The sequence below is a fragment of the Neoarius graeffei genome, chromosome 1 (assembly GCF_027579695.1).
Source record: "Neoarius graeffei isolate fNeoGra1 chromosome 1, fNeoGra1.pri, whole genome shotgun sequence".
NCBI classification, from domain to species: domain Eukaryota; kingdom Metazoa; phylum Chordata; class Actinopteri; order Siluriformes; family Ariidae; genus Neoarius; species Neoarius graeffei.
Window position 1 is genome coordinate 75,098,302 of NC_083569.1, and position 72,089 is coordinate 75,170,390.

General features: G+C 43.7%; 3 protein-coding genes across 4 annotated transcripts in view; all 3 read left to right on the plus strand.

The window, feature by feature from the left end:
* LOC132889562 (interferon-induced very large GTPase 1-like) overlaps positions 1-759 on the plus strand; it is a 9,010-nt gene extending 8,251 nt beyond the window's left edge. Inside the window, exon 6 of the mRNA XM_060926240.1 lies at positions 1-759. This exon is cut by the window's left edge and continues 4,642 nt beyond it. Coding sequence (XP_060782223.1) covers positions 1-31 — 31 coding nt within the window. The 3' untranslated portion in view covers positions 32-759.
* Positions 760-15,849: 15,090 nt separating this feature from the next.
* Positions 15,850-18,494, plus strand: LOC132888774 (ufm1-specific protease 1-like). 2 transcript variants are annotated; one of them, XR_009654971.1, is made up of 2 exons: positions 15,850-17,535; positions 17,687-18,494. XR_009654971.1 is itself a non-coding variant. In XM_060924872.1 (2 exons), exon 1 carries the CDS (start codon positions 16,010-16,012, stop codon positions 16,733-16,735), a length of 726 nt encoding a protein of 241 aa, XP_060780855.1. In that variant the 5' UTR covers positions 15,850-16,009; the 3' UTR covers positions 16,736-16,775; positions 17,687-18,494. The 2 variants fall into 2 exon arrangements, 1 of the variants encoding a protein (XP_060780855.1); XM_060924872.1 differs by having other exon boundaries at positions 15,850-16,775.
* A 5,045-nt stretch (positions 18,495-23,539) lies between these two features.
* LOC132889627 (interferon-induced very large GTPase 1-like) lies at positions 23,540-50,923 on the plus strand. The gene is made up of 6 exons (XM_060926365.1): positions 23,540-23,585; positions 44,133-44,191; positions 44,291-44,396; positions 44,489-44,743; positions 44,836-45,096; positions 45,200-50,923. The coding sequence occupies exons 2-6, from the start codon at positions 44,171-44,173 to the stop codon at positions 49,867-49,869; spliced, it is 5,313 nt and encodes a 1,770-aa protein (XP_060782348.1). The 5' UTR covers positions 23,540-23,585; positions 44,133-44,170; the 3' UTR covers positions 49,870-50,923.
* Positions 50,924-72,089: the final 21,166 nt, after the last annotated feature.

The window sequence follows — 72,089 nt, forward strand, 5'->3', positions numbered from 1 at the left end:
TAGTTTGAAGGAGTGTTTTAGTATCAAGTAAACGCTTGTGAAAAATAATCAGGATCAGAGAGTTTAAAGAACACTGATTTTAGGCTTAATGCTAAAATGCTATCAGCTCCTTTCATCTGATACTATCATTTAATCCCACAAGGACACCTGGGGTCAACTTAAACACACTTTTTTTTGTTTTTGTTTTTTTTTTTTAACACAAATTATTCTGGTCATTTCTAGTGCCTTTAGTTTTCTATTTAAAAATTCCACACAGCAGAGAGAATATGATGCATTTTAATCACAGTGAAACATACAGGTTATAATGTCTTTGATTCATAAACATGGCTAATTATTGATTGCTATTATTTCCTATCAGTTGTTGTTCTTTCTGAGGTTGTTGTTTTTGCTTTCTTTTTATTTCATATCAGTTGTTCTTTCTTTCTTACTGGGTGTGTATCTAGATTACTTAGCTGGTTTCTCACATGCTGATTATGCTTTAAAGAACAGATTGGCAGTAGTACAGGGCTATTCGCAATGCCATTTAAACCAACACAACATTTATCTACATCTGGAAAACTCACACTGTACTTCATTATATTTCACTGATTTATCCAGGATTTTAATTGTTTATCTAACTCTTTGTAACATGATTGTCTCAGTAATATTTTCTGATATATAAAATGATTAGATAAGTATTACATTTAAATCACAGCTTGTTCTTCGAACAGTGACTGTAAAGAGATGGCACTTTTGCTTTGTAATGAAAATCAAATAACGTGTTTAACTGTCAATAAATTTGTGGCTGTTTAAAACAAACTGGATTTAATTTTTTTTTTTTTTTGGGAACAGGGAGATATTACAGGGCGGCATGGTGGTGTAGTGGTTAGCGCTGTCGCCTCACAGCAAGAAGGTCCGGGTTCGAGCCCCGTGGCTGGCGAGGGCCTTTCTGTGTGGAGTTTGCATGTTCTCCCCGTGGGTTTTCTCCGGGTGCTCCGGTTTCCCCCACAGTCCAAAGACATGCAAGTTAGGTTAACTGGTGACTCTAAATTGACCATAGGTGTGAATGAGGAGTTTTTGCCCAACTCCTAAAAACATCCCAGTCAATGGACTGGTTTTGCGACATTATGACTAGCTATGAAGGAGTGTATGAATTTGTTTATTTCTAGTGATGGCTCAGGACTGCTGTCCAATGCAGGGTGTATTCCTTCCTGAGCAGACTCTGGGCCCAGCACAAACCTGATAGGATGAAGTGCCTTCAAATGATCCATGTCATTTTTAAATTACGGTGACTGAAGTGTTACAAATCATATGTAATGGCTTGCAAAATTATTTAACATAATCAGAATTATATATTTCTGAATCACAAATAATACAACCCTGATTCCAAAAAAGTTGGGACAAAGTACAAATTATAAATAAAAATGGAATGCAATAATTTACAAATCTCAAAAACTGATATTGTATTCACAATAGAGCATAGACAACATATCAAATGTCGAAAGTGAGACATTTTGAAATTTCATGCCAAATATTGGCTCATTTGAAATTTCATGACAGCAACACATCTCAAAAAAGTTGGGACAGGGGCAATAAGAGGCTGGAAAAGTTAAAGGTACAAAAAAGGAACAGCTGGAGGACCAAATTGCAATTCATTTGGTCAGTTGGCAATAGGTCATTAACATGACTGGGTATAAAAAGAGCATCTTGGAGTGGCAGCGGCTCTCAGAAGTAAAGATGGGAAGAGGATCACCAATCCCCCTAATTCTGTGCCGACAAATAGTGGAGCAATATCAGAAAGGAGTTCGACAGTGTAAAATTGCAAAGAGTTTGAACATATCATCATCTACAGTGCATAATATCATCAAAAGATTCAGAGAATCTGGAAGAATCTCTGTGCGTAAGGGTCAAGGCTGGAAAACCATACTGGGTGCCCGTGATCTTCGGGCCCTTAGACGGCACTGCATCACATACAGGCATGCTTCTGTATTGGAAATCACAAAATGGGCTCAGGAATATTTCCAGAGAACATTATCTGTGAACACAATTCACCGTGCCATCCGCCGTTGCCAGCTAAAACTCTATAGTTCAAAGAAGAAGCCGTATCTAAACATGATCCAGAAGCACAGACGTCTTCTCTGGGCCAAGGCTCATTTAAAATGGACTGTGGCAAAGTGGAAAACTGTTCTGTGGTCAGACGAATCAAAATTTGAAGTTCTTTATGGAAATCAGGGACGCCCTGTCATTCGGACTAAAGAGGAGAAGGACGACCCGAGTTGTTATCAGCGCTCAGTTCAGAAGCCTGCATCTCTGATGGTATGGGGTTGCATTAGTGCATGTGGCATGGGCAGCTTACACATCTGGAAAGACACCATCAATGCTGAAAGGTATATCCAGGTTCTAGAGCAATATATGCTCCCGTCCAGACGACGTCTCTTTCAGGGAAGACCTTGCATTTTCCAACATGACAATGCCAAACCACATACTGCATCAATTACAGCATCATGGCTGCGTAGAAGAAGGGTCCGGGTACTGAACTGGCCAGCCTGCAGTCCAGATCTTTCACCCGTAGAAAACATTTGGCACATCATAAAACGGAAGATACGACAAAAAAAGACCTAAGACAGTTGAGCAACTAGAATCCTACATTAGACAAGAATGGGTTAACATTCCTATCCCTAAACTTGAGCAACTTGTCTCCTCAGTCCCCAGACGTTTACAGACTGTTGTAAAGAGAAAAGGGGATGTCTCACAGTGGTAAACATGGCCTTGTCCCAACTTTTTTGAGATGTGTTGTTGTCATGAAATTTAAAATCACCTAATTTTTCTCTTTAAATGATACATTTTCTCAGTTTAAACATTTGATATGTCATCTATGTTCTATTCTGAATAAAATATGGAATTTTGAAACTTCCACATCATTGCATTCCGTTTTTATTTACAATTTGTACTTTGTCCCAACTTTTTTGGAATCGGGGTTGTAAATACACATTCTACCTGTCAGTATTTTATTGCAAACTTGTGTTCTCTTCCACTGAATTTAATCTAGAATTAATTATTGGTCAGCAAGCATTTCAAAGAAAATCAAAAACCAAAATTCTGTTTGCATAATTATTCACCCCTCCAGGTTCTGGAAGATCCAGATGAAAGATATTGTCTTCACAAGGACACAATTGACTTATAATTGGCCTTCACCTGTGAAATATTAAAATAACTCCCACTGTCTGAACAAAATCCATCTCAGTTGAAGTGTCTTTGAAAAAACTATCAATCAAGTAAATGAGTGAAAATGAAAACTAAAGCACATTCTTAGGAAGTTAAAGAGAAGGTAACAGAATTTCATAAATAAGGAATGGAGTGTAAAATACCATAGAAGAGATTGAACACCCCAGTAAACCCTGTTGACTCAATAGTGAGGAAGTAGAAACTACATCACAGTACCCAAGTGTGATCTACACAAGGCCATCCCTCAAAATTCAGCATAAAAACATGACTGATTTAGGATGCCACAGCAAGGCCAGCAGTCACTCTGACAAAGTAAAGACTACAGTGGCTGAGAGTAGAGTGAAGTTGCACTATACAACCATTTGAAAATGTTTGGGAGAGTGGCAATCATGAAACCAGTCCTCAAGTAGATCCATATGAAAATACGACAGACCCAGGGTTGGTTGGTTGGTTATGTACGTCTGTATGTATGTTGGTTGACCACTCCTGGGGAGGGTAACAATGGTCTTGAATTTCCTCCATTTGTACACAATCTGTCTGTCTGTGGATTGGTGGAGTCCAAACTCCTAAGAGATGATTTTGTAACCTTTTCCAGCCTGATGAGCATCAACAATGCTTTTTCTGAGGTCCTCAGAAATCTCCTTTGTTCGTGCCATGATACACTTCCACAAACATGTGTTGTGAAGATTAGACTTTGATAGATCCCTGTTCTTTCAATAAAACAGGGTGCCCACTCACACCTGATTGTCAGCCAATTGATTGAAAACACCTGACTCTAATTTCACCTTCAAATTAACTGCTAATCCTAGATGTTCACATACTTTTGCCACCCACAGATATGTAATATTGGATCATTTTCCTCAGTAAATAAATGACCAAGTATAATATTTTGTCTCATTTGTTTAACTGGGTTTTCTTTATCTACTTTTAGGACTTGTGTGAAAATCTGATGATGTTTTAGGTCATATTTATGCAGAAATATAGAAAATTCTAAAGGGTACACAAAATTTAAAGCACCGCTGTATATATTTTCTTTTTTAATAATCATCCATTTTATATCCAGTATTAACACTCTTCATCTTATTAGGTTTCTGATTTTCAACAAAGAACTTAAGAACAAGACAACAGGCACAGGTCTGGGACACAGCAGATCTCAAAGTTTTCCCCAACGGGATTTTATGGGTTTTTTTTCCTTTTTTGTTATTTAAGCCACAAGGCTGCCAGGATTACCAAATGGTCGTCATAAAAGTTGGTGCATTTGAAATTCAAAGCAGAAAAATTTCTCCTTTTGGAAATGAATGTCACAAAAATGAGATATACAAAAACTGACCAGTGCTTATTTAAGCAGAGGTAAAATGAATTTTCTTTCTTAATCAAGTGGAGGCAATCTTACACACCCACCATGCTGCTCTTTTGCTCAAATGCTACTGTAAGAGGCCCAAGGAGCAGAGGTCTTCATTCCATCCTCCATTACTCACACAGTGACTCATTATCTGAAAACAGAGTGATTACAACTTACTGAATGAACAGTCAGAAGAAGATTCATGCTAGGGGTTTGCTAACTGATGAAGCATAGTAGTGCAAGTATGAAACTGTCAGACAGGCGAATATTCACTTTGAAATGGATCTAACTTTCCTGTAAGATTGCAGTTAATTGTTAATTCCTTAAACTGAATAAACAGCAGAAGGACAGATTTATACAATGATGTCTGTGGGAATGGCCAAAACCATGGACACAATCTCTCATTATCACCCTCCCCAAAATGGGCAACCTGCAACAATTTAACAACGATCGTACCATAAGCCTAATCAGTCACCCCAGCAAAGTAGTGTTGCAAATACAACCCCGATTCCAAAAAAGTTGGGACAAAGTACAAATTGCAAATAAAAACGGAATGCAATGATGTGAAAGTTTCAAAATTCCATATTTTATTCAGAATAGAACATAGATGACATATCAAATGTTTAAACTGAGAAAATGTATCATTTAAAGAGAAAAATTAGGTGATTTTTAATTTCATGACAACAACACATCTCAAAAAAGTTGGGACAAGGCCATGTTTACCACTGTGAGACATCCCCTTTTCTCTTTACAACAGTCTGCAAACGTCTGGGGACTGAAGAGACAAGTTGCTCAAGTTTAGGGATAGGAATGTTAACCCATTCTTGTCTAATGTAAGATTCTAGTTGCTCAACTGTCTTAGGTCTTTTTTGTCGTATCTTCTGTTTTATGATGCACCAAATGTTTTCTATGAGTGAAAGATCTGGACTGCAGGCTGGCCAGTTCAGTACCCGGACCCTTCTTCTACGCAGCCATGATGCTGTAATTGATGCAGTATGTGGTTTGGCATTGCCATGTTGGAAAATGCAAGGTCTTCCCTGAAAGAGACATCGTCTGGATGGGAGCATATGTTGCTCTAGAACCTGGATATACCTTTCAGCATTGATGGTGTCTTTCCAGATGTGTAAGCTGCCCATGCCACACGCACTAATGCAACCCCATACCATCAGAGATGCAGGCTTCTGAACTGAGCGCTGATAACAACTCGGGTCGTCCTTCTCCTCTTTAGTCCGAATGACACGGCGTCCCTGATTTCCATAAAGAACTTCAAATTTTGATTTGTCTGACCACAGAGCAGTTTTCCACTTTGCCACAGTCCATTTTAAATTAACCTTGGCCCAGAGAAGACGTCTGCGCTTCTGGATCATGTTTAGATATGGCTTCTTCTTTGAACTATAGAGTTTTAGCTGGCAACGGTGGATGGCACGGTGAATTGTGTTCACAGATAATGTTCTCTGGAAATATTCCTGAGCCCATTTTATGATTTCCAATACAGAAGCATGCCTGTATGTGATGCAATGCCGTCTAAAGGCCCGAAGATCACGGGCACCCAGTATGGTTTACCGGCCTTGACCCTTACGCACAGAGATTCTTCCAGATTCTCTGAATCTTTTGATGATATTATGCACTGTAGGCATCCTGGGTAAGACGTTAAACTGCATCCAGGCAGAGAGAGAAGGTCATGCGTGGACTTAGTTGTGGCCTCAGCTGAGTTCTATAAAATGCGCGTAAGAGACCATTAGTACCCTCTCTGTAACTGGCGAGTTATCGGTGCCACAAAGCCGAGAAGGCCCTCGTTGGCAGCAGGACGCGGATCCAGTAAGCAGCATGCAGTGATAGACTATTGACACGGTGACTGGATTTTAGTGGCAGGCGGATGAACTGGAATGGTCAACGGCTGGCATTACTGCCCTAGTTAGTTGGGTACTGCGAATGTGGAAAGTAATGGCGACCTACCACATTTACTATCACCTACACACTCTAATGGCAGTATGTAGAAATGGAAATCGAGTTTCTAGGACGACAGGTGGCTCCACCAGGCCTGAGGTTCTTCAAATTGCTACTGGCGAAGAGTCTATCGTGGATGTAAATTCCACTGCTCAAGATGACGGGCGTGCACCAAATCCTCAGGGAAGTTCACGACTTGAAGGCGAGAGTGAGGAAAGCCCCAGAATACGGCTACGAAATCACATGCGAATTGCAACATGGAATGTCAGGAGTCTAATGGCAGGACAGCTCAATATGGTCATCGGAGAAGCACAGCACTATAACATCAGCATTATGGGTATCGCAGAGCACAGATGGGCAGGTCAAGGTCATTTCCGACCCGATGAAGGAGGTATGCTGATATACTCTGGAGGAGAAAAATCAGGACTGGGAGGCGTTGGAATATATCTGAATGATACTGTCGCCAAGTCTCTCCTGGGATATAATCCAGTTAGTGATAGGGTACTGACACTGAAATTGCAAGGTCACCCAGCAAATATCACAGTCATCCAAGCCTATGCACCAGCTAGCACTGCATCTGATGAGGAGACTGATCAGTTTTATGAGAGTGTACAGCAAGTGCTTGATTCAACTCCAGCAAGTGAAATGGTTATACTAATGGGAGACTTTAATGCAAAAGTAGGAGAAGGATTTGAACTGGGAGAAGAGACTGCAGTTGGAAGTTTCGGGCTTGGACAGAGAAATGACAGGGGAGAACAACTTGTATCGTTTGCTGTGTCAAATGAACTGAGCATATGCAACACTCTGTTTAAACACCATAAGCGCCAACTGTACACATGGACAGCTCCAAATGGAATAACACTGAACCAGACTGACTACATTCTCATACACAAGACCATGAGATCAAGTGTCTGCAACACCCGCACCTTCCCTGGAGCTGATTGTGGATCAGATCACCAGTTGTTGTGCATGGACATGAGATGCAAAGTCAAAGCTAAGAAGAAATGTGCACCTGTGGTGAGGTTTGACGTGTCAAAGATACCAGGTGTCTTATCAGTAGAGGTACACAACCAGTCTGAGGCATTGGCAGCTGCGGCAGAAGAAATGACACCAAATGAACTTTGGGAAAGAACAAAGGAGGCAACTCTCACAACAGCCAAGCAACACTTACCTCAGCGAAAGAGGAAGAGATCAGCCTGGATAACTGAAGAGACTCTCAAACTTATTGAGAAAAAGAGAAGTATGAAGGAGGGAAGTGTTAGTGTTGCCAGCTTGGCGTATTGTGAAGCAACCAAAGAGATTCAGAAGGCATGCAGAAAGGACAAAAAACAACATCTTTTGGAAAAATGCAGTAGTATTGAGGTTCACAGTAAAGCAGGCAACAGCAAAGCCATGTATGGTGAAATAAAGAACCTGACCAGGAAGTTTAAACCCAGCTTGAATGTCATAAAGACTAAAGATGGAAGAACATTAACAGAAGCTGTGGACATCCTAGGTCACTGGAAAGAGTACTGTAGTGAACTGTATGAGGATGAAGAGATCGAGGAAGAAGTAGGAGAGAGTTTGTTGATGGCGGAGCCAACAGAAGATAGTTTGCTAACTCCTTTGCGATCGGAAGTAGATCATGTAATGAAAGCTCTTAAGGGAGGGAAGTCACCAGGATGCGATGGTCTTCAAGCAGAACTACTACTTGCTGGTGGAGAAGCAGCTGTTAATCTGATGTATAAGCTCTGCGTAAAGATCTGGCAGAAAGGAGAGTGGCCTGTTGACTGGTGTCGTGCCCTGTTTGTGCCTTTGCCCAAGAAGGGAGACCTGCAATGCTGTGAAAATTACAGAACAATATCCCTCATCTGTCACGCAAGCAAAAGTATGCTGAAAATACTTCTCAACAGAATGACTCAGAATCTGGAGATGGAAATGGATGCTGCACAGGCTGGTTTTATGAAACATCGAGGTACCAGAGACCACATATTTAACCTCCAGCTACTGATCCAGAAATGCCGTGAAATGAACCAAGATTTGTACATCTGTTTTGTGGACTACTCCAAAGCCTTTGATAATGTCAGATACAAGCAACTGTGGACTGTGATGTTGAAGATGGGTTTTCCACCACATGTGATTAAGTTAATTATATCTCTGTATGGGGATCAGCAGTCAGGCTGGAGTGTGGCACTACAGACTGGTTTGGTATCAAGAAGGGTGTCCGACAAGGATGTATACTCTCTCCGGCGCTCTTTAACAGCTACACAGAGAACATAATGAGGGAGGTGTTGGATGACGACGCAACAGAACAGTTTGATTTGCTTCATGTAGGAGGGTCAAAGATGGGGGATCTCAGATACGCAGATGATGCAGCTCTGATCTCCAAGTCAAGATCCGGACTGAAGAAATATGTTGCCTCACTAAATGAGAAGAGCAAAGAGTATGGTTTGAAAATGAATGCTTCCAAAAGAAATATTATGGCAGTGGTCAGTAAGGATGACAGGAATGATGAAAGTGTTAGTGTTGATGGATCAATATTAGAGGAAGTTGATAATTTCAAATATCTTGGTGCAAGAATCCAGAATGATGGTGATGTTAGCAAGGAAATCAAGAGTAGACTGGCCATGGGTTTGAAAGCCTTGAATGGGATGAAGAAGTTATGGACAGGACAGGATAAGGAGACAAAGCTCAGAGTTCTCAGAGCCTGCATCTTCCCAATAGCAACTTATGCTTGTGAGGCTTGGGTCCTTCGGAAGACAGATGAGCAAAGAATCACATCTTTTGAAAACAAATGCTACCGCAGGATTTTGAGAGTCCTCTGGGTGGAAAGGCGCACAAATGAAGACATCAGGAAGGAGCTACAAGTAACCGGTGGCTGGCTGCTACAATATGTTCGGAGACAGAAGCTGAAATACTTTGGTCACATAGTGAGGCATGATGGAATGGAGAAGCGAGTTCTTGAGGCACACATTCCGGGGAAGCATAGCAGAGGAAGGCCAAGATGTAGATGGGATAGAACTATGAAAGAGGTTTTTGGGTCTATGGAAAAGGCAACTAGGGTTGCTCAGAATAGACATTTTTACCACACTGCCGTAAGAGAAGCAACGCTCTGATCAGAGTATGCTGCGATGATGATGATGCACTGTAGATGATGATATGATCAAACTCTTTGCAATTTTACACTGTCAAACTCCTTTCTGATATTGCTCCACTATTTGTCGGCGTAGAATTAGGGGGATTGGTGATCCTCTTCCCATCTTTACTTCTGAGAGCTGCTGCCACTCCAAGATGCTCTTTTTATACCCAGTCATGTTAATGACCTATTGCCAATTGACCTAATGAGTTGCAATTTGGTCCGCCAGCTGTTCCTTTTTTGTACCTTTACCTTTTCCAGCCTCTTATTGCCCCTGTCCCAACTTTGAGTTGTGTTGCTGTCATGAAATTTCAAATGAGCCAATATTTGGCATGAGATTTCAAAATGTCTCACTTTCGACATTTGATATGTTGTCTATGTTCTATTGTGAATACAATATCAGTTTTTGAGATTTGTAAATTATTGCATTCTGTTTTTATTTACAATTTGTACTTTGTCCCAACTTTTTTGGAATTGGGGTTGTAATATTGAACAGACTAAAACCACAAGCCAAAAACAAATAATAGCAGAAGAACAAGCAGGGTTCAGAAAGGGCAGGAGTACCACAGAACAGATATTCAACCTCAGAATCCTGTGTGAAAAATACCTACAGCACACAGCAACAAGTGCACCAATGCAGTGTACTACAACAGGGCAATTGGAAATTGATTTCGCATGACAGTTGGCATCCGCCAAGGTTGTTTGCTCTCACCCACACTCTTCAACATCTTTCTGGAAAGGATAATGACAGATGCGCTGGAAGATCACAAAGGAACAGTCAGCATCAGGGGCAGAACAATCAGCAATCTCCGTTTTGCTGATGACATAGATGGCCTGGCAGGAGATGAGCAAGAGCTAACAAGCCTGGTCCACCACCTAGACAAGACATCAAGTTCATATGGCTTTGAGATCAGTGCTGAGAAAACCAAAATTATGACCAACAACACAAAGGGTATCACTAGAGACATAAAAGTTAAGGGACAGACACTTGAAATAGTCAATCAATTTAAGTACCTCGGTGCCATTGTTACAGATGAGGGGTCCAAACCCAAAGTTCTCTCTCGTATTGCCCAAGCCACTACAGCACTGACAAAACTAAAAGCAATCTGGCGGGACAAGAACATCACCATTGGCTCAAAAATAAGACTAATGCGCTCACTTGTCACCTCAATTTTCTTATATGCCTGTGAAACATGGACAGTTACAGCAAAGCTACAAAGACGAATACGTGCAATGGAAATGAGATGCTACAGGAAACTGCTAGGAATCTCATATATGGACCATGTCACAAATGAGGAAGTGAGGAGAAAGGTTACAGAAGCCATTGGCCCACACAGAGACTTGATCACAACAGTCAAAAGAAGAAAACTAACATGGTTTGGCCATGTCACCAGAAGCTCTGGCCTAACAAAAACAGTACTACAAGGAACAGTAAATGGCAGCAGAAAGAGGGGACGACAAAAGAAGCGATGGCAGGACAACATAAAAGAGTCACGACTTTGTAGCGGCACAGAGGCTGGCTGAAAACCGGTCAAGGTGGAGGAAACTGGTTGCAAACTCATGGTGCCCCAACGATCCCAGGTTAAGGGATAGGTGAGGTGAGGTCTGTGGTGGCTGAATTAACACTTCCACCTGTTGTCTTGTTCACAAAGTAAGTATTTCATTTACTCATAAAACAAACAAACAAACAAACAAGAAAGAATATTTACAAATATTTTTGTTGTTTTTTTCTTACACTGAAAAATGTACAGATGAGTCCGCTTCGATGTTTATTATCTTTACTTAGCATATGCTTTCTGAGAACCCAGCGCTTCATCGGAAGAAGAAAGTCTCCACTGTTTACAGTGTCACCCAGCATACAAAAACTGAGAGAAATAAAGGCAAACTTCATGGTTTGTTTGTTTGTTTTATTTATTTTTTAAATACACCTCTTGTCCACTCCCATTCTGGTATTCTTCAATAAGGTTAGCCTTGTTTCCTAACACAAGGAGTGATCTTGTGGGCACAGGATTCCAACAAGTAAAACTCTGAATCATTATTCACGGTTGTTTTTCCATGAAAAAAAGTCTTTTATTTATGTCTTCATTTTGTGTGCCTCTAAGTTTGAATCCAATATGAACTGAATCCAATTTGTTGTTGTCCAGCATACAAGTTCTCTAGTATGCTAGTCAGGCAATGCTAGACATTTCTATATGTTACAATGCACTGTGTAGCGTTAGACTTTAGCCTGCTTTCAGGCTTTTCAGTCTCAGATAGCTACAGCAGCAGTCTATAAGTTCTTCCACATATGAGCTTGTAGATAAAAGTGCACAGCTCCCCCTTATCACTCTCACAGAACTCAGAATAGGACAAACAACTGATATGGCAGTAAACAATAATGGATAAATAAGGTGTTCAATAGGCAGCACGGTGGTGTAGTGGTTAGCGCTGTTGCCTCACAGCAAGAAGGTCCGGGTTCGAGCCCCGTGGCCGACGAGGGCCTTTCTGTGCGGAGTTCGCATGTCCTGTCCGTGTGGGTTTCCTCCGGGTGCTCCGGTTTCTCCCACAGTACAAAGATATGCAGGTTAGGTTAACTGGTGACTCTAAATTGACCGTAGGTGTGAATGGTTGTCTATTGCCTCTTTTCCACCAAATCAGTTCCAGGGCTGGTTCGGGGCCAGTGCTGGTGCTGGTTCACAACTCGTTCAACTTGCGAGCCAGCTGAGAACCAGTTTGCTTTTCCATAGCTCGTGGTGATAAAGGAAGCCACGTCATTACGTCGCGGTATACGTCAGTTACATCGCTACGTTTGCATAAACCTTAGCGCGAATATTGGAGCAAAAACAACACGGAAGCAGCAGCAACAACAACAATAATAATGGATGACTTCGCGTTTGTACAGCTGCTGCTTCTCGTCGCTTAAAAATGGCGATCTTTCGCGGTCTTGTTATTGTTGTTGGTCTTAACAACTCCGCCCCCCCCCCGCTGACATAAGCGGTTCTTTCCTCTGGCCCAGCAGAGAGTTGGTGCTAGCCTGGAACCAGTTTTTCTGGCCCCAGAGCCAGTTCTTTGTCAGTGGAAACAGAAAACCCGGTTCCAAACTAAGCACTGGCCCCGAACCAGCCCTGGAACTGCTTTGGTGGAAAAGGGGCATATGTGTCAGCCCTGTGATGACCTGGCGACTTGTCCAGGGTGTACCCCGCCTTTCGTCTGTAGTCAGCTGGGATAGGCTCCAGCTTGCCTGCGACCCTGTAGAACACGATAAAGTGGCTAGAGATAATGAGATGAGATGAGATGGTGTTCAATAATTCTGTGTGTGTGTGAGGCCTATCTTCTCTGATGGACACATGTATAACTCATCTCATGAGAACATCGATATCAGGCTATACCGTACATTGAAATACTAAAGAGAAAAAAAAAGCAAGCTTCAACCTGACCGATGTATCCTCGTTTCTATGCCTTTTTTGTCTGCCTTGATTGCACGGTCATCTTGGATGGTCCACCTGCTCTTATCCAATTAATATTCAATGCCATGCCCTTTCTTCTCTGTGCTTATTGTAACCATACTGAAGGAGTGTACAGCACTACATCACACAGTTATGAATTAGATGTTTAGGGATCTGCTCCACTGAAAATCGCCCACAAATAAAAAGATTTACTACTTACTCAGCAGCAGCTTGTGTAACAGTGTACCTGAATGCTGACAAAAAGCTAACAAGGGAGTAATTTCAAAAGATAAATGCAAATGCCATGTGGTGAAATTTACTCTGGAGGTCTGCAACTTGTCTCGCTGTCTTTTTAGTGCTCCTTCTCGTTTTCCTGCTTTCTTAAACTTCTCTGCAGTTCGAAGTTTTCTTGTAAGGTGCTGCTAACATGCATCTCACAGCTCATACACACAGTTCTGCACATGCTCACATGCTCATGCACACAAATGTGCACACCCTCCAGAATCCTCACAATTAGCATTCTCTGGAAATAAAGGTGTAAACAAGGGACTCAAGGAGAGAAATAGGAGAAAATGAAATGCGGATGCTGGAAAACAAGTGTAACAGTGTAAAAGAAAATCCCAAGCCCTATTTCACAAGCTGAGAAATGGCTACATACGTGCATCACATGTGTAACAACTCCATCTGACTATGATAGTTCACTCGTATTCCGAAGATAAAATACTGCCTCCTACAGTGGCCAAATCTCAAACAATAGCACCAATAATTATATATTGATCTGAAAAAATATCAGCGCAACACCACAAATGGCCAAAAATACAGTGTTGTTTTACACAGGAGCAAAACAGGTAAGAAGGTGTTTGAGCTTTTCTATGAGATGTTAAGAAATTTGCTAAAACAGTGCTATCATGGCCAACATTGCACTTGTTGATAAACAATCAGGCTTTGCCACTGATTTACAGTGGTGCTTGAAAGTTTGTGAACCCTTTGGAATTTTCTATATTTCTGCATAAATGTGACCTAAAACATCATCAGATTTTCACATAAGTCCTAAAAGTAGATAAAGAGAACCCAGTTAAACAAATGAGACAAAAATATTATACCTGGTCATTTATTGATTGAGGAAAATGATCCAATATTACATATCTATGAGTGGCAAAAGTATGTGAACCTTTGCTTTGAGCATCTGGTGTGACCCCCTTGTGCAGCAATAACTGCAACTAAATGTTTCCAGTAACTGTTGATCAGTCCTGCACACTGGCTTGGAGGAATTTTAGCCCATTCTTCCATACAGAACAGCTTCAACTCTGGGATGTTGGTGGGTTTCCTTACATGAACTGCTCGCTTCAGGTCCTTCCACAACATTTCCATTAGATTAAGGTCAGGACTTTGACTTGGCCATTCCAAAACATTAACTTTATTCTTCTTTAACCATTCTTTGGTAGAACGACTTGTGTGCTTAGGGTCGTTGTCTTGCTGCTTGACCCACCTTTTCTTGAGATTCAGTTCATGGACAGATGTCCTGACATTTTCCTTTAGAATTCGCTGGTATAATTCAGAATTCATTGTTCCATCAATGATGGCAAGCCGTCCTGGCCCAGATGTAGCAAATCAGGCCCAAACCATGATACTACCACCGCCATGTTGCACAGATGGGATAAGGTTCTTATGCTGAAATGCAGTGTTTTCCTTTCTCCAAACATAACGCTTCTCATTTAAACCAAAAAGTTCTATTTTGGTCCCATCTGTCCACAAAACATTTTTCCAATAGCCTTCTGGCTTGTCCACGTGATCTTTAGCAAACTGCATACGAGCAGCAATGTTCTTTTTGGAGAGCAGTGGCTTTCTCCTTGCAACCCTGCCATGCACACCATTGTTGTTCAGTGTTCTCCTGATGATGGACTCATGAACATTAACATTAGCCAATGTGAGAGAGACCTTCAGTTGCTTAGAAGTTACCCTGGGATCCTTTGTGACCTCGCCAACTATTACACGCCTTGCTCTTGGAGTGATCTTTGTTGGTCGACCACTCCTGGAGAGGGTAACAATGGTCTTGAATTTCCTCCATTTGTACACAATCTGTCTGACTGTGAATTGGTGGAGTCCAAACTCTTTAGAGATGGTTTTGTAACCTTTTCCAGCCTGATAAGCATCAACAACACCTTTTCTGAGGTCCTCAGAAATCTCCTTTGTTCGTGCCATGATACACTTCCACAAACATGTGTTGTGAAGGTCAGACTTTGATAGATCCCTGTTCTTGAAATAAAACAGGGTGCCCACTCACACCTGATTGTCATCCCATTGACTGAAAACACCTGACTCTAATTTCACCTTCAAATTAACTGCTAATCCTAGAGGTTCACATACTTTTGCCACTCATAGATAAGTAATATTGGATCATTTTCCTCAATAAATAAATGACCAAGTATAATATTTTTGTCTCATTTGTTTAACTGGGTTCTCTTTATCTACTTTTAGGACTTGGGTGAAAATCTGATTATGTTTTAGGTCATATTTATGCAGAAATATAGAAAATTCTAAAGGGTTCACAAACTTTCAAGCACCACTGTATATACACACACAAGTAGAAAGACACTGATGAAAAAGGGGAACAAATAAGACGAGAGATGATAGAAAGTAAGCAGGCTGGCACTTGTAACTTTCTTTCCATTGCCGGATCAATGTTGTTATTTTCTCAGATGTATTTTTGTATCTTGTGGCAGGAGTACACTATAGTACTTGGCACTACGAGGTTTAAAAACCAACATTCACGACACGGAACTGTTAAACACAAGCTTTTGCGCAGAAGGGAAGGACTTTGTAGTCGGACCTCGCGATATGCACAGAGAATTACAGAACACTTTAGATTTATTTATGTGTTAGTGAAAGAGGGTTTTTCTTTTCTTAAACAGTATTTCCAGAAATATAAATCTGTATAATAGTGGACATGGTGTGGCTGGTTTGTTGTTGTACTTCATGGAGCGCAAACAGGAAGAAGATATAGACTGGGGAAAGCGGTTATCCGGAGAGGATCCGCACACAATTGTAAACAAAAGTGTCAAAGACGTTTTAGTGAAGAATGCACATGACGGACTGGCTCTGCCATTGACAGAGTATGGGAGATGTTCAGTTATATCGGGACAGTGTGTGTATTATCATTATGGCTGTGATGGACAGGACGACAGAGGCTGGGGTTGTGGATACCGGACTGTTCAGACCATCGGCTCTTGGCTCAATAATGTCTCTCACGGTGCAAAATCCAGACTTCCGCCAAGTCTCTCTGAAATCCAGCAAGCTCTAGTTACAGTAAGAGACAAGCCGGCCTCGTTTTTAGGCTCTAAAGAGTGGATAGGGACTTACGAGGCTGCTCTGGTCCTTGAGCAGCTCTATGATGTCCCCTGCCGGCTGGTGCACGCGCGCAGTGGGGGACCAGAGCTCGAGCAGGCGGCTCAGGACCTGCACCAACATTTCCTCACCCGCGGATCGCCAGTGATGATGGGTGGGGACAGGGACAACTCCTCCAAAGGCATTCTGGGTGTGTGCACTGGGAAAGAAGGAAGCTACCTGCTGGTAATGGATCCGCACTATTACGGTCCTGTCCCGGACAGGGAGTCGCTGCAGAGGAACGGCTGGGTGGCGTGGAGAAGAGTTCACTCTCTCGATCACAGCTCCTTCTATAACCTTTGTTTGCCACAAACATAACCATGATGTCCATTCCACTTGGCGGCACAGTGGTGTAATGGTAAGCACGGTTGCCTCAAAGCAAGAAAGTTCCAGGTTCGAACCCAGCGGCCGGCGAGGGCCTTTCTGCGTGGAGTTTGCATGTTCTCTCCGTGTCTGCATGGGTTTCCTCCAGGTGCTCCGGTTTCCCCCACAGTCCAAAGACATGCAGTTAGGTTGATGTGGGGCGGCCTTGGGCTGAGGTGCCCACCTGACCCCTGACTACTCCTTGGGTGCTCTGGTGTGGTGTGTGTTCACTGCTTCACATGGGTTAAATGCAGAGGATGAATTTCACTGTACTTGAAGTGTGCATGTGACAAATAAAGGTTTCTTCTTCTTCTATGGCACAGTTTCCCAACCCTGGTCCAGGGACAATACTCAAATGGACAGGGGGTATTCCTAAACCAGGGTATGGAAAGTTTGTGCTCATGTTACCCAGCTTTTTGGGTTTCTAAATCGTTTGGCATAAATATTCATTCAGTTTCAATAAGCACGTCGTCCTGGTCAGGTGTCCTGGCAGCACAATGGTATAAGTGGTTAGCACGGTCGCCTCACAGCAAGAAGTTTCTGGGTTCGAGCCCAGTGGGGGCCTTTCTGTGTGAAGTCTGCATGTTCTCCCCGTGTCTGCGTGGGTTTCCTCCGGGGGCTCTGGTTTCCCCCACAGTCCAAAGACACGCGGTTAGGTTAATATGAGACGGCCTTGGGCTGAGGTGCCCTTGAGCGAGGCACCTAACTCCCAACTGCTCCCCGGGTGCTGTTAGCATGGCTGCCCACTGCTCTGGGTATGTGTGTGTGCTCCTTGTTCACTGCTTCAGATGGGTTAAATTCAGAGAGGAATTTCACAAGTGTGTGATGAATAAAGTTGTGCTTTCTTTCTTTCTTTCTTTCTTTCTTTCTTTCTTTCTTTCTTTTCTTCTTGTGGTGATCCTGGAGCCTGTCCCGGAAACACTGAGAGCAAGGTGGGAGAATTCACCCTGGATGGGATGCCAGTCCATTGTGTCACTCACTCACAACATATCCTGGACAATCTACTGAGCAGCACGGTTTCAGACAGTGGGAGGAAGCCAGAGAAAACTCACAGGAACATTCGGTGCTTTGGATCGAACCAGGAACCCTTGAGCTGTGAGGCAGCAATGCTACACACTGTACCTACCATTAATATCAATTCTAAAAGTTCTCTGATGGTCCTTTAAACCATGATCAGGATACTGAACATGCAGATTGTGAATTAGATCATGGATGATGAAAGGAATTCAGTTCACAATCATTTGTGTTGTAAAATGGTGCACAAAAGCTACAGGTAAATGTTTTAACAAAATTGTGAAGTAATTATGGTGATATAACAGAAATTCTTCTGATCTTCACTGCTTTTTTCAGGACTTCAATCACGTGTGATGTTTGCTGGACTGCAAGAAGAATTTCTTGTTGCGATTTTAACAGAAACTCTCATGCCCTCTTGTGGGCAGAATAATACACAGTCCATCGTAATTTTAACTCTATGGAAATGAAATATTTATACTTTTATTAAGAAGAACAAAAAACAATCATGTGAGCAGTAACCCCTAAAACATGATTCTTGACAAAATTTATCGGGATCTGCACTCAGATGACACTTTGAGCACAGCACATGCACACAATATACTGTTTTAAACAGAGTGCTTAAAACAGTGCTCTTGTAATAGGAGTAATTCTGTCAATGAGATGACTACAGGGTAAAAAATAAAGGTGTTTCTGTAGCCTATTAATTTTTTTTCCTGTTTATCCATGTGTATCAGTACAATTCAACAGATTGATGTTTTGTTCAGCACATGATTGCACCAAGAGGAGGGATTTTGGGACAAGCAGGAGATAGCGGGGCTTTTCCTTCTCTGTTTTGGTGCAGCAAACAGGAACATATGTGTGAGGTGGTGTGAGTTGGTAAATTTCACTGAGCAACTGAGATGAGATTGGTGTCGATACTCAAACGCGCTGCTGAAATGGCCTCACATCCTTCTACACTCTCAAAAACCCTTCAGGGTTCTTAAATCTTCCCCCTGGGGGACCCTACAACAATGTGTTTCATAGAAGAAAAGTGTTCCTAATATATAATTTTATGATTGTGTGGAACAAATCCCAAATTATTGGTAATTATATTTCCTTCTGAATGTTCTTAATACCCAGAATCTGTCAGGCATGTATAATTGACCTAAACTGTCTTGATACTTGCTACCTTCTAAGAAAAATAATGGTTCTCGTGGGGTTCATGAGATACTTAAGGGTTCTGAGCCTCTGAAACACTTTCTGATAAAAACATGCACTGTTGTAGGATCCTATATTTAAAGGCTCGATGTAGACACCCAAGTGATTTGGAAGGCTCTAAACTTTGGAACAGCGCTGTAGCACCTCCCAGTGACCACAGAGCAAAGTCCATTCGTGTGAAAAAGACAGCTAAGGTTTGAGCTCCATATGGAAAACCATTAGATATGACATCACTTCCTATTTGGCAGTTTTGTGCATGATGGACTATTGTACCTCACTCACTCACTCACTCACTCACTCACACCTTGGGGCAAGTGATCCGAGCCAATCCACCTCCACAGGGAGCACATGCCCTGAAAATTCACACAGACAGGAAGCTCAGGATCAAACTGGGGAAACTGCTGTGTCACCTCACAAATATCAAAAGTCCATTTGTTAACTCTTGTGGAGTGTAATCTGAATATCTTCTTTTTACAGTGCTAATGATTTGAAATTATGTGTAGGAGGAATATTATAAATCAATCCCTAAAATTCAGGACAGACACCTTCTTGTGTAGTGGACTTACAAATCATAATGTTTGATGAATAAAATATCATGAGTTTATTTCCAGCTGTCTAAATCACATCACACACATCACATTATCTCTAGCCGCTTTATCCTTCTACAGGGTCGCAGGCAAGCTGGAGCCTATCCCAGCTGACTACGGGCGAAAGGTGGGGTACACCCTGGACAAGTCGCCAGGTCATCACAGGGCTGACACATAGACACAGACAACCATTCACACTCACATTCACACCTACGGTCAATTTAGAGTCACCAGTTAACCTAACCTGCATGTCTTTGGACTGTGGGGGAAACCGGAGCACCCGGAGGAAACCCACGCGGACACGGGGAGAACATGCAAACTCCACACAGAAAGGCCCTCGCCGGCCCCGGGGCTCGAACCCAGGACCTTCTTGCTGTGAGGCGACAGCGCTAACCACTACACCACCGTGCCGCCCCAGCTGTCTAAATATTATGAGTATTTAAATCACAATATTTAAATCATGTACGAGGGTTTGAGGGTGTGATCCTAAACCCACCTATTGGCAGCAGCACTATACAGCATTCAGGGGCACATCTTACTGAGAGGAGGGTGAAAGTGTGATTAATCTTTTGGCCTGTGATATTGCCAAAGTCTCAGAAAAGTAAACCTAAAACTGAATAATGAGAAGAATAAAGGAATAACACAGACATGTTACATCCCGGCGGCATGGTGGTGTAGTGGTTAGCGCTGTCGCCTCACAGCAAAAAGGTCCTGGGTTTGAGCCCCGTGGCCAGCGAGGGCCTTTCTGTGTGGGGTTTGCATGTTCTCCCCGTGTCCGCGTGGGTTTCCTCCAGGTGCTCCGGTTTCCCCCACAGTCCAAAGACATGCAGGTTAGGTTAACTGGTGACTCTAAATTGACCGTAGGTGTGAGTGTGAATGGTTGTCTGTGTCTATGTGTCAGCCCTGTGATGACCTGGCGACTTGTCCAGGGTGTACCCCGCCTTTCGCCCGTAGTCAGCTGGGATAGGCTCCAGCTTGCCTGCGTCCCTGTAGAAGGATAAAGCGACTAGAGATAATGAGATGTTACATCCCCAGTGTCCTCAGTGGCTGTGAGGTGGTATTTTATTATCTGTTTGGATTTCAGTATGTCTGAAAAAAAAAAGGAAAAACAAAACAAAAACTTTGCTGTTTTCATAACATTTTCAGTGTATCCTTGTGAGATTTACTTTCACAAACTCCAGACCAGAATCAAAATCTTAAATTCTCGCAACATGATTAACTTTTCTGTGGTGGTCTGTGACTAGGGTTTGAATCCTGTCTCTGTGGGATATCTTTTGTGTATGTTATGGAGACCATAGTTGGGACAGAGTTCAGACTATTTTGACCAGTATTCACTCAAATTCTGGAGTGGGTAACTAGGGGCAACGGTGCACGCGAGATGTCAGGGGCTGAATACAAGAAAAGGAGAACAGATCAAGTGCAGGATGAGGTGGAAGAAATAGACCAGTATCGTTAAAATGCAGTCGCAGTCTATTTTCTTGGTTGCCTTTCATTGCTGTCTGTGCTTATTTCATTTAATGTTTGCTATCTGATGTTTTGCTAAGTGTTAGCTACCTGTGTGACGGAGTGTAACGTTCCCTCAAGTGATTGTAGTTAAACCGGTGCCACATTTAACTCCAGGACAGAGACCAAGGATGAAGCAACGAGGGCTTACATCCATTTGTTAATGTGTCAGTTACAGACATCCCAACTCTCCCGGAAGTTCTGGGAGTCTCCCGCATATTGATAGCGGCTCCCTGACACCGTAAATTACATGCATTATTATACATACAGGACACTTTTCGATGGAATTAAAACATGTGTTCTATTCCCTTCTAGCAGGTTCCGTTCATTTGGTTCGATAGCATGCAATATTGTTAGCATATGACCTTATCCTATGTGTATTATGCCACTTTACCCAATGGAGAATGAGCGTTCAATATGGTTTATGATATTGCATTGATGCCAAGGCAACATGACGTCACACCTCAGAGCTGATGTGAATATCCGATGAGAAAGTTTTCTGCTGTGCAAGCGCAGAAGCATTTCTTTGTTCACCGGGAAAGAGAAAGATGCGTTGAACACCTGAAAGGCTACATTAGCTATTCTTCACGCACAGCATGGTGGTGTAGTGGTTGCTTCTTGCTGTTGCCTCACAGCAAGAAGGTTCTGGGTTTGAGCCAAGTGGCCAATGAGGGCCTTTCGTTGTGGAGTTTGCATGTTCTTCCCGTGTCTGTGTGGGTTTCCTCTGGGTACTCTCGTTACCCCCACAGTCCAAAAACATGCAGGTTAGACTAATTGGTGGCTCTAAATTGACTGTAGGTGTGAATGTAAAGGTGTGTGAATGGTTGTTTGTCTCTGTGTGTCAGCCCTGTGATGACCTGGCGACTTGTCCAGGGTGTACCCCGCCTCTCGCCCATAGTCAGCTGGGATAGGATCCAGCTTGCCCGTGACCCTGCACAGGATAAGTGGTTATGGATAATGGATGGATGATATTCCTACTTGGTATTTTTTTTAAACCTATTGACACATGCTCTAATGCAAATGTGAATGAGAGAGTGATTGGGCATCAGGAGATTTCTGTTATTCTTATTGATTTTAAGTTCTTCTAGATTTTTATCTTTCCAATGTCATCTTAATGTCTAGGATAAGTGGTTATGGATAATGGATGGATGACATACCTACTTGGGCAGTACGGTGGTGTAGTGGTTAGCACGGTCGCCTCACAGCAAGAAGGCTGTGGGTTCGAACCCAGTGGCCGGCGAGGGCCTTTCTGTGTGGAGTTTGCATGTTCTCCCCATGTCTGCGTGGGTTTCCTCCGGGTGCTCCGGTTTCCCCCACAGTTCAAAGACATGCGGTTAGGTTAATATGGGACGACCTTGGGCTGAGGTGCCCTTGAGTGAGGCAACTAACCCCCAACTGCTCCCTGGGCGCTGTTAGCATGGCTGCCCACTGCTCTGGGTATGTGTGTGTGCTCATTGCTCACGTGCGTGTGTGTTTACTGCTTCAGATGGGTTAAATGCAGAGAGGAAATTTCACAAGTGTGTGATGAATAAAGTTGTGCTTTCTTTTTCTTTCTTTATTTTTTTAAACCTATTGACACATGCTCTAATGCAAATGTGAATGAGAGTGTGATTGGGCATCAGGAGATTTCTGTTATTCTTACTGATTTTAAGTTCTTCTAGATTTTTATCTTTTAATGTCATCGTAAGGTCTAATGGTATTTACTGATTCATACAGAGATTTCAGAGTATTTAATAACGACTGAAGCAAATATATTTCATGATTATTTAGCTGTTAAATTGCTGTTCATTATTAAATATTTGTAAATTTCTACCGATAAGCTGCTTTTTTTTTCGGGGAGGGGTCCTGTCCAGAGGGGAATCTCTTCATAGCCACATGAGCTACAGGATTAGTATTGCGATTATCTATTCTCTCTCTGAGCGGAGTTATGAGCCCACTACATTTAGGGGGAAAAAAAAGATGATCAGTTTTATACAAATAGAACAGAAATGGTGGCTCGAATAGACGATACATTAACTGTGCGACACTCCCGAGTATCATTTATTATTATTATTATTATTATTATTATTATTATTATTATTATTATTATTTTTACTCCACCATTTAAAGCAGAACTGTTTGTATATTACAATCAATCAATAAAAACAAACAAACAAAACCCGTCGGTTTTCATTTCCTCAGAAACGAAACTTTCGGTTTCTATTCTGTTGGGACGAAACCATCACCAAGACCCACTTTATTTTATTTCACATGTTATATTGGACAGGAAATCCTTCACACACAAAACAGGACACAGACTAATAAACCCCAAAGGATGTCAAGGAGGAACGAGCTGCACTTAATAATACTGGATAGGGAAATCGATATGAATGAATAATAAACTAAATAAAATGGTTTAGTCCTTCTGGAACATCTTTATAAAGGGGAGCCCTGAAGGCAGGCGGTGACTCTTTGAAATGACTTCCAAAGGACCGAACAAAACTCCACCCACTTTCTCCAGACGAGTAAGTAGAGCCTCACGCTTAAATATATGGTTTATTATCAAATAAGGAGAATACAATTTTACATGTATATCTAAAAAGGCTGATTGCTTAAATACCTTTTAGAGAAGATATAATAAACTTTGAAAGAACATTTTAAGATTCACACCGAAGCCTGAAAGACATTCAGAGATATTGCAACATCAGGTGAATTGGAACAGCAGAAGTAAACAGCATTTATTTTCTGTCCTGATAAATTTAAATTACTGAGCCCTTCCAGTAGAACTGAACTAATGCTGCCACTTGTGTATTTGATAATGTTAGAAATCTCGACGAATATTTGACCCATTTATGATACTCTTCCCTTGACTCCCATATGATTTAACTTAATCAAAAGGCCCTCCTTCCACATCATGTCATACGCCTTCTCAATATCAAAAAAGACAGCCACAACCGATTCCTTATTCACATGGGCTCTTCTTATGGTATCCTCTAAATATACTAAAGGATCCATGGTGCCTCTGCCTCTTCTAAAACCACTCTGATAATTTTGTATCAATCCTTTAGTCTATATTAGCCTGTCATTTATTATTCTTTCCATTGTTTTCCCCATCTGAGATGTTCGTGCTATTGGTCTGTAGTTGCTAGGGATCTTTGGGTCTTTCCCAGGCTTTTTAATAGGGATAATTATAGATTCTTTCTATACTTTTGGTATTATTCCCTCTGTTCAGACCCTATTGTAAAGACCCAATAGAACGTCCTTTCCTTTATCAGTTAGGTTCTCTAACATAGAATAACAAATCCCATCCCCCCCCGGAGAAGACTTACATAACTTTAATAGTGCATTATTAAGTTCAGTGATTGTGAGTAGTTCATTCAACACCTCACCTATCACCTCTTCACTCTCAAAGTCATGCTGATAATTTTTAACTGTTTCTGTTCTTGCTCTCTCTTCCTGATGGCTAAGATTTTCAGTGCTGTGTACCTTACTTAATGTCTTTGCCATTATCTCTGCTTTATCAATACTACTAATGACTGTATTTTGACCGTCAGTCAACACAGGATAACCATATTCTTTCCCACTTCCTTTCATTTTCTTTATCATGCCCCAGACTCTCTCCACTGGAGTAGTTCTTCCTATAGAGTCACAAAACTTTCTCCAGTAACCATTCTTAGCCTCCCTTATGGTTTTCCTTACGACCGCTTGAGATTTCTTAAATTCAATAAAATTTTGGAAATTGTGCATTCTTTTCAAAACTCAAAATGCTTTATTCCTATCTTTTATTGCTTTTTTGCATTCATTAGACCACCATGGAACTATCTTACTTAAATGCTTAGGTTTAGACTTAGGAATGGCTAAACTTGCTGCACTAATTATGCTGACACTAATATCTTTGCATAAGCTTTCAATATCTTTATTTATATCTATTACTGACAGCATTTCATCACTGATCTCTCTAAATTTGTCCCAATCCGCTTTCTCTAAAATCCATCTCTCATTTTTAACTTCATATTCAAATGCAACTTCCATACCCACTTGAATTTTAATAGGGAAGTGACCACTACCTATAGCATTATCATTCAATACCTCCCACTCACACTTATCTGCTAATGATATTGTAGCTAATGTCAGGTCTATTACTGACTCTGTGCCCCAACAACATCCAATCTAGTACTTGACCCATCATTCAAACAAACTAATTCTTCCTCATCCATAAATTCTAAAATCACATCCCCATTAACATCATTCTTATCCCCCCATAATGTACTATGTGCATTAAAGTCACCACACCATACCACTCTCCCCTTTGTATCTTTCCAAATTTCTGCCAATTGACTTAATTCTAATTGCCGACATGGATTATAGAAAGTTATTATTTCTATATTGCCTTCATTTGACCAGACCTCTATTATAGTGTATTCTAGATCTTTCCCTCTTAATTTCCCTATATTGAATAGCTTTTTGTATGAATGTGTAGGAATGAGAGCGGGTGGGTGGAGCACAGAAGTACGGCAGGCCAGAACTGAGTTCCAAAAACTCTTTATTTTGCACTTTTCAGTGACTAATGTTCACTCTCCCAGCCACAGACGCACGCACACACATAAGTCGTCTGGTCGGGGAGAGAGCTCCCTTCCTCTGCTCTCTCTCCTTTTATAGGGCGTGGTCACTGGGGAAGACACACAAACATAGGTTAACTAACATCAGGTGTAGTGATTCTGCCACTTACCTTCCCTGACTCTGCCCTCCGTTCACAGACCGATGCTTGACCACGCCCCCGTTGCCACATACCCCCTCCTCCCAATTTTCCTGCAGCACATCTAGGATGCCACGTGGCATACGCCCATATAATAATTCGAACTGGGAGAACCCCGTGGAGGCTTGTGGGACCTCTCGCACTGCGAATAGCAGGGCCTCGAGTCATTTATCCCAGTTACGTGCATCTGCTTACAAATTTTTTAATTATGGTTTTGAGGGTGCGATTAAACCGTTCGACTAAGCCGTCCGTTTGTGGGTGATAAACGCTAGTGTGGATCGGCTTAATTCCTAGTAACCCATACAGTTCGCGCAATGTGCGTGACATAAATGTAGTGCCTTGATCAGTCAGAATCTCTTTGGGGATTCCAACTCGGGAGATGACATGGAAGAGTGCTTCCACAATACTATGTGCTGAGATATTGCGAAGCGGCACTGCTTCCAGATATCGCGTTGCATAGTCCACCAGAACTAAAATAAAGCGATATCCTCGTGTTGACCGCTCTAATGGCCTGACAAGATCCATCCCAATTCTTTCGAACGGGGTCTCGATTAATGGCAGAGGGCGCAAAGGCGCTTTTGGAATGGCCGCTGGGTTTACTAACTGGCATTTGCGGTTTGCTGTACACCACTTACGGACATCGCCGCGAATCCCTGGCCAATAGAACCGGGCCATTATTCGGGCTAGTGTCTTATCCTGCCCCAAGTGTCCAGCCATGGGATTAAAGTGAGCCACCTGGAATACCAATTCCCAGCGGCTCTTTGGGATCAAAAGCTGTGTTATCGGCTCTTTAGTCTGAGTGTCCTGTGTCACTCAGAATAATCCATCCTTCAAAATGGAAAAATAGGGGAAGGACGGGGTGGCATTTGCCTGGAGCATTTGACCATCGATTACTCTCACTTGGTCAAATGCATGCCGCAGAGTCTCATCTCGCGACTGCTCTAACGGGAAATCCGCGAGGGATTCCCCGAGAGAGGGAGGAGGAGCCTGCTGCTCCTCACTCTGACGCAGAGATGACGTAGACAGCTCTGTGACAGCTGCTCCCGCCAATGCCACACCGGGACCTCCCCCTGCTGAACTATGGCAGGCCCCACTCTTCACTAAATGAGTCATTAATTCCCGAAATCCTGGCCAATCAGTCCCCAAAATTATTGAGTGGGTAAGACGAGGATTAACCACCACCTTTACACTCAATTTCTCCCCTCGAAATAGAATGTGGACCGACACTAAAGGGTAGTTGTGAACATCCCCGTGCACACACAACACCTTCACCAATTGTGCTCTCCCCAATGCCTCGTCTTGCACCAGGCTTTGGTGGATTGAGGTCTGATTACAGCCGGAGACCACCAAAACCTGATACGTATCCCCTTGGATGCTCACCGGTATGCGATACGCTCCGGCCCGATCGAGGATGGTCCCGGGCGCGTCGGGGATCCGGACCACCGCGCCCACCTCCATTGCCGAGAATTGATGCTGGAGGTGCCCCGGCTCCCTGCAGCGCCAGCAAACCGGCCCGGGCTCTCTCTCTGCACCGGCGTTCTGGAACTCATTCACCTGAGGGGGGGGAGAGACAGACACGGAAGTGGGAAATGGGAGGGCACTGCGGGTGCGGTGGGCCGGCTGGGGTGGAGCCGGCCCCCGGCTCTGCGGTGGGGGAATGGGGCGAAGATGAGGAACAGAAGGGGAGAGAGAGAGAGAGAGAGGAGAGGGGAGAAGAGAAGAGGAGACATACTGTCCTGCTGTCGGAACAGCTGCCAAATGGTCCTCAGCCAGCTCGATGGCCTGATCCAGTGATGCCGGGCGATGGCACTGGACCCACTCTGCGGTTCCTTCGGGAAGTCGGGCGATAAACTGTTCCAGTACCACCAGATCGATGATTCCCTTGGCGTTGCGGTTGTCAGCCCTCAGCCACCGCCGGCAGGCGTCCCGGAGTTGCTGGCCAAACACAAACGGCCAGCCAACCTCCTCTAAGCGCAGAGCGCGGAAGTGCTGTCATTGTTGCTCTGGGGTGCGCCCCACACGCTGGAGGACGGCCCGGCGGAGGTCTGTGTAGACCAGCCGGCTGTCGGCGGGGAGCTGTAGCGCGGCCAGCTGCGCCTCGCCCGTGAGCAGGGGGAGGAGGCGCGCCGCATGCTGTTCCACCGGCCAGCCCCAGGCCTCTGCTGCCTGCTCAGAGTGCGAGGAAGGCCTCAGGGTCGTCGTGCGGGCCCATCTTTGTTAAGGTGAGGTGGGGAGGGCCCGCGGTGGTGGAGGTGGTGGACCCCGCCAACGCGGGGAGATGCCGGAACGCCTGACGATCTTCCTGCTGCGCCAGCACCAGGGCCTCGAACCTTTGCTCCTGCTCCTTCCGGAGGGCGACCAGCGCCTGGTGCTGGCTCTGTTGGGCCATGGCAAGGGCATGGATGAGGTCCTTGAAGGGGGAGGACTCCATGGGGCTGTTCTCCTCTGTGCTCCGGTTCCGGGTTTCGGCACCACTGTAGGAATGAGAGCGGGTGGGTGGAGCACAGAAGTACGGCAAGCCAGAACTGAGTTCCAAAACTCTTTATTTTGCACTTTTCAGTGACTAATGTTCACTCTCCCAGCCACACGCACACACACACACAAGTCGTCTGGTTGGGGAGAGAGCTCCCTTCCTCTGCTCTCTCTCTCCTTTTTATAGGGCGTGGTCACTGGGGAAGACACACAAACACAGGTTAACTCACATCAGGTGTAGTGATTCTGCCACTTACCTTCCCTGACTCTGCCCTCTGTTCACAGACCGACGCTTGACCACGCCCCCGCTGCCACTGAATGTTATGACTCCCCCACCTTTTCCAGATTGTCTATCACTCCTTATTAAAGTATATCCTTTAATAATAAAATCCAGTTTGGGGATCAACCAAGTTTCCTGTATACATATAACATTAGGTTTTATACATAAATTATCTACAATTTTTTAAAATTCCTGCCTGTTCACTATTAAGGTCCTCGCATTCCATTACAATATAAACAAGACCATTATCCTGAGCCAACCCATACTTGAGACTGTTGTTGTACCTCTTCATTTAAAGTATCCCTGACTGATTCCCACAGCAGTTCTTTTACACCCAAGAATTTCTCAGCAGATTTGACTATAATTTTAATTTTCTCTGTTCGGCTTGTAGTCTGAACAATTGATGACCTCAGCCATGAACAACATAAAATTACTTTTAGACACAATCAGTGTTTCCTCTTTAATTTTCTCACACTTTACACACGGTCTCCCCTCTTTCACAACTGGGGCTGGACCTGCTACTACCCTTTTAACAGTCTTTGTTGCTTCTGCATATGATAACCCTTGAGTTACTTTGAGCCGCTGTACCTCTTGCATTCTCTTGCTCACTTTACATCCTCTGTAGGCAGAGCTGTGTTCCCCCCCACAATTACTACATTTTAACTTTGCGTCCTTATCGCACTGCCCATATTCATGCTCTCCACTGCACTTACTACACCTTTGTTTCCCCTTACATACTGCAGCTATATGTCCAAACTTTTGCACTTAAAGCATCTTAGTGGTGGTGGGATATACATCTTGACTTCATAAATGTATCCTATGAATACCCTCTCAGGAAGTTTATTTTCTTCAAATGTTAGCACAATTGAAAGGCTATTGGTTATAATTCTACCTCGTCTGGTTTTCAGCTGCTTTGCTTCCTTTACCTTGGCATTAGTTATACTTTCTTTGACATCATCCACTGATTCCCTTAACGGGATCCCTGAGATTACACCCCTTACAAGATTCTTGTCAAACACCACCGAACACTTGACTTTGTTACCATTTATTTTATTAACTTTGATTGCATTTCTTTGCTGCTCTTCATCCTTACATGTAATCAGTAGACAACCATTTCTTAATTTTTTAGCGCTTCTTACCTCACCAAACTCCCTATGTAGTGCTTTGGTTAGTTTTATTGGACCCCACTCATCAAATGTAGATCCCTCATTACTCAATCTTACAAACACTTTGTACTCCACTCGACTCCTTTCCGCAACATTAGGCATACTCGTTACTGTTATTTGTTTTCTCCTTTTTACCCTTAGATATCATCCATGGTTCATAACTCCCACTTTCTTCCATTTCCTCACACTTGCTTCCTGAAACATCACTTCCCTTTGCAAACTCCTGACCATTCCCAGTCCAGTTGTCACCAACCACCTCCACGACACTTCCTCCACTCATCTCAGCCATCATCCCTGTTCTTTCTCTCTCCTGTCAACACTCTGGTACCTGCCTTTATACTCCCGTCTAATATTAACGTGGTAACTCCTGCAGCTGCCACACCAGAAATGATGGGGAAGACTGACTTCGCCTGCCGGTTACATCTGGTTTAAAGCAAAAATGATTGTGAATAATGATTTTATTGTTGAAGTGAAAACATGGATATCATATGCTGAACATAATGAAAAAATTGCAAATGAGGTTATTAATGAGAGAATTCTAACTGAGTTTACTAATGAAAGGATTTTAAATGAGGCCACTAATGATAAAGTTGATCGTATTAACCCAGAGGACAGCATTTCAAATGTTGGTAGCAGACATTCAGCTAAAAAGAGTACATGTAGTAGTACTTCTTCTGCTAGAATCATAGCTGAGGCCAATAAAGCTGCATTGCCTGCTTGAATGGCAGTGTTAAAGGAAAAGTATGCTTTGGAGGAGCAAGAACAGCTGATCAAGAGGAAAAAGGAGCAATTGGAGCTGGAAGCAATGCTAGCAGAATCCACTGCTAAACTTGCAGTCTTTCAGGCCTCTGAAAGTTGCAGTGTTTTTAAAATCTCTAATGCTATGAATTCTTACTTGGAAAAAGAACTGGGAAAACCAACTACTAGCGCATTAAATCCAGTGGCAGAAGAGTGTGATCCTGTTGTTCATAGGAAACCACAGCAAAGCAAGGAGTGGATACTGCCAGCAAGTAACCCTTTACCACCCTCCATGTTGCATCAAGGAGATACACAGCAGCCTGAAGAGAAATGGATGGACTCAAGAAGGCGGAGTTTCACTCATGCACCGCTAGGCGATCTATCTGTTCAGCTTCATGAACCTTTTGCATCCATTAGGCCTTCTCAGCCAGGGAATGCAAGTCAGTCTGGTGACATTTTCACTATAATGCAAAGACAAATTGAAATTACAGCAGCTCTTGTTCAGCAACAATGCATTTCATCTTTGCCAGAGAGAGATATTCCTTTGTTTGATGGAGATCCTTTGCAGTACATCATTCATCAGAGCATTTGAGAAAGGAGTAGAGGAAAAGGATGCTCATGGCGATTGCTTGTACTACCTTGAACAGTTCTCTAGGGGACAGCCAAGAGAGCTGGTCCATAGCTGCTTGCACATGACTCCTGACTTTGGCTATGCAAGGGCAAAACAGCTGTTGCAGGAACATTTTGGTAATAGGTATAAGATTGCTACTGCTTATATGGAAAGAGCTTTGTTTTGGCCTCCAATAAAGAGTGAAGATGTCATTGTTCTGCGGTCCTATTCTCTCTTTCTATGTGGATGTTGCAATGCTATGGAGGAACTACAATACTTACAGGAGTTAGATATGCCAAGCAATATGAGAGCCATTATATCTAAACTGATTTTCAAGCTCAGAGAGTGGCAGAGAACTGTTGCACATAACATCCTGGAAACTTCTGAATGCAGAGCTTTGTTCAAGGATCTTGTTGCCTTTACTGAATGACAAGTTAGTATCCTAATGGATCCCTTGTTTGGTGATATTAAGGACTTGTCAATTAGCGTAAGGGCTGCTAATCGTTCAAAGCCACATGCAGAAGGCAAAGTTAAAGGAAACATCATTGCCACCATTATTGCACATTTGGACTCTGGGCATAAAGATTTGTCACCTTGTGTTTGTTGTGTTAAGCAGCATTTGTTGGAACACTCAACAGTTTAAGAGGAAGAAGCATAGAGAAAAGATGAACTTTCTAAAGGAGAAAGAGCTTTGCTTTGGTTGCTTAAGTGCTGGGCACATGAGTCATAATTGTGGCAAGTGGTTGGTCGACGCCATCCTACTGTGCTTCATGTTGACAGACAAACAGCTAGCTTAGACACCGCCGGGGCATGCAAATTCTCAGGATCCACTGAAACTTGTGGTCATACAGGGGCTGGAAAGGAGCTCTGTCTGCTATCCATCTTGCCAGTACAAGTTAAGTTCAGTAAAGGAGACCAGATAATCCAAACATATGCATTCTTGGATCCTGGCAGTTCTGCGACTTTTTGTTCTGAGAGTCTTCTGCAGCAACTCCATCTTGCTGGTAGAAGAACTCCGTTTCTGTTACAAACCATGGGGCAGGAAAGAGTCATGCCAGCACATGTACTCTCAGGCTTAGAAGTTTCTGCAATTGATGGCAACATCATCTATCAGCTCCCAGAAACACTCATACAGAAACAGATGCTTGTAAGTACTGACAAACCTTCTGTCTAAAGATGACTTGGCAAAGTGGCCCTACCTGTCAAAGATTCAAGGAACAGTCCACCGTACTTCCATAATGAAATATGCTGTTATCTGAATTGAGACGAGCTGCTCCGTACCTCTCCGAGCTTTGCGCGACCTCCCAGTCAGTCAGACGCGCTGTCACTCCTGTTAGCAATGTAGCTAGGCTCAGCATGGCCAATGGTATTTTTTGGGGCTGTAGTTAGATGCGACCAAACTCTTCCGCATTTTTCCTGTTTATATAGGTTTATATGACCAGTGATATGAAACAAGTTCAGTTACACAAATTGAAACGTAGCGATTTTCTATGCTATGGAAAGTCCGCACTATAATGCACTAACACCTTCTGCGCGCTTTGACAGCGCATTGATACTGAGCTCCATATCAATGCTCTGTCGAAGCGCGCAGAAGGTGTTAGTATGCCTGTCATTATAGTGCGGACTTTCCATAGCATAGAAAATCGCTACGTTTCAATTTGTGTAACTGAACTTGTTTCATATCACTGGTCATATAAACCTATGTAAACAGGAAAAACGCGGAAGAGTTTGGTCGCATCTAACTACAGCCCCAAAAAATACCATTGGCCATGCTGAGCCTAGCTACATTGCTAACAGGAGTGACAGCACGTCTGACTGACTGGGAGGTCGCGCAAAGCTCGGAGAGGTAAGGAGCAGCCCGTCTCAATTCAGATAAGAGCATATTTCATTATGGAAGTACGGTGGACTGTTCCTTTAAAGTTCCCAGCATAAGAGCTAACATCGATCTGTTGATTGGGAACAATGCTCCCAAGATGTTGGAGCCTTGGGAAGTCCTAAATAGCCATGGGGATAGCCCTTATGCTATAAGAACAGTGTTGGGTTGGGTCATCAATGGTCCTTTGCAGACAAACAGCTTTGTGGCTGAGGACTGTTCTGCAGTGGTAAACAGGATTTCTGTGTGCAGATTGGAGGAATTGCTGTATAAGCAGTATAACCACAATTTCAATGAGCAGGCTACAGAGGAGCAAGGTCTGTCAAGGGAAGACATCAGATTCTTGGAAATTTTGGACGGTTCTGCTAAACTTGAGGACAATCATTACAGCCTCAAATTGCCATTTAAAAGGGAAAATGTGTGTCTGCCCAACAGCTTCTCTGTGACAGAGGATACTTAGACTGAAAAGGAGGTTTCTGAGAGATGAGCAGTTTTAAATTAAATTAGATTAGATTAGATTCACTTTATTCATCCCACATCGGGGAAATTCACGTGTTACAGTAGCAAGAAAATGTCAAACAGATAACAAATAAAACTGAAAAACTGAAATTTTCCAGTGCCCTCCAGGTGCAAAAGTGACCGGTGTAGCAGGTAAATGACTGCGTCATCCACACCAATGCCAGGTCAATATGCGAACTGGAGGGGGTCCATCTCGCTGTTCACCAGGTGTCGGAGGTGGGAGAGAACAATCCTCTCCATGATCTTCATTAGGTGAGGCGTTAAAGCTACTGGCCGAAAGTGATTGAGCTCCCTGGGGTGCGCTGTCTTGGGAACTGGAACCACACATGATGTTTTCCACAGAAGCGGAACTTTCTCCAGACTGAGGCTCAGGTTGAAAATGTACAGAAGAATCCCACAGAGCTGATCTGCACAGTCCTTAAGCAGTCAGGAGTTGATACCATCAGGGCCAGCAGCTTTCCTTGTCTTGATCCTCCTCAGCTCCTTCAACACCTGATCAGCTGTTATGGAGAGGCGAGGGGTGTAGCTGAGGTGTGAGTCCTGTAGAGTGAGGTCGGGGGTGGAGTGTGTGGATTGGTCTGACAGGGATCGGAGGGGGGTGATGTGGTGTGAGGAGGGAGCTGTTGGTGTCAAAGGTATTATGGGGGGGTGGAGTGATATCACAGACCGGTCAGGACTATGGTGAGTGGGGGAGGGTGGGGTGGCACAGTCAAATCTGTTGAAAAAGAGATTCAACTCATTTGCCCAGTCTTGGCCCCCAGATACAGGGCCCCTCCCACTGTCCTTTGTGTGGCCAGAGATGGTTTTCAGGCCTCTTCATACCTCTCCGGTGTTGCTCCCCTTGAGGTGCTCCTCCAGCTTCCTCCTGTAGCTGTCCTTGCCTCTCCTTATCCCCCTCTTCAGCTCCCTCTGCACTCTCCTCATCTCCTCCTTGTTGCCAGATTTAAAAACCCTCTTCTCGTTTAATAGGGCTTTTAGTTCAGAGGTCACCCAGGGTTTATTGTTGGGAAAACACCATACCTTCCTGACTGGCACAGTGTTTTCAACACAGAAATTAATGTAATCCGTGATGCAGGTTGTCAGGCTATCAATGTCATTGCCGTGAGGTTCACACAACACATCCCAGTCCGTGGTGTCAAAGCAGTCCCTCAGTGTCATACTGGTCTCCTCAGACCAGCTCCTTACATACCTCTTGGTGGGTGGTTGTTCACCATAGGTATGTATGTAGGGGACAAGTGAACCAGACTGTGGTCAGAATGGCCCAGCGGGGGGAGGGGTGATGAACTATATGCGTCCTTGGTGTTCACATACATTAAATCCAAAGTTCTCTTGTCTCTGGTGTGGCATTTCACATACTGAGTGAAGGTTGGGAGAGTGGAAGACAGGGAAGCATGATTGAAGTCACCGGAGATTAGTAGCAGGGACTGGGGGTGCGATGTCTGAAGCTTTGACACTGTAGTGTGTAAGAGCTCACAGGCTGCAGCAGCATCGGCCGCAGGGGGGACGTACACAGTTATTGCGATAACATGCGAGAATTCCCTCGGGAGGTAATATGGCCGAATGCTAACCGCTAGCAGTTCAATGTTTTTACTGCAATACTGCTCCTTTACCCTGATGTGCCCCAGGTTACACCATCTGTCATTCACAAACATCGCTATACCCCATCCTTTCCTCTTACCACTCTCCTTCGCTTTCCTGTCCGCTCTCACGAGTTGAAATCCGTCCAGAGTGATGTGTGAGTCCGGTGAGAGTTCATTCAGCCAAGTCTCTGTGAAGCACATAAGGCTACTGTAGCAATCCCTGATGTGGGTGGAGCATAGAAGCATGGCAGGCGGGAGTTCATGTTCACACAGACACTTTATTTTGCTATCTATCATCAGCTTTTCAGCTTCTCTCACTCACACAGTCTCACACACGTGTCCTGGCCGGGGGCGAGCCTCTTCTCTGCTCTCCCCCTCCTTTTATCCTCCATCCCTGCAACAAACAAACATACCCACGTTAATTGACACAAGGTGTAATGACTTAGCCACTTACCTTCCCTGACCCCGCCCTCCATTCACAGACTGCTGCTTGGCCACGCCCCCGCTGCCACATACCCCCACCGCCCGACTCAGGCCGGGGAGCCATCCGGCCTGAAGCCAACTCCCCCCCCCCCCCCCCCCCCCCCCGACGGGACAGGAAGTCCGCCACCCCCATCTGTGCCCCCGGCCTGTGGATCACCTCAAACTTAAATGGCTGGAGAGCGAGATACCAATGAGTGATCCGCACATTGGCATCCTTCATGTGGTGGAGCCACTGGAGGGGTGCGTGGTCCGAACAGAGAGTGAAAGGGCACCCCAGCAGGTAGTATCGGAGGGCGAGGACTGCCCACTTGATGGCCAGACACTCCTTTTCAATTGTGCTGTACTTGCTTTCGCGCATCGATAGCTTTCAGCTGATGTACAGCACGGGGCGCTCCTCACCGTCCACCTCCTGGGACAAAACGGCCCCCAGCCCTCTGTCCGATGCATCAGTCTGCAAAATAAAGGGGGGGGAGAAGTCAGGGGAGTGTAAAAGTGGCCCCCCACACAGTGCAGCTTTTACCTCAGAGAAGGCCTGTTGGCACTGCTCTGTCCACTGGACTGGATCTGGAGCCCCCATTTTAGTGAGGTTGGTTAGCGGGCTGGTGACGTCCGAATAGTTAGGTAGAAACCTACGATAATAGCCAGCCAGCCCCAGGAACTGCCTCACCTCCTTTTTGGTCTTGGGCCTCGGGCAGGCCGCAATCACTGCAGTCTTGTTAATTTGGGGATGCACCTGCCCATGACCCAAGTGGAACCCCAGATACCGTACTTCCACCCGCCCAATTGCACACTTTTTTGGGTTAGCTGTGAGGCCCGCCCGCCTCAGCGACTTTAGAACGGCCCTCAGGTGTTCCAAGTGCCACGGCCAATCATAACTGTAGATAATAATGTCATCTAGATAGGCAGCCGCATAGGCAGCATGAGGGCAGAGGACCCTGTCCATAAGCTGCTGGAATGTAGCGGGTGCCCCAAACAACCCAAAAGGGAGCGTGACAAATTGATGTAAACCAAATGGTCTGGAAAAGGCCGTTTTCTCTCGGGATAGAGGAGTCAAGGGGATCTGCCAATATCCCTTTGTTAGATCCAGTGTCGAATAAAAGCGAGCAGCACCTAACCGATCAAGCAACTCATCAACGCGAGGTATTGGGTAAGCGTCAAATTTAGACACCGCGTTTACCTTTCTATAGTCCACACAGAACCGGACCAACCCATTGGTCTTGGGAACCAGGACCACTGGGCTGCTCCAGTCACTGTGGGACTCCTTGATTATGCCCATTTCGAGCATGGCCTTGAGTTCGTCCCGAACCACCTCTTTCTTGTGTTCGGGCAAGTGGTAAGGGCGGCTACGCACTACCACCCTGGGGGCGTTTTGATGTGGTGCTCTATGAGGTGGGTATGACCCGGAAGGGGCGAGAACACGTTGGAAAATTCCTTCTGCACCTTGGCTACCTCCATGAGTTGGGTCGGTGAGAGGTGGTCTCCACAAGGGACCAGAGTGGTCTGAGATGTTATCTTTTTTACCTCCGGCCCCAGCTCCACCTTCTCTGGGACTACCAACACCAACGCCACGGGGACCCCCTCATTCCAGCGTTTTAAAAGGTTGAGGTGGTAGACTTGCAGTGCCCCACCCCTATCCTTTCGCTTCACCTCATAGTCGACGTCCCCGACTCGCCGTGTGACCTCGAAGGGCCCTTGCCACTTGGCGACTAATTTAGAACTCGACGTGGGCAATAATACGAGCACTTTGTCTCCCGGCGTGAACACTCAAAGGCGCGTGCCCCTGTCATACAGCCGACTTTGATGTTCTTGTGCCTGCCGCAAATTCTCCTGGGTTAGGTGCGTGAGGGTGTGGAGTTTTGCACGCAGGTCAAGAACGTACTGAATTTAATTTTTACTCGATGAAGGTCCCTCCTCCCAATTTACCCGCAGCACATCCAGAATGCCACGCGGCTTGCGCCCATATAATAATTCAAAGGGAGAAAACCCTGTGGAGGCTTGCGGGACCTCTCATACTGCGAACAACAGGGGTTCGAGCCACTTATCCCAATTACGTGCATCTTCACTAACGAATTTCCAGATTATGTTTTTGAGTGTCTGGTTGAATTGCTCTAATCCATCTGTTTGTGTGTGATGTACACTGGTGTGGATAGACTTAATCCCCAGTAACCCATACAGCTCGCGCAGTGTGACATAAACGAGGTGCCTTGGTCTGTCAGGATTTCTTTCTGAATCCTGACCCGGGAGATAAAGCGGAAGAGCGCTTCCGCAATACTGCGTGCTGAGATATTGTGGAGAGGCACTGCTTACGGATATCGCGTTGCATAGTCCACTAGAACTAAAATAAAGTGATATCCCCATGCTGACCGATCTAATGGCCCGACGAGATCCATCCCAATTCACTCAAACGGGGTCTCGATTAGAGGCAGAGGGCGCAACAGCGCTTTTGGAGTGGCCGTGGGATTTACTAATTGGCATTCATGGCACGCTGCACACCACCGACGGACATCCCCGCGAATCCCTGGCCAGTAGAACCAGGCCATTATTTGGGCTAGTGTTTTGTCTCGCCCCAAGTGTCCAGCCATGGGATTAAAGTGAGCTGCATGGAATAGGAGTTCCCTGTGGCTCTTTGGGATTAACAACTGGGTTACTTGTTCCTTAGTTTGAGTGTCCTGCATCACTCGGTACAATCTATCTTTAATAATGGCAAAATAGGGGAAGGCTGGTGCCGCGCTTGGCTGAAGAGTTTGACCATCGATTACTCTCACTTGGTCAAATGCATGCCGCAGAGTCTCATCTCGCAACTGCTCTAACAGGAAATCCCCAAGAGAATCCCCGAGAGAGGGAGGAGGAACGGGGTGCTCCTCACTCTGACACGGTGTTGATGTAGACGACTCTGTGACAGCTTCTCCAGCCAATGCCACACCAGGATCTTCCCGTGACCTACTAGGGCAGGACCCACTATGTGTTAAATACTCCATTAGTTCTTTAAATCCCAGCCAATCAGTACCCAAGATCGAGTGGGTAAGACGAGGACTAACCGCCGCCTTCATTCTATGCGTTTGGCCCCGGAATAGAATATGGACAGACACTAGAGGGTAATGGTGAACATCCCCGTGCACACACAACACCTTCACCGCTTGTGCTCCCCCCAATGCCTCACCTTGCACCAGGCATTGGTGAATTGAGGTCTGATTACAACCGGAATCCACCAAAGCGTGATATGTATCCCCTTGAATACTCACCGGTATGCGATATGTTTCGGCCTGATCGGGGGCGGTTTCTGGCACGTCGGGGATCCGGATGACAGCCCCCACCTCCCTTGCGGAGCCCTGACTCTGGAGATGCTCTGATTCCCCACCGCGCCAGCACACCAGCCCAGGCTTTCCCTCTGCCTTCTGTGTTATGGGTGTCACTCACCTGAGGGGGAGACAACACAGACACAGAAGAGGGAGATGGGAGGACACCACGGGTGTGACGGGCCGGCTGGGGAGGAGCCAGCCACCGCCTTCGTGGCAGGGGAATGGGGTGGAGAGGGGGACAAGAGACAGGAGAGAGAGAGGGAAAAGAGAAGCGAGGGGAGACGCCTCATCTGCCTGCCATTGGAGCCGCCTCCAGATGCTCCTCCACCAGCTTGATGGCTCATTCCAGCGATGCCAGGTGGTGACACTGGACCCGTTCCACCATTCCTTCCGGAAGTTGAGAGATGAACTGCTCCAGTGCCACCAGATCGATGATCTCATCGGCGTCGCGGTCTTCAGCCCTCAGCCACCGCCGGCAGGCGTCCCGGAGTTGTTGGCCGAATGCAAACGGCCGGCCGACCTCCTCCAGTGCCAGCGTCTGGAAGCGCTGACGATGTTGCTCCGGGGAGCGGCTGAGCCGCTGCAGAACGGCTTTCTTGAGGTCAGCATAAACCAGCCGGCTGTCAGCAGGGAGCTGCTGCGCTGCGAGCTGCGCCTTGCCAGTCAGGAGCGGGAGGAGGCGCGCTGCGCGCTGCTCCAGTGGCCACCCCCATGCCTCGGCTGCTTGCTCAAAGAGAGCAAGGAATGCTTCCGGATCGTCCTGCGGTCCCATCTTCGTGAGGGTGGCGGCAGCGGTGGCCGGCGGCCCTGCTGACGTGAGCAGGTGCTGGAACGCCTGACGAGCTTCCTGCTGGGCCAGCATCAAGGCTTTGAAGCGCTGCTGCTGCTCCTTCCAGAGGGTGATCAGCGCTTGATGCTGGTTCTGCTGGGCAGTAGCAAGGGCAAGGATGAGCTCTTCGAACGGGGAGGACTCCATGGGGTGGTTCCCTTCTGTGCTCCCGGGTTTCGGCACCACTGTAGCAATCCCTGATGTGGGTGAAGCACAGAAGCACGGCAGGCAAGAGTTCGTGTTCACACAGACACTTTATTTTGCTATCTATCATCAGCTTTTCAGCTTCTCTCACTCACACAGTCACACACACGTGTCCTGGCTGGGGGCGAGCCTCTTCTCTGCTCTCCCCCTCCTTTTATCCTCCATCCCTGCAACAAACAAACATATGTTAATTGACACCAGGTGTAATGACTTAGCCACTTATCTTCCCTGACCCCATCCTCCATTCACAGACTGCTGCTTGGCCACGCCCCCGCTGCCACAGCTACACTCCCGGTACTCCCTCTGCAGCCTGGTTAGCGCCGTTAGCTCATCCATCTTATTAGGGAGAGATCTTACGTTTCCCATGATGACAGACGGTATACATGATTTATACCGTCTTTTCTTCTCCCGGCATTTCATTTCAGCTCTGCATCCCCTTCTCCTTCTCCTTAATTCCGCGGGGATCACCGGTCTTTCCACGGGGAGTACCTTGGTGTTGCGCAGTGCTAACAGCTGCTCCCGAGTGTAGACAATGGAGCTGTGGCTGAAAGGGTCCACTGATGCTGATTTAAATAGCCCCAGAAAGAAAAAGAGAAAAATACAAATGCACAGTCTCACGAGTAGTACATCCCGAGGTGCACAATTCCGACTGAGACTAGTGCAGAAAGAAACAAGAGAAAAGTACAAAAATATACCAAAACACAAACACGCTCGGAGCTACTGTAACTAGCTGCCACTCTTGCGGCGCCATCTTGGGATTAAGATGGCACCGCAAGAGTGTCAGCTAGTTACATTAAGAGTATTTACCAGGAATACACAGCATTTCTCTTTGAGATGATAAGCAAGGGGTATGCAGAGCAAATGCCCACTCAGCAGCTGAAAGGCAACAGTGGTAAGGTGTGGTACATACCTCATCATGGTGTACGTCATCCCAGGAAGAGGACCCTGTGGGTGGTGCTTGACTGTGGTGCAGCATTCAAAGGAATTTCATTGAATCAAGTTCTCTTGCAAGGCCCTAATCTCACAAGCACGTTGCTTGGAGTACTCTTGAGGTTCAGGCAGGAGCCAGTAGCAGTTATGGGTGACCATATAGGCAATGTTCCATCAGGTCAAGGTGGCAGAAGAAGATAGAGACTTTCTACATTTTTTGTGGTGGCAGAACGGGGATTGAACCGAGGAGGTGGCAGAGTTTCGCATGACTTTTCATCTGTTTGGTGCTGCCTCCTCTCCGAGTTGTGCTGTCTTTGCTTTGAGGAAAACTGCAGATGATAATTGGTCTGAGTTTAGAGATGAGGTGATTCAAACCCTCAAAGAAAATTTCTCTGTGGATGATTGCCTTAAGAGTATGGCATCTGAAGAGGCAGCTGCTCATTTAGTCAAAGACCTTTTTGTTCTCTGTCAGAGGAGAGGCTTCACTCTAACGAAATGGATTAGAAACAAGCACACTGTCTTGCAAACCCTTGCTGAGGAGCATCGAGCCAAAGAATGGAAGGAGCTAGATCTGGATAGAGACAGCCTGCCTGTTGAAGGAGCTCTTGGGTTGTTGTGGTGTGCTGAAACAGACTCCTTTACATGCAAGGTGGAGGTGCAGCACAAGACGAGAGAATGCTGTCAGTGTCCAGTTCGGTGTATTACCCACTTGGGTTTCTGGCACTAGTGTTGTTACCTGCTAAGGTCAAGTTACAGGGGCTTTGCCAGAGAAACCTTGGGTGGGATGAGACTGTGCCCCAGAACATTTTGCATTGATGGACAAGGTGGTTGGTGGAACTGGATGCACTCTGAGTTTAAGATTTAAGGCATTGCTCAAACCATGGGCTTTGGACCCTGCATACATGTTCAGCTTCATTACTTTTCAGATGCAAGTGAATTGGGATATGGCACAGTCACCTACCTTAGAATGCAGAGTAGCGGCAATGACATTCATGTTGTATTCTTGATGGGCAAGGCCAGAGTAACACCTTTTAAAGGCCATCGCTATTTCCTACTTGGAGCTGACTGCTGCTGTGCTTGATGTCCATATTGCCCTGATGTTGAAGAAAGAATTGAGGCTCCAGTTGCAAGACCAGTTTTCTGGACAGACAGTACATCTGTACACAAATACATCAAGAATGAGGACAAGCATTTTCATATGTTTGTAGCAAACAGAGTCTCCACCATCGGGGAAGCCACAAGAACATCACAGTGTCGATATATTGGCTCAAATGAGAATCCAGCTGATGATGCATCCAGAGGGAGGAGGGTTGGAAAGTTCATCAAGAACAACAGGTGGATAAAGAAGAAACTTTTATTTGTCACATGCACACTTCAAGCACAGTGAAATTCATCCTCTGCATTTAACCCATCTGAAGCAGTGAACACACACAGAGCAGTGGGCAGCCACACCAGAGCGCCTGGGGAGCAGTCAGGGGTTAGGTACCTTGTTCAAGGGCACCTCAGCCCAAGGCCGCCCCACATCAACCTAACTGTATGTCTTTGGATTGTGGGGGAAACCGGAGCACTCGGAGGAAACCCACGCAGACATGGGGAGAACATGCAAACTCCACACAGAAAGGCCCTCGCCGGCCACTGGGTTTGAACCCGGAACCTTCTTGCTGTGAGGTAACTGTGCTAACCACTGCACCACTCAAAGGCAACACAAGGCTCCTGGCCTCTGGGGAGTGTCTTGTAAACTTTCCCTGATACGAAAGGTCTGGTGCACTCAGTGCATTTACAAACAAAGACCAGTGTTATTGACAGGCCCGTAGTAAAACTTTGTCTGTTACATGAGCTGATGGTTAAGAGGTTAATTTCATGCGTTTGTTGGTTGTTTTCACCACTGTATTATTTTTATGGTTCTTTGTTATGTAATGGGAGTTGGTATGTTATTCAACCCAGTTAGGGGCCGGTGTGTAAGAGCCATTTTTGTTATGTTTTGTGTTTATTATGGTGTTTTGCATAGGTGTATCCTGTAGGGGTCACTCTTGGAATAATTGATTGTACAATATAGGTGGGAACCTTTGCCTCAGGTGACAAGTGTTGCTGGAGGGAAGGTGCACATGGTTTTTTGACCGCTTCACTTGACACACTATGCTGGGCGAGCGGGAGTTTTGTATTGGTGGTGAACTGTACTGCAGTAAATAAATGTATAATTTTAAGCATTTTATACTCTGTCAATCACTAGACATTACTTAACAGGCGAGCGTGTCCATTAACAAGGCACCGTCCAGCATCCATCAGCTGCTTCAAGTATTACTTACCGTAGCTGCTTTTACCAAGTTCAAACATTAGGATTGTGTTTATTTAAAATTAAATATGATCTTGATTTCTATGCATTATTCAAGGTCTGAAAACACTTCATCTTTTTTTGTTGCTATTTTGACCAGTTGTCATTTTTTTCAATTAAATGCTTGAAGTGACAATAATTTTATGTGGAATTTGGGAGAAGTCTTGTCAGTAGATTATGGAAGAAAACAAAAATGTTCAAAAATGTTCTTCCCTTTGTGGTCCCATTGCAAGGTTCGTCCTTGGAGGGCCAAACAATGCCTCACAGGTCCTTTTGAGACTTTATTGGTGTTGTGTATCAGGTTGGGTCCTGATTTACTGTAACAGTACTGCAATGGAAGGAAGTCCCTTATCTGTGGGCATATGGTTCCCACACAAACTTTACATTTGATAAAAAGTAGGCTTACAGAGCTCTGAACTTTAGTTTAGCTACATAGTATATAGACTTCAGTTTATGAAATAACAGCTCATACATTGTGTAGCAAGGCAGATTGGAGGATCCATGTAAAGAAGCACTATTTATTAAACATACACTTAATAACCAATATAAAACTAATACACAGAGTAATCCAAAGTCAGTTTTAGGATTCCAGGCATAGATGCCCTCATAAAAGGTCGATATTCAGAAACAAGGTGAGAACACAGTGCGTGCTACGGGCAGATGTTGTGCTGGAGCTCTTGCATGTGCAGTGGGGGAGGAGTCTCGAGTACTTGTCCCTCTTTAGTGATTGTGTAAAACTTCAGCAATTTGACCACAGGGTATTTCAAGTCCTGCACTATGCCTCATGTCATGAGTAATGATTAACTGTTATGAACTGTGTAAAATGAATAAAATTATTTTGATTGTGAACATACCACCATATTTTTAAACATTTTTTCCTGACATAATAAATAACTTGAAACAATTTTAATCTTTGCTATATCTGCTACTTTTAATTTTGCTGCCTCTAAAATGACTTCCCTGTGTCTAAATACTTAAAATATTGTGTTTGATTTGTATAGTTTGCCAGTGAAGACTGATTGTTCTCATATTATTCATAATGGACATTTCTGATGAAGAGGTAAGTGCTGAGCATAGCATTTTACTAATCTGATTTTATGATTTACACACCAAGCTGTTATCCTTATTCATATCCTTGTTCAAATATTCCCAAATCAAGCAATTTCAGGATGCCAGAGAATTCTTTGACAAAGAGCTACAAGTAGATCTTCCTGAAAAACAGTCTGCAGAATCAGATGTGGAACAGGAGACAGCCACTTCAGAAAGTAATGTTATCAAATTTTCAGCAGATCAATTTCCAATACAAACATGGCAGTTGATCACGTTTGCTGAGTTGAATTATTCTTGTTCTACACAGATGTTCCTGCACCATATGATATTTCAGTGCAGTCCCTTGGGACTGATTTTGCTAGACTTGGGTGGAAATGCCGAGACAGCATATCAACATTTGAGCTGAGGTGCACCAGCAGCACATCTTCAAGCATCCAGACCCTTTCACAGAATTACGCTGAAGTGTTGGGCCTGTGCCCAGGCACCGAGTACACTTTTTCACTGCATGCAGTTTCAGAAAATGGAAACCAGAGTTCAAGAGCTGAAGTATCTGCACATACAAGTAATAATAAGTCTAATGTTTTGGACTGACATATGCTGAATAATGTCTGTGTAACTTACCATGCCATTACGACATCTTTCTTTTCATTACAGTTCCAAACCCACCTGAAAGCATTGAGGTGAAGAATATTGGTAGTACATCAGTTACTCTAACCTGGCAACCACCTGCTTCCTCAGAGAAGAAGTACCATGTGGTGTGTTCCCACAATGGTAGAACTGTTCATGAAGAAGAAACAGAAACAAACACACTTGTTATCAATAACCTGTCTCCAGGAAAAAAATACTCCTTCCACATTGCAACAGTACTTAAAAATGGCAGCACAAGCAAGAAAGCTGCCTCATTTGCCATCACTAGTAAGTATTTATCTACACTTTGTAAGTCTTATGCAAACCTTACGGCCAATGGTTTTATTTCAAACCTTTGATCGGGATGTGAATTTTCTTTTTTGTTGAATAGAAACCAATCTCGAGAGTTTTCTTCAGGATGTGGGGCTGAATCAACACCTCACTGATAAACTCTCACTGAGTGCTGTACTACGGATACATAAGAGCACAGTGACAGATGATCCAGCATGTTCTCGTTCAGATTTACCATGGCTTTTCCTCAAGAAAATTATGATGGTGAATGTGACTGCAAGAAGTGTCAAATGTGCTCCTTCAGCTGATGAGGATGAAGATATGAGTTTAGATCTGTATAGTGATCTGGAAAGTCTTGTCCTCAACCAAGACTCTGGTGAGAAAGTAAATCCTTTAGACATCATAACTGCACTCTTCCTTTGCTCAGACAGTTTTCTTCAACAAGAGATTGCCTTGAAAATGTCTATGTGCCAGTTCTCTGTGCCTTTACTGCTTCCTAATTGTGACACACAGCAGAGCACACTCATGCTTTGGGCCTTAAGAGATATTGTGAAGAAGTTTAGACCACACTCCTTGTCTGATCCAAGAGGGTTTGTGGAAGACAGGATTGTTCTAGCTGACTTACCCTTAGTGTCCTTTGTAAGACTTGGAGATTGCAGCATTTCTAAATCTCAAATCTTGAACAAGCTGCTCAGTAATCCACAGCAATATCATGATACATTTGTGCACCATGACATGGACTGTGGAGACATCCCAAGAAAAATATCAAATGGTTTGGTGGAGATCAGCTGGTACCTACCTTGTGGAAGTAAAAACATAGACATCTTCCCCGAACCTGTGGCTATTGCAAACTTGAGAGGGGACATAAGTACATTTGATACTCAGTACTCTTTCCTTTGTCAAATTTCTACAGCAGTTTTTGTGTTCTTTGACAATTTTGAATCAAGCAATCAGCTACTCACCAATACACATGTAAAAGCACAATTGTTTTTGGTGGGTAATGCAGACACCAAAGACTTCAATCTGGATTTGCTGAAAAGAACAGCTGCTGCATTGAACTTGAAAAGAAACAACATCATTCTGAAGACCAAACAAAATGATGCAGATTTTGTCAAGAATCTGTGTTCTGCAGTGAGAGATGTTGTGAAAAACAGTCCTATGACTGTACAACTTGAGAAAATGACCAAAGTTGCACATGAATTTGGAATTTGGATTGATGAAGACAGTAAGGAGTGCAGAAAAGCAAAAGAAAATGCAGAGGCAATCTCGAGAAAGATACAGGACACACTAAAGTTTAAGGGAGAACAGCTCCCTTTGCAGGGTGAGATCTGGAAGAAATTAGGCAAATTAGAGAAAGAGGAGTGTAGGCTTCGTAAAGCTGGGGACAAGAACATTGAGATGTATAAAAGTGAACTGAAACAACAGAAGCTGGAACTCAGGAAGCAGCAAAGGAGCTACGAAATGTCAGAAGCCATGACATGTTTCATAACTGCACTGTCAAGTTCACCTCTTGAGAGATCCTACTTCCTGAAATGGATGCGAATGAATCTGGACAATCTGTCCCGTAAAAATCTATCCGGCCTTAGAGAATTGTACAAGGAGAAATGTCAATCATCTGAGAAGGAGGAGATTGCATTACTTGACAGACAGATCTCAAACAGTGCTTTGGGAATTGAACACTTTTTGAGGGAAATGGGTCAGCTGTATGAAGCTGCTGTCATCCTTCCAGAAAATATACAAGCACGACAGCAAATGCTACACTTACCCAGGCTCTGTGCTAGGCTCCTTTTAGACGGATTTCCTCTTGAACTTGTTGATGGAGATGCTTCAAATATACCTTTAAGATGGATTAGTGATGTACTGACAGAGCTGAATACTGTAGCGCAACCCAAGAATAAGATCATGGTAGTCACAGTATTAGGAGTCCAGAGCACAGGAAAGTCTACCCTCCTAAACACCATGTTTGGGGTTCAGTTTGCAGTCAGCAGTGGAAGATGCACACGAGGAGCTTTCATGTTGCTGATCAAAATCACAGATAGCTTCAGAGAAATACTTAACTGTGATCATTTAGTGATCATTGACACTGAGGGACTGAAGTCGCCTGAACTGGCACAGCTCGATGACAGCTATGAACATGACAATGAATTGGCCACACTTGTTGTTGGACTGAGTGACATTACCATCATCAACATAGCCATGGAGAACTCCACAGAAATGAAGGACATTCTGCAGATTGTGGTGCATGCATTCCTCAGGATGAAGGAAGTGGGCAAAAAACCCATGTGTGCATTCGTGCATCAGAATGTAGCTGACGTCTCAGCACATGACAAAAACATGAGAGACCGGAAGCTTCTTTTAGAGCAGCTGAATGAGATGACTGAAGCAGCAGCCAAGATGGAAAATAAGGAAGACTACAAGAAGTTTACTGATATAATGGAGTATGATCCAGAGACTGGTAACTGGTATATACCTGGGCTGTGGCACGGTAACCCACCAATGGCACCAGTGAATGCTGGGTACTCCGAGGCTGTCTATGACTTCAAAAAGAACATGATAGACATTCTTGTAAAAAAGAAGATATCTACCAACAACATTACAGAATTTCTGGAGTGGACAAAAAGCTTATGGAATGCAGTAAAATATGAAAATTTCATATTCAGCTTTAGGAACAGCTTGGTCGCTGATGCATACATGAAGCTTTGCACTGAATTCCATAAATGGGAATGGTCTTTCAAAAAGCACATGTACAAGTGGTTAATGTCTGCTGAAACCAGAGTGTCCAATTTTGAGATGATGAAATCAAAATCTGACAAGACAGACCTGCAAGATTTCCTGAGGACCTTGAAACATGAAGCCTTCTCAGAGCTTGATAACTGGGAAAAGACTCTTTTGGAAAACATCATCAAATACTTTGAACAAACAGAGGGTCACGTCCATCTCGTGGAAAGGTACAAAGAAGACTTTATAAACAGTGCAAAATCTCTCAGGAGGGAAACAGAAAACTCAGTACTGAATAAAGTAGAGGCAGTTATTGAGATTAGGACAGGAAAAAATAATTTGGACCACATCAAGAAAACCCATACTGACAAAATGGAAAAGAAAGTGCTAAACCTTCTGGAGGAGCTCCGGAAAAACAGAGGTTCTTTGAGTATGTCTGAAGAGGAGCTCAACAACCACTTTGAAAACATATGGCAGGAAACACTTGAAGAGCTGTCATTTAAAGGCTTGCAGAGACAAATAATAACTGATCGTGTTTTTAGCCAATTACGAACAAACATGAAACAAAGGGGAAGTTCAGTCTCTAAAGAGTTGAGTAAAGTGAATCTGCATAAATATGACAATGACAAATTCATTGTTACTCCTGAGAGTTTTCTCGAAAGATGGTTGTTCCAGAACCATACAAAGGATCTTCAAGATTTGGCAGACCATGCCACTGATGCATGTAAGCAGTCAGTTAATGACAAAAAAGAGAGAAAATCAGATTATCATGACACTTACATTCAGGAGATCCTACACATAATTGATGAAAAATTGACCTCAGGCAAGAAACTGAAATTTTCTGACAAATTTGAACTCTGTCTTAAGTCACACATTTGTGCTATTTCTGCAAGAGAATTTCAGGCCATGCATGACTGTTTTATTGAAGAGAACGACCCACGCCGATGCCTTGAGCAATTCAAAGAGAAGTACCGAGCTGATTTCAAAGATCTGTTCAGTAATCGTGATCAGTGCCAGAGGAAGGCTGAAGAATTCACAAAACTCTGCCTGAGTCCTGCAGTTGAGACGTTCATCTGTAACTCACTGGGACCAGACATTATTGACACAATGCTGCAAGGGGAAAATGCATTTCAGTTCAGCACACGTGCCTTTTTCCAGTACACGCTTTTAGGACAACTTCTGACCGAGAGTGATTTTCAGAAGTATTTGGACTACATATGTTCATATGAACGCTTTGTTAAAGACTGGATATTAAAACAAATTACAGACAAATTTTCCAGAGGAAACAAACTTTTTAAGCTGGAAGAGCAGCATCTCAAAGGAGCTATTATGGAGATAAAAGAAGCCATCAAAAAAGCACAACACAAGACAGATAAAAATAAAGGCATAAAGGTATTCGTTCAGAACATTTGCAGAGAGCTTGGAAAAAAGCTTGTCATTTCAAACGATGCCTTGGAAGCAGTTATGGCTTTGAGCAATGCCAAACAGGAGCAATTTGCCCACTGGCTCATGCAGGCTGTGGAGGAAATGGAAGCATTGCTGAAGACTAAGTTGCAGAATGAAAACATTCAGAGCAAACTGAGAACACTCAAAATCAAACCACAAGATGAGCTGTTCAAGCGTGTGTTTGGCTGTGGAAAACTGTGTCCATTCTGCAAAGCACCATGTGAGGCAGGAGGAGAGGCTCATACACACCACTCTGCTTCTGTACACAGACCCAAAGGACTTGGTCAATACAGATATGTGCGATCAGAGATATTAGTCACTAACATTTGTTCCACTGCTGTGAACAGTGATACAAGTTTCAGATGCCTAGAGACCCAATATAAGTACCATCCTTATAAGAAATACAGGGAGATCTTTCCGGACTGGCACATCCCTGCAGACCCCAGCATAGAGGCCTCAGACTACTGGAAATATGTGATGGCAAACTTTAATGGTCAGTTTGCAGAAGCATACAATGCCAAGCCTGCAGATATTCCCCCAGTGTGGAAAAAAATCACAAAGCAACAAGCAGAAAATAGTTTGAAGGAGTGTTTTAGTATCAAGTGAACACCTGTCGAAAATAATCAGTGTAAAAACACACTTTTTTTTAAAACACAGAAATGTTTCCTGTCATTTCTAATGCCTTTAGTTTTCTGTTTAAAAATTCCACACAGCAGAAAGAATATGATGCATTTTAAACACTGTGAAACATACAAATTAGAATGTCTTTGATTCATAAATGTTACTAATTATTGATTGTGATTATTTCCAATCAGTTGTTGTTCTTTCTGACGTTGTTGTTTTTGCTTTCTTTTTTATTTCATATCAGTTGTTGTTCTTTCTTTCTTTCTTACTGGGTGTGTATGTAGATCACTTAGCTGGTTTCTCACATGATGATTATGCTTTAAAGAACAGATTGGCAGTAGTTTAGGGCTATTCACAATGCCATTTAAACGAACACAACATTTATCCACATCTGGAAAACACACTATACTTCATTACATTTCACTGACTAATCCAGCATTTTAATTCTGTTTATGTAACTCTTAAACATGATTGTCTCAGTCACATTTTCTGACATATAAAATGATTAGATAAATATTACATTCATACATATGTCATAAATATTACAAGCATACAACGCCGAGCCTGCAGATATTCCCCCAGTGTGGAAAAAAATCACAAAGCAACAAGCAGAAAATAGTTTGAAGGAGTGTTTTAGTATCAAGTAAATGCTTGTGAAAAATAATCAGGATCAACGAGTTTAAAGAACACTGATTTTAGGCTTAATGCTAAAATGTTATCAGCTCCTTTCATCTGATACTACTATCATTTAATCCCATCAGAACCCGTGGTCAACTTAAACACACGGGTTTTTTGTTTGTTTGTTTTAACACAGAAATGATTCCGGTCATTTCTAGTGCCTTTAGTTTTCTATTTTAAAAATTCCACACAGCAGAGAGAATATGATGCATTTTAATCACAGTGAAACATACAGGTTATGTCTTTGATTCATAAACATGGCTAATTATTGATTGCTATTATTTCCTATCAGTTGTTGTTCTTTCTGAGGTTGTTGTTTTTGATTTCTTTTTATTTCATATCAGTTGTTCTTTCGTTCTTTCTTTCTTACTGGGTGTGTATCTAGATTACTTAGCTGGTTTCTCACATGCTGATTATGCTTTAAAGAACAGATTGGCAGTAGTACAGGGCTATTCACAATTCCATTTCAACCAACACGACATTTATCTACATCTGGAAAACTCACACTGTACTTCATTATATTTCACTGATTTATCCAGAATTTTAATTGTTTATGTAACTCTTTGTAACGTGATTGTCTCAGTAATATTTTCTGATATATAAAATGATTCGATAAATATCAGAATTAAATCACAGCTTGTTCTTCGAACAGTGACTGTAAAGAGATGACACTTTTGCTTTGTAATGAAAATCAATATAACCTGTTTAACTCTCAATAAATTTGTGGCGGTTTAAAACAAACTGGATTTAATTGATTATTTTTGGAACAAGGAGAGATTAAAGGTGTTTGCTCCATCCACTCCACACATCAATTCAGTTTTACATATCCATCTTGTCCAGTTTTTGCCCAACTCCCAAAAACATCCCAGTCAATGGACTGGTTCTGCTACATTATGACTAGCTATGAAGGAGTGTATGAATTTGTTTATTTATAGTGAGTTTCTGAGGACTGCTGTCCAATGCAGGGTGCATTTCTTCCAGAGCAGACTCTGGGCCCAGCACAAACCTGATTGGATGAAGTGCCTTCATATGATCCATGTCATTTTTAAATTACAGCGATTGAAGTGTTACAGATCATATGTAATGGCTTGCAATATTATTTAACATAATGAGAATTATATATTTCTGAATAACAAATAATAAATAGACATTCTACCTGTCAGTATTTTATTGCAAACTTGTGTTCTCTTCCACTGAATTTAATCTAAAATTATTTATTGGTCAGCAAGCATTTCAAAGAAAATCAAAAACCAAAATGCTGTTTGCATAATTATTCACCCCTCCAGGTTCTGGAAGATCCAGATGAAAGATATTGTCTTAACACGGACACAATTGACTTATAATTGGCCTTCACCTGTGAAATATTAAAATAGCTCCCATTGTCTGAACAAAATCCATCTCAGTTGAAGTGTCTTTGAAAAAACTATCAATCAGAAGTAAATGAGTGAAAATGAAAACGAAAAAGCATTCTCAGGAAGTTAAAGAGAAATACAACCCCGATTCCAAAAAAGTTGGGACAAAGTACAAATTGTAAATAAAAACGGAATGCAATGATGTGGAAGTTTCAAAATTCCATATTTTATTCAGAATAGAACATAGATGACATATCAAATGTTTAAAGTGAGAAAATGTATCATTTAAAAAGAAAAATTAGGTGATTTTAAATTTCATGACAACAACACATCTCAAAAAAGTTGGGACAAGACCATGTTTACCACTGTGAGACATCCCCTTTTCTCTTTACAACAGTCTGTAAACGTCTGGGGACTGAGGAGACAAGTTGCTCAAGTTTAGGGATAGGAATGTTAACCCATTCTTGTCTAATGTAGGATTCCAGTTGCTCAACTGTCTTAGGTCTTTTTTGTCATATCTTCTGTTTTATGATGCGCCAAATGTTTTCTATGGGTGAAAGATTTGGACTGCAGGCTAGCCAGCTCAGTACCCGGACCCTTCTTCTACGCAGCCATGATGCTGTCATTGATGCAGTATGTGGTTTGGCATTGTCATGCTGGAAAATGCAAGGTCTTCCCTGAAAGAGATGTCATCTGGATGGGAGCATATGTTGCTCTAGAACCTGGATATACCTTTCAGCATTGATGGTATCTTTCCAGATGTGTAAGCTGCCCATGCCACACGCACTAATGCAGCCCATACCATCAGAGATGCAGGCTTCTGAACTGAGTGCTGATAACAACTTGGGTCGTCCTTCTCCTCTTTAGTCCGAATGACAGGGCGTCCCTGATTTCCATAAAGAACTTCAAATTTTGATTTGTCTGACCACAGAACAGTTTTCCACTTTGCTACAGTCCATTTTAAATGAGCCTTGGCCCAGAGAAGACGTCTGCGCTTCTGGATCATGTTTAGATACGGCTTCTTCTTTGAACTATAGAGTTTTAGCTGACAACGGCAGATGGCACGGTGAATTGTGTTCACAGATAATGTTCTCTGGAAATATTCCTGAGCCCATTTTGTGATTTCCAGTACAGAAGCATGCCTGTATGTGATGCAGTGCTGTCTAAGGGCCCGAAGATCACGGGCACCCAGTAGGGTTTTCCGGCCTTGACCCTTACGCACAGAGATTCTTCCAGATTCTCTGAATCTTTTGATGATATTATGCACTGCAGATGATTATATGTTCAAACTCTTTGCAATTTTACACTGTCGAACTCTTTTCTGATATTGCTCCACTATTTGTCGGCGCAGAATTAGGGGGATTGGTGATCCTCTTCCCATCTTTACTTCTGAGAGCCGCTGCCACTCCAAGATGCTCTTTTTATACCCAGTCATGTTAATGACCTATTTCCAATTGACCTAATGAGTTGCAATTTGGTCCTCCAGCTGTTCCTTTTTTATACTTTTAACTTTTCCAGCCTCTTATTGCCCCTGTCCCAACTTTTTTGAGATGTGTTGCTGTCATGAAATTTCAAATGAGCCGATATTTGGCATGAAATTTCAAAATGTCTCACTTTCGACATTTGATATGTTGTCTATGTTCTATTGTGAATACAATATCAGTTTTTGAGATTTGTCAATTATTGCATTCCGTTTTTATTTACAATTTGTACTTTGTCCCAACTTTTTTGGAATCGGGGTTGTACTATAGAAGAGATTGAACACCCCAGTAAATCCTGTTGGCTCAATAGTGAGGAAGTAGAAACTACATCACACTACCCAAGTGTGATGGCCATCCCTCAAAACTCAGCATAAAAACATGACTGATTCAGGATGCCACAGCATGGCCAGCAGTCACTCTGACAAAGTACAGAGTACAGTGGCTGAGAGTGAAGTGTAGTTGCACCAGACAACCATTTTGGAAATGTAGGGGAAGATGGCTATCATGAAACCAGTCCTCAAGTAGATCCATATGAAAATACGACAGACCCAGGGTTGGTTGGTTGGTTATGTATGTCTGTATGTATTTGGGTCGACCACTCCTGGGGAGGGTAACAATAGTCTTGAATTTCCTCCATTTGGACACAATCTGTCTGACTGTGGATTGGTGGAGTCCAAACTCCTTAGAAATGATTTTGTAACCTTTTCCAGCCTGATGAGCATCAACAACGCTTTTTCTGAGGTCCTCAGAAATCTCCTTTGTTCGTCCCATGATACACTTCCACAAACCTGTGTTGTGAAGATCAGACTTTGATAGATCCCTGTTTTTTAAATAAAACAGGGTGCCCACTCACACCTGATTGTCAGCCGATTGATTGAAAACACCTGACTCTAATTTCACCTTTTTCCTTTTTTGTGATTTAAGCTGCCAGAATTACTAAATGGTCCTCATAAAAGTTGGAGCAGAGGTCTTCATTCCAGCCTCCAGTACTCACACAGTGACTCATTATCAGAAAACAGAGTGATTACAACTTACTGAATGAACAGTCAGAAGAAGATTCATGCTAGGGGTTTGCTAACTGATGAAGTATAGTAGTGCAAGTGTGAAACTGTCAGACAGGCGAATATTCACTCTGAAATGGATACAACTTTCCCGTAAGATTGCAGTTAGTTGTTAATTCCTTAAACTGAATAAACAGCAGAAGGACAGATTTATACAATGATGTCTGTGGGAATGGCCAGGGGAAACAGGGGAATGGCCCAAACCATGGACACAATCTCTCATTATCACCCTCCCCCAAATGGGCAACCTGCAATAATGTAACAACTATCGTACCATAAGCCTAATCAGTCACCCCAGCAAAGTACTACTGCGAATAATATTGAACAGACTAAAACCACAAGCCAAAAAAATAATAGCAGAAGAACAAGCAGGGTTCAGAAAGGGCAGGAGTACCACAGAACAGATATTCAACCTCAGAATCCTGTGTGAAAAATACATACAGCACACAGCAACAAGTGCACCAATGCAGCGTACTACAACGGGGCAATTGGAAATTGATTTCGCATGACAGTTGGCGTCTGCCAAGGTTGTTTGCTCTCACCCACACTCTTCAACATCTTTCTGAAAAGGATAATGACAGATGTGCTGGAAGATCACAAAGGAACAGTCAGCATCAGGGGCAGAACAATCAGCAATCTCCATTTTGCTGATGACATAGATGGCCTAGCAGGAGATGAGCAAGAGCTAACAAGCCATCAAGTTCATACAGCTTAGAGTTCAGTGCCGAGAAAACAAAAATTATGACCAACAACACAAAGGGTATCACTAGAGACATACAAGTTAAGGGACAGACACTTGAAACTATCAACTAATTTAGGTGCCATTGTTACAGATGAGGGGTCCAAACCCAAAGTTCTTTCTCGTATTGCCCAAGCCACTACAGCACTGACAAAACTAAAAGCAATCTGGCGGGACAAGAACATCACCATTGGCTCAAAAATAAGACTAATGCGCTCACTTGTCACCTCAATTTTCTTAGATGCCTGTGAAACATGGACATTTACAGCAGAACTACAAAGACGAATAAGTGCAATGGAAATGAGATGCTACAGGAAACTGCTAGGAATCTCATATATGGACCATGTCACAAACGAGAAAGTAAGGAGAAAGGTTACAGAAGCCATTGGCCCACGCAGAGACTTGATCACAACAGTCAAAAGAAGAAAACTAACATGGTTTGGCCATGTCAACAGAAGCTCTGGCCTAGCAAAAACAGTACTACAAGGAACAGTAAATGGCAGCAGAAAGAGGGGATGACAAAAGAAGCAATGGCAGGACAACGTAAAAGAATGGACAGGCCACGACTTTGTAGCAGCACAGAGGCTGGCTGAAAACAGGTCAAGGTAGAGGAAACTGGTTGCAAACTCATGGTGCCCCAACGACCCCAGGTTAAGGGATAGGTGAGGTGAGGTCTGTGGTGGCTGAATTAACACTTCCACTTGTTGTCTTGTTCACAAAGAAAGTATTTCATTTACTCATAAAATAAACAAACAAGAAACAGAATATTTACAAATATTTTTGTTGTTTTTATCTTACACTGAAAAATGTACAGATGAGTCCACTTTGATGTATATTATCTTTGCTTAGCATATGCTTTCTGAGAACCCAGCGCTTCATCGGAAGAAGAAAGTCTCCACTGTTCACAATGTCACCCAGCATACCGTACAAAAACAGAGAAATAAAGGCAAACTTCATGTTGTTTTTAATTAATTAATTAATTAATTAATCAATCAATCAATCAATAAATCAATCAATCAATCAATCAATTAATCAATCAATTTTTTGAATACACCTCACTTCCATTCTGGTATGCTTCAATAAGGTTAGCGTTGTTTCCTACCACAAATAGTGACCTTGTGGGCACAGGATTCCCAAAGTAAAATTCTGAATCATTATTCACAGTTGTTTTTCCATGAAAAAGTCTTTTATCTATGTCTTCATTTTGTGTGCCTCTAAGTTTGAATCCAATTTGTTGTTGTCATCCAGCATACAAGCTCTCCAGTATGCTAGTCAGGCAATGCTAGACATTTCTATACAGTGGTGTAGTCTACTTTTTTGCAGTGGGTATACTCAGTGCTTGCCATGCAACAACCCGTCTCGTCTCGTCTTCTTCCGCTTATCCAGGACCGGGTCGCGGAGGCAGCAGTCTAAGCATGGAAGCCCAAACTTCCCTCTCCCCAGACACCTCGGCCAGCTCCTCGGGAAGAACACCGAGGCGTTCCCAGGCCAGCTGAGAGACATAGTCCCTCCAGCGTGTCCTGGGTCTTCCCCGGGGCCTCCTCCCGGGGGGACATGCCTGGAACACCTCCCCAGGGAGGCGTCCAGGAGGCATCCGAAAAAGATGCCCGAGCCACCTCAGCTGGTTCCTCTCGATGTGGAGGAGCAGCGGCTCTACTCCGAGCTCCTCCCGAGTGACTGTGCTTCTCACCCTATCTCTAAGGGAGCGCCCAGCCACCCTGCGAAGGAAACTCATTTCAGCCGCTTGTATCCGCGATCTTGTTCTTTCTGTCATTACCCAAAGCTCATGACCATAGGTGAGAGTCGGAACGTAGATCGACCGGTAAATTGAGAGCTTCACCTTTTGGCTCAGCTCCTTCTTCACCACGACGGACCGGTAAAGCGACCGCATCACTGCGGAGGCTGCACCGATCCGCCTGTCGATCTCACGCTCCATCCTTCCCTCACTCGTGAACAAGATCCCGAGATACTTAAACTCCTCCACTTGAGGCAGGACTTCTCCACCAACCTGGAGAGGGCAAGCCACCCTTTTCCGGTCGAGAACCATGGCCTCGGACTTGGAGGTGCTGATTCTCATCCCAGCCGCTTCACACTCGACTGCAAACCGCCCCAGTGCATGCTGAAGGTCCTGGTTTGAAGAAGCCAACAGGACAACATCATCCGCAAAAAGCAGAGATGAAATCCTGTGGTTCCCAAACAGGATTCCTTTCGGCCCCTGGCTGCGCCTAGAAATTCTGTCCATAAAAATTATGAACAGAACCGGTGACAAAGGGCAGCCCTGTCGGAGTCCAACATGCACCGGGAACAGGTCTGACTTACTGCCGGCAATGCGAACCAGACTCCTGCTCCGTTCGTACAGGGACCGGACAGCCCTTAGCAAAGAGCCCCGAACCCCATACTCCCGAAGCACCCCCCACAGAATACCACGGGGGACACGGTCGAATGCCTTCTCCAGATCCACAAAGCACATGTGGACTGGTTGGGCAAACTCCCATGAACCCTCGAGCACCCTATGAAGGGTATAGAGCTGGTCCAGTGCAACAACCCCCCCTGGGAAAAAAAAATATACACACACACACACACACACACACACACACACACACACACACACGTGTGTTGTGGCTATACTGTTATACTTGTACTCATCCATCTTGTAACTGTCCGATAACCTGAAAGCAACACCTCATGAGCACCATCACTGCCTAATGCATAGTAATATGCATCTTGAAACTGGTTTTGTGTACAGATCTACTGTATGCAAAACAAATGTGGTTTAAATGTACAAAATTTATAAAATTTTGATTCACCGTTCAACTTAAGATAAGTGGGCTTTTCCATCATTGTTTTTTTATTTTTCATGTATCAAGAAAATTTGACATATTGACATGTAAATTAAACACATATCACACAATAATATATTAACATATTAAATGCATTTCTTATTTCTTATCTATTCAGCACATCAGCTTAAATGAACAAGAAAACATCCTAGATGTGCTAAAACAAATGTTTGCTTCAAAGAAGAAAAAATTAATTTAATTAACAAATACGCAATGCCCTTCAGTGTGTTAGTCCACAAGCCCTGCAAAAAAGGTCTACAGGACTTTCCAGGTGTTTTTATATTCTGGCATTTGAGGTCAGCATTGCCTCCTTGGTTGTGTTGCAGAGTGATGGCTGAGGACACTTCTGAAAACACTGAAATAGTGTCGTTTGTTTTCGTTTCATGATTTCGCAAGCTTGACTGAATGCTAGATAATGCCACGTGGTCTGTCATGACTGAATAAGCACTGTTGCTTTGCAACAAGTCAAAGGCAACAGGCATCAAACTACGTAGCTTCGTACGACCTGTATGCTTTCCCCTCTATTCTGACCTCATTTGACTGGCTACATACACAAGTGCAGACGGCTGGCTTGACTGACATAGCAACAGTTGCTATGGGGGGGCGGAGCTCCCGGAAGGGTCAATTCTCTGCTCTTGGATCAACTCGCAACACCTTGAGTGCTGAGTCGGGCTCTGTCAGCGTCTAATAAATGAAGCCCATAGGATTTGAACTGAATAGGCGCTTGTAGCGCTAAAGCGCGTTTGGTGGACACAGGCATCTAGGAATGGAACTGTGGAACATTCATCTGACAATGTTGACGTTGGTTTGGCCAGTTTAAATAACGAATATATTTTTCGGTAGGCGTATGCGCATACGCAAATCCAAGGGCGTAAAAACGGTGTTGATATTGGTGGGGACATAATTTGGCCAAGCGCCCCAGTGCGCCATGGTTGTCGCACGAAATGTGGCCTACACTGTACAAATGATTGGTTGTCCATTCCTTTGTGTTATTTTGATTTTTAGCACCAGGTACACTTAGTCTTAGACTTAGGCTAACATCTGCATGTATACGGGCAATACATTATCACACAGAGAAAGTGGACATTGAAGTTGCTGTGAATTTTGCTGTAGTGGATGACCTACCCAAAATACAACAACACAATCAATCAAAATTATGTGCTGCTGCTTCATTTTCACACAACTTTTACTATTTTCACACATTTGAAACATCATGTGCTTCCTTTTGAGTTACTGCAATTTCAGAATCTGGAAGTAATGTAGGTATGGGTGGTAGAAGTGTGAAGAGTTTTGGTAGTTGTAGTGCATTTTGCAAAAATGTTTATTCATTAAGTTGAAAGGGTTAAGTGACAATTGTTTCACATTTTATTGCAGAGGTTACATACATACATACGCATATACACATGCATATATACGCAAACAATGAGCAATAAAAAAGTAAATATAAGTAAACATTTAGCATTACCTACAAGCATTTATTAGTGTGTGTGTGTGTGTGTGTGTGTGTGTGTGAGTGAGAGAGAGAGAGATTGCAAACAGAAACTCCTTGCTGTTACAGTAAATATAAGTAAACATTTAGCATTACCTACAAGCATTTATTAGAGTCGAGCGCTTGGCAGAAGAAAACGTCACTGTCTGAAGAGATTCTCTAACAAGGCTATTTTGTTTTGAATAGCTTACCGTTGACTGGGTAAAATAATGTCTTATGTCCTCATTACGTTTTCTTTTATTGCCCGACATCACTGCCTGTGTGCTGTTTTGCTGTAGCAGCGAGCTGGATGCTGATTTTACCGCTTGCTACTGCTAACAGCCAATGACAACAAAAAAACCATAGCAACGTCAAGGCAACGGGAGGTGGGCCAATCAAAGCTTCATAAAGCTTTTTTACCTGCTGTCCCCACCAATAGTCAGCCATCTTTGAGAGGTCTGTTCACAACTGAAAATCAGCTGGAAGCGATACCGCGTTTGGTGTTTTTATTCAGCGTTTCCCGCATCGCAGCTTCTCCATTCAAAAATGGTATGGACATTTTAAACTCAGCTGAATATCGGTATGGACGCGTCCATACGCATTTTTACGCCCATGCGCAAATCACTGAGCTCTTCAGTGAGTATACGGAAATCGCTGAGCTTTTCCAGTGGGCATACAGCGTATACCTGCGTATCACGTAGACTACACCACTGTTTCTATATGTTACAATGCACTGTGTAGCGTTAGACTTTGGCCTGCTTTCAGGCTTTTCAGTCTCAGATAGCTACAGCAGCAGTCTATAAGTTCTTCCACATGTGAGCTTGTAGATAAAAGTGCAGAGCTCCCCCTTATCACTCTCGCAGAACTCAGAATAGGACAAACAATTGATATGGCAGTAAACAGTACTGTAATGGAGAAATAAGGTGTTCTATAATTGTGTGTGTGTGTGTCAGGCATATCTTCTCTGTTGGACACATGTATACCTCATCTCATGAGAACATCAATATTCTTTATTATTATTCGTCACATGCACACTTCAAGCACAGTGAAATTCATCCTCTGCATTTAACCTATCTGAAGCAGTGAACACACGCACACACCCAGAGCAGTGGGCAGCCACACCAAAGCGCCCAGGGAGCAGTCAGGGGTCAGGTACCTTGCTCAAGGGCACCTCAGCCCAAAGCTGCCCCACATCAACCTAACTGCATGTCTTTGGATTGTGGGGGAAACCGGAGCACCCGGAGGAAACCCACGCAGACACGGGGAGAACATGCAAACTCCACACAGAAAGGCCCTCGCCGGCCGCTGGGTTCGAACCCGGAACCTTTTTGCTGTGAGGTGACTGTGCTAACCACTACACCACCATGCCACCCATATAGATCATGCTATACATTGAAATACTAATGAGAAAAAAAAGCAAGCCTCAACATGATTGATGTATCCTCATTTCTATGCCTTTTTTGTCTGCCTTGATTGCACGGTCATCTTGGATGGTCCACCTGCTCTTATCCGATTAATATTCAATGTCATGCCCTTTCTTCTCTGTGCTTATTGTAACCATATTGAAGGAGTGTGCAGCACTACATCACACAGTTATGAATTTGATGTTTAGGGATCTGCTCCACTGAAAATCATTCACAAATAAAAAGATTTACTACTTACTCAGCAGCAGCTTGTGTAACAGTGTACCTGAATGCTGACAAAAAGCTAACAAGGGAGTAATTTCAAAAGATAAATGCAAATGCCATGTGGTGAAATTTACTCTGGAGGTCTGCAACTTGTCTGACTGTCTTTTTAGTGCTCCTTCTCGTTTTACTGCTTTCTTAAACTTCTCTGCAGTTAGAAGTGTTCTTGTAAGGTGCTGCTAACATGCATCTCACAGCTCATATACACAGTTCTGCACATGCTCAAATGCACACACTCACGCATACAAACATGCACACCCTCCAGAATCCTCACAATTAGCATTCTCTGGAAATAAAGGTGCAAACAAGGGACTCAAGGAGAGAAATGGGAGAAAATGAAGTGCGGATTCTGGAAAACAAGTGTAACAGTGTAAAAGAAAATCCCAAACCCTATTTCACAAGCTGAGAAATGGCTACATACGTGCATCACATGTGTAACAACTCCATCTGACTATGATAGTTCACTAGTATTCTGAAGATAAAATACTGCCTCCTACAGTGGCCAAATCTCAAACAATAGCACCAATAATTATATACTGATCTGAAAAAACATCAGAGTAATACCACGAATGGCCAAAAATACAGTGGTGTTGTACACAGGAGCAAAGCAGGTAAGAAGGTGTTTGAGCTTTTCTATGAGATGTTAAGAAATTTGCTAAAACAGTGCTATCATGGCCAACATTGCACTTGTCGATAAACAATCAGGTTTGCCACTGATTTATATATACACAAGTAGAAAGACACTTAATTTCACTGGTGAAAAAGGGGAACAAATAAGACAAGAGAGATGATAGAGAGTAAGCAGGCTGGCACTTGTAACTTTCTTTCCATTGCCAGATTAACGTTGTTATTTTCTCCGATGTATTTTTGTATCTTGTGGCAGGGGTACACTATAGTACTTGGCACCAAGATTGCTGGTAGAAAGAACACAACCATGTGGTCATTTACTTATTACACATGTGTATAAAATTGACTCCCCTGCATTTTACACGAGATCACAGAGCATGTTTAGAGGATCTGATGAGGAGAAAGATTGATACTCAAAAATAATACAGGGAATAAAGACAAAAAAGGCAAAAAAAAAACACTAGAAGAATCTGTTGAGAGAAGAAATGAAGGGCTGATAAAGGTCTTTCAGCCTGTAGAGAGAGAAAAAACCTAGAAAACTCCAACATGCGCATCAGACCATTCATGACCGTCACATTCTCCCTGATGGACTATTCTTTTCCACTTCGACCATTGTGGGGGGGGGGGGAACCCCTAAAGCATCCATTAATGGACAATGTGTCCTTGCTAACTGTAGCCTTGTCTCATCTGAAAAAGCAGTTTCTTTAAAGGGCACATCTTGGGTATATTTAGGAGCAAGATCAATGTAATTCTCTTATTTTATATTAAACTTTGGTCAAATATCTGTCATATTTTGCAATTTTTTTACCTTGAGCAATACCAGAAAAATTAAGTTGAAATCAAGCCATTTGAAGCGAATTGGTCCACCTCTGAAAAAACCTGGCATTTGGATTTCCCGGCAAACATTGATTTTCATGACATCACGTGTGGGACGCCTCCTTCTGAATCCTACGTCAGTGCTGGTTTGTTTATGAGAATACGACCTGGTGGTTTTCTGCAAATTTCTTCAATGTTATCACGTAATTATTAAAATGGTTAACAGATGTATCATAGGAGGGTGTAGCAACACCAATCATGATGGGATTAGTACTCATCATTTTCCAAAAGACCAGACAATGAGAGAGAAATGGGAACGCTTCGTGCGAGGCACCCGGAAAAACTGGCAACATGCAACAGACCACAGCATCATATGCGGGGCTCACTTCATAAAGCCTGACGACTTTGAAAACTATTTGCAGTGGGAAATGGGCTTCAAGAAGCAACTTGATCTGAAAAAAGACACAGTTCCATCTGTTAGAATGCCCAAAGCAACACCGTCTCCATCTGTGTCAGCGTCACCAAAGGAGACAGCCATGTTCATCTCCCCTGACAGAAGGCGAAGTGCTGCATCCACTGAGGCCCTCAAAGCCGAGGACCAAGCAGAGCCGAGAAAAAGACCAAGAAAATTGGCAATTCACAAGTTGACTGTTGCCAGGGTAAGAAATAAGAGAGACTATACTCTAAATTAGGTGTTCCTGTGGTACACGGATAATGTTATTTATTGACACATACAAAAGTAAACAACACGAAAGTGCTGGGCAATAATACACTTACTTCACATGTATCAAGGGATATGCGTGTCAGGGCTTGAGATCTTGGGACCTGTCAAACACATTATAATGTATATACAACCCTGCTTAGCCGAGTCCATGTGTGTAGCTTATGAAATATTTCTCCTACAGTAGCCAGTACTCTTCTAAATTAAGAAATATATAAATACATAATAGTAATTAAAAAAATATGATTTATGTAACAATAGATAGATGAGCAAAATCGCTAGCTGCTAAACTTGGTCTACACAGACTGCGCACTGAATTCATGCAGGATCTCTCTGCCGGCTGGCGGATCCGCACATGACGTCACGAATCTGGATCAATATGGCTCCAGACTCCCTTGGGATTTTTCCAGATGCATTTTGTTATTTTATTTTTTTTCTGCTGTAGACAGATGGCCTTGTGCAAAATTACCCTTCTGGATGAGTGTGTAAAGGGACATACTTTCGTATAAAAAAAACACTAAATTGGTCCAGGATATGCCCTTTAATGGCAAGATTTACAACTCTTCTTGCTGTTCATGTGTGTCTATAAGAGGACCATCAGGAGGCTCCATTGTACTTCTTCATCAGGGAGGATGAGAGAGAAGGATGGAGAAGGGACAGGAAAAGAGGACAGTACTATACGCGGGTGGTGGAGTGTTGGTGAGGCAGTGTGTTGTTGTGGCCAGTGGTGGAGGGGAAGGCGCTGAAGGCATGGAGATGCTGCATGCCTGCGATGCTGCTAGGTATCATGGTGATGGTGTTAGGAGTCATAAGAGGAACATTGTCTGGTGCCCGCCGTAGTGCCCGAGTGTAGTCTGGTGGACATGCTGGTCGCAGTGGCTCCACATCATGCTGCTCAGAGCGCTTCATCTGCAGAGACATGAGCTCCTCCTCTTGGCTGTGTGCCAGGTCATTGGCCAGCACACCATGCTGTGGAGATAGGCGGTGACGCTGTGTCTCATGCTGCCGGTCTCGTTTGTAGTAGAGTGCAGCAAATGCCAGGATATTGAGGAACAGCAGAGATGCTCCCACTGCCACTGTGACACTCAACTCAGTGGAGTAGTCACATGCGTCACTAGGAAATGGAGAAAAACGTGGCCTCTCTGAGCCCTCGGGATCTGGATCTGGAGGGAAGGTGGGGTCACGACTCTTCCAGTGTGGACGCCATGGGGGCAGGCAGGTGGTACTGGAGGTCATGAGTTCCTCGTGCAGGTTGTGTAGGTGAGGCACCAGCTCCAGCCAGAAGGCCACTTTATTGGCACGGTCGTTGTCATGAATACGTGGTTTCAGGTACTGCTTGTCCTTAGAGTTGAACTCCTCAAAGCGGTTTGGCTTTGTGTGGATGAATTTGGTCTCCTGGGGGACCGGCAGGTTAGGATCCCTGATGAAGAAAAAGTTAAATATCAGAATGTTTGTATCAGACAGTTAATTTGCATTTTAACCCATTTTTAGCTGACCTATAATTATACCAAATCAAAATGTACTATTTCTGATTAACTGGAGCATAAATGGATTAGAACAAATGTATAAATTCAGTTCCAAGGTTTCAAAACAACAGGAGAACATGAAGGTCTTCACCATCTACTAGTGCATCTCAAACAATTAGAACATCATGAAAAAGTTAATTCTTTTTCGTAATTTAATTCAAAAAGATAAACTTCCATATATTCTGTATTCATGACACCTAAAGTGAAATATTTCAAGCCTCTTTTTGTTTTAATTTTTATGATTATGGCTTATTGCTCATGAAAATCTGTCAGAGTGCAGGCACTAATGGATGTATGTGCAGGGGAGAGCGGAGAGCAAACTTGTAACGAAGCCAAATCGCAAAATGAGAAGCATAGTTAAAAGGCAGGCAAGGGTCAGTTGATCGGCAAACAGGGCAGTACAGAAGAGACAAGAAGCAGAGACAAAGAGAGACCGCGAGGGTCAGAATAACTAGAGTCAGTCAGAGATAGAAAGGCTTGGTATGGACTGGAAACCACAGAACGATACTTCACAATGAGGGGGAGTGAGAGTGAGGCTTAAGTAGTGTGGTTGATGAGTTGTGAATGAGCAACAGCTGAGTTCAATAAGCCAGTGACAGAAGGCACTTTGCTCTTTGGGCGTTGTAATCCTGAGTAGCCATGTTTGTAGTTTGGCTAGCGCTGTTGTTCTCAATGCCTTTACTGACAGAACCCCCTAGAGGAGCTCCCTCTGGGAGCTAAATTCTTCTGGGGGCACCCTCTTCCCCTAGGTGCAGGTTTGTCAGGGTGTTAGTTGCGTAGCAGAGTGTTTGAGTGAGTCCTGTGCATACTTGGCCCACGGAATGAATTGAGACCAATCCTCCTGGTTCCTCATATAGAAGATTCTTAGAAAGTATCCAACCTCTTGGTTGGCCCATTCCACTTGGTCGTTAGATTGGGGATGATAACCGGATGTGAAATTCACTGAAACTCCTAACCGTTCCATGAAACAGGTCCATAAACGTGAGATGAACTGGGGACCCCAGTCACTGACTATGTCCTCAAGGATGCCAAAGTACCTGAACACCTGTAGGAATAGCAATTCGGCTGTTTGGAGTGCCATGGGGATGTCAGGTAAAGGAATGAATTTCAGGGCTTTGGAAAATCTGTCAGTTGTCACCATGATGGTGGTGTTGCCTTGGGAGGGAGGGAGGTCTGTGATGAAATCGATGGCTAGATGGGACCAGGGTCTTTGAGGTACCAGGAAGGGACAAAGCTTACCAGCGGGAGGGGTTCGTGGGACTTTCACCTGGGCACACTCAGAGCAGGAGGCGATGAACTGGTTAATTTCAGTGAGCATGTTCTCTCACCAGTATTTGTTCCTAAGTATTTGATGAGTTTGTTGGCTACCAGGATGTCCCATGGCAGGAGATGTGTGAGCCCAGATGATGAGTCGCCCTCTGAGGTGTTTCGGGATGCAAAGGAGGCCAGGCGGAAGACTGATTGGGCTTGTCCGTAGTTGGGAGTTCTTTATCTCTTGATCCAGGTCCCAAGTGATGGATTGGATAAACCAGTTGGGTGAGAGAATGTGGTGCATTACGGGGTCATGATGTGACAAGTCAAAGGTATGAGACAAGGCGTCTGCCTTGGTGTTCTTTGACCCTGGGCCGAACGAGATCATGAAATTAAAGCGTGTGAAGAAGCGTGCCCATCTGACTTGGTGTGGGTTCAATCTTTTGGCCTTCTTGAGATATTCTAGGTTCTTATGGTCAGTTAGTATCACAAAGGGGTGTGTGGCTCCCTCCAGCCAGTGTCTCCACTCCTCGAGATTGAGTTTGATGGCGAGCAGTTCTCTGTTCCTGACGTCATAATTCCTCTCTGCAGAGGTGAGTTTCTTAGAGAAAAATGCCACTGGGTGAAGCTTGTGTCTCTTGCTGAAATGTTGGGACAAGACTCCTCCTCCTGTGTCAGAGGCCTCAACCGTGAATGGCTTGGTCGGGTCAGGGTGCTGTAGGACCAGGGCAGAGGTGAAAGTGTTCTTGAGACGATTAAAGGCTTCTTCTGCCGAAGGGTTCCAGTGGAGATGCTTAGGACCCTTCTTGAGCAGGGCCGGTTGGGGAGCAGCAATTGTGCTGAAGCCTCCAATAAAGCGATGGTAGAAGTTGGCAAAGCCTAAGAAATGTTGAAGCTCCTTTATGGATATGGGTATTGGCCAGGACGTGACCGCAGATAACTTAGAGGAATCCATGCTGACTCCTTCTGCACTTATGACATACCCCAAAAAGGAGATTCGATTCAAATGAAATTCACCCTTCTCTGCTTTCACGTAGAGGTGATTAGCTAGTAAATGTTGAAAGATGACTCTGAAATGTTCCAGATGATTCTTCTTGTCGGGAGAGTACATCAAGATATCATCAATAAACACTATCACAAACTTGCCTAGCATGTCCCATAGCACGTCACTGATAAGGCACTGGAACACGCTTGACACTGAAGAAAGGCGATAGGGCATTACTCTGTATTCAAAATGGCCAGCAGTCATGCTGAAGGTGGTCTTCCATTCACCACCCTTCTTGATTCTGATGAAGTTGTAGGCACTGCATCGGTCTAGCTTGGAGAAGATCTTAGCAGATCAAAGTTGTTCTAGGGCTGAGAGAACAAGAGGAAGAGAATAGAGATATTTGATGGAGACCTGGTTAAGTCCTCTATTGTCTATGCAGGGTCGGAGACCACCACTTCGCTTCTCCAAAGAGAAGAACTCTGCTGATGCTGGTGACTTAGATGTATGTATGTAACCCTGCTTAAAGGCTTCCTGGATGTACTCCTCCATGGCAGTGTTCCTTTTGACAAAGGGGATAAAGGCGACCACGTGGAGGTGATGTGCCTGGTAGAAAATCGATGGCACAATCATATGGCCGATGCAGTGGTAGCCCGCAGGCTTTCCTGTTGCTAAAGACTTCTCTAAGGTCTAGGCAACACTCGGGAACATTCTCCATGGAATCAGGCTGTGGACTCTGTAATGTTCATGATTCACAATGATGTTATGTTCATTGTTTAATTCAGTCCACAAGGGGGCGCTAGGTTTACTGTTTGGGGGTAAGCTAGAAAGGTGGGAAGCGGAAGGAGCGAGGAAAAAAAAGAAGTGGAAAGGCGGAAAAACAATCTGTAATGTGTTCGAGAGAGTGAAGTAAAGAAATATTCGTTTACAGAATTTCCTTTGTCTTAGTGTTTAATTCAAGAACTTTACACTGGCGATGAGGATACAAAAGATGAAACATGGCTGCAGCATTACCACCTTTCCCTAGTTTGGCGTAGATGAGGAACAAAATGCATCCATCTGATGGAAGAAGTGGCTGCAGAGGTTTGAAAACTTTCTAATTGCACTGGATATAAAGGATGATACACGGAAACGTGCAATGCTTTTGTATTATGCCGGAGAGAGAGTACAGGACATCTTTGACACACTCACAGACACCGGAGAGGCGAAGGACTACGAAAAAGCGACGAAAGCACTCAGTGAGTACTTCTCTCCTCAAATCAACATCGAGTACAAGACATACAAATTCAGACAGGCTAAACAACTAACAGGAGAAACACTTGACTCCTATCATGTGAGACTACAGCACTTAGCAGCAACCTGCAAATTTCCTGATATTGAGAGATCAAAACCATGATAATTCAGACGTGCATGAGCAATAAATTGCAGCGTCAAGCACTACAGAAACCAGAGCTGAAATTGAAGGAACTGCTGTTACTCGGCAGGACCATGGAACTTGCTGAAATCCAAGCATCAGGCATGGAACAAACACGACATGGAACAGCAGAACAATCACGAGACGACGTTATGGCTATAGAAATGAGAAGAGGGCAGGAAAAGAAAATATGCTACAACTGTTCTGGCCCCTTTCCTCACCGGGAGGGCACGGTGTGCCCAGTACGGGGAAAAACATGCAACGCGTGTGGGAAGCAAGGACATTTTAGCAAATGCTGTTGCTCTACGCATCCAACAAACAACACCAGAAGGAGACAGAGAGTGCACTACGTGCACACCGGTGAAGATGGCAACACCACACCTCAAGCAGCAGGCAATGCAGACACAGAGTCCTCTGAGGAGTATGTGTACACAGTTGGTCGATCAAAAACAAATCTCCCACATGCAAAAGTAAAAATTAGTGACTGCAATGTAAGAGTAATGCTTGATTCTGGGGCAACTGTGAATATCGTTGATGAAGCAACTTATCGAACACTGAGACATCAACCCCCACTCACCAAATGTACAGTTCCTATTTTTCCCTACGGTTCATGCAAACCCCTACCTACCTTAGGGAAATTTACTTCACTAATAGAATCCAAGTCAAAGTTCACAACTGCCACTTTCCATGTACTCCGAGGCAACAATGGTAGTTTACTTGGCTATGACACTGCCAGTCAATTGGGACTGATCAAAATTGCCAACACACTCCTTACGCCACAGAAATCAGTGCAACTCACAGAAACTTATCACCATACAAAGCCAAATACAGTGGAAGATCTCCTCACCGAGTATGCTGACCTTTTCCATGGGATAGGAAAATTAAAGGACTTTCAAGTCAAGCTACATATAAAGAAAGATGTTCCTCCAGTCACGCAACCTCACAGAAGAGTGCCATTTCATGTCAGGAAGCGAATTGAAGCCAAATTAGAACGGTTAGAGGCACTTGACATCATTGAGAAGGTGGACGGGCCCACTCCTTGGATTTCTCCCATTGTTCCTGTTCCTAAGCCAAAAGACCCAGAAGCAGTGCGCATTTGTGTAGATATGAGGATACCAAATCAAGCCATTGAACGAGAAAGACATATTACACCCATGGGCGCCGCCAGGGGGGGAAAGGTTAGAACAATTCTAGGGGCCCAGCACTGTCATGGGGCCCTTTAAGGGGCTGATAATATGCTTTTAATGATTTTAATAAGACTTTTGAAATAACAACAATGCAATATTCCATCTGGTAAAATGAGCTAATTGAACAAGGTTGTCTATTTCTTGAGTTCTTCAACATATTGTCATTTAACCCTCCCCCTTTTGCGAAATGGTACGGTCCAGTTCTGGTAGAAGCGCGATGCGTTAAATCTGTGTGCTGATCAGTGCAACGCTACTTGCTGCTGTGCCGCGGTGCAGCAGCCAGCCAGCAGTGGAGTGCGTACAGTCTATGATCGCTAAATATGAAGAGTGGCTGTCAAAAACGTGAAGAAAGGCAGCTGAAAGCTGAGAGGGACCGGAGAGGCAGGCAACTGGTCACTCAGTTTTTCCCAAAGAAAGGTAGCTATCGCTCACATGTGTTCAAAATATTAGCGAATGGTAAATGAACAGTATGAACGTGGTTGGATTAGCCTATCAAGAGAACACTTTTACAGTTTGTACAGTGACTTTTTTTCCATTTTAATAACTGAACTGACTTGTGTGATAAACAAGATGAAATATTATGTTATGCTGGTGCTAATAACTAGTGCTAATAACCAGTTTCATAACTAATGGGGTGCCCTAAATATGCACAGATTCAGCCACAGGGGGACCTCCGCCCTACCAAACCACTGAAACCCCCCCTCCCCCCCTTTGGGGAAGGATGTAAGCAGCAATACAACCCATAAATGCTTTAGGATTGAAGTTTTTAATGAGCGAGCGCCATATACAGTTTGCTAGATTAAAGTGTTGCTAATAAGGGACACCAGTCAAGTGTTTGACATGGTTACGTGTTCTATGATTTATTAGCAGTCACATCACACATTTCACTACCAATTGTCCTAGCACAAAAAGGCATGTGGCAAAATCTTGAATTTTCATTTGTGATTGTAAATGCACCAGAATTAGTCACTGACCAGTTTTCATCTAGTCCCTGGTAGGTTAATACACAAAATGTAATAACAAAGTCACAAACTCAAGGTCCATGGGCTATCAAAAGTCAAATAATGACAATAGTGCAATTGTGACGAGGGTGGACAAAGGTGGGGGGCCCAAAATTCTAATCTTTCATGGGGTCCAAAATTTCTGGTGGCGCCCCTGATTACACCTACAGTACACGATGTAATACAAGCACTCAATGGAGCTCGATTCTTTTCAAAATTGGACTTAAATTGCGGCTATCATCAGTTGGAGCTGGAGCCATCATTGCAATACATCACAACATTCTCCACTCACATAGGACTGAGACGATACAAAAGACTGAGTTTTGGAGTGTCATCAGCAGCTGAAGTATTTCAAAATGCTGTTCAGCAAGCCCTAGATGGTATCCCAGGAGTCATCAATCTGAGTGATGATATTCTAGTGTTCGGCACAACGAAAGCTGGCCATGACGCAGCCCTAAGAGCAACGCTTCAGCGCCTGAAAGAAAAAACCTAACTCTAAACAAGGCCAAATGCTCCTATGCACAAACTACTCTGGACTTCTTTGGATACACATTCTCAGATGGAGGTTTCTCTCCTGATCCAAAAAAAGTTCAGGCACTACATGATGCTGCTGCACCAACCAATGCTGGCGAGGTTCGCAGTCTTCTTGGCATGGCAAATTACAGTGCCCGTTTCATCAAAGATTTCGCCACCATAACACAGCCATTGAGAGGGCTTACAAAAAAGAATATATGCTGGACTTGGACAGAGGAACACCAAAAATCTCTCGATAAGTTGAAACAAAGCCTGTCAAATGATGCAGTCATGACATACTTTGACCCATACAAACTGACTGAACTAGTGGTGGATGCAAGTCCCGTGGGCCTTGGAGCCGTGTTGGCGCAGAGACGTAGCCCACATGAACCAGCCAGGGTAGTGAGCTATGCAAGCAGAGCTTTGTCACCTCTCACAAACGGAACGCAAGGCCCTTGCTATTGTGTGGGGCTGTGAACATTTTCACATGTATCTTTATGGGGCACCATTTACCCTTGTCAGTGACCACAAACCTTTGGAATGGATTTTCAACAACCCCAAATCTAAGCCGCCTTCTCGTATCGAACACTGGAGCCTACGTCTGACTCCAACCTTACCACTACAGAGTCCGTTACAAGGCTGGCAAAGACAACCCAGCAGATTACATGTCACGCCACCCTGCACACGTGTGTCATATCTCTCTGGGTGCCTCAAATGCTGAACAACAAGTGGAAGAATATGTCAATTTTGTCACTGTGAATGCTGTCCCCAAAGCAATGACACTCACAGAAATTCAGGAGGCAACAAAGGCTGACCCCACACTAGGCACAGTAATCAACATTATCAAACAAAACGCA

Excerpts from the sequence above, each read along its gene's own strand:
- LOC132888774 (XM_060924872.1), top strand. The coding sequence starts at position 16,010 with ATGGAGCGCAAACAGGAAGAAGATATAGACTGGGGAAAGCGGTTATCC.
- LOC132889627 (XM_060926365.1), top strand. The coding sequence starts at position 44,171 with ATGGACATTTCTGATGAAGAG. Across the intron at positions 44,192-44,290 it reads TGGACATTTCTGATGAAGAG|CAATTTCAGGATGCCAGAGA; the intron begins GTAAGTGCTGAG and ends TCCCAAATCAAG. Across the intron at positions 44,744-44,835 it reads TGAAGTATCTGCACATACAA|TTCCAAACCCACCTGAAAGC; the intron begins GTAATAATAAGT and ends TTTTCATTACAG.